This window comes from Wyeomyia smithii, chromosome 3 (genome assembly GCF_029784165.1).
Source record: "Wyeomyia smithii strain HCP4-BCI-WySm-NY-G18 chromosome 3, ASM2978416v1, whole genome shotgun sequence".
Taxonomy (NCBI): Eukaryota; Metazoa; Arthropoda; class Insecta; order Diptera; family Culicidae; genus Wyeomyia; species Wyeomyia smithii.
The window spans coordinates 66,510,975-66,583,063 of record NC_073696.1 but is presented as its reverse complement, the minus strand read 5'-3'; the positions used below and the strand labels follow the sequence as shown (position 1 = coordinate 66,583,063).

At 37.1% G+C, this 72,089-nt stretch overlaps 1 protein-coding gene and 2 long non-coding RNA genes across 3 annotated transcripts; 1 reads left to right on the top strand and 2 right to left on the bottom strand.

Moving 5' to 3' along the window:
• Positions 1-25,426: 25,426 nt before the first annotated feature.
• On the bottom strand, positions 25,427-27,321 carry LOC129731980 (fork head domain transcription factor slp2-like). Its single transcript, XM_055692415.1, has one exon. The coding sequence runs from the start codon at positions 27,056-27,058 to the stop codon at positions 25,922-25,924; it is 1,137 nt and encodes a 378-aa protein (XP_055548390.1). The 5' UTR covers positions 27,059-27,321; the 3' UTR covers positions 25,427-25,921.
• Positions 27,322-27,768: 447 nt separating this feature from the next.
• LOC129732492 (uncharacterized) lies at positions 27,769-67,507 on the top strand. The gene is made up of 3 exons (XR_008729275.1): positions 27,769-28,036; positions 67,116-67,265; positions 67,366-67,507. It is a non-coding gene; the product is annotated as an uncharacterized LOC129732492 (long non-coding RNA).
• Positions 50,657-51,779, bottom strand: LOC129732491 (uncharacterized). Its single transcript, XR_008729274.1, has 3 exons — positions 51,618-51,779; positions 51,387-51,505; positions 50,657-51,322 (listed from the first exon to the last, which is right to left on the bottom strand). It is a non-coding gene; the product is annotated as an uncharacterized LOC129732491 (long non-coding RNA).
• Positions 67,508-72,089: the final 4,582 nt, after the last annotated feature.

Here is a 72,089-nt window from a genome sequence, read left to right as displayed (position 1 = left end):
GTAGAGAACAAACTCAAATACCATCCCATATTGCGATGATTTCTAATGCCGGAAATCGACCCCAGAAGTCATTCTGAATTCCAAGATGGTCCAAGACTTCGAATGGTTTTTCTTTTGAAAGAGTAGCGATTATCAATTGGTTTGCTTTGAAGTGTTTTTTGCTCCAGATCAAATTATAAAATTTATCAATTTCAAAATTAATCGCTAACATTTTTTTTTCTAATTAAACAGCTGTCATATGATAATATTCAATCTCATAGCTTACATAACAGCATTCCTAGAGCAGAAATGATGAATTCCTCTCTACGGCTGTACAAGAAATCGAGATTATTGTTATAATTTGTTTTGTATGCAAACAAACATAAATAAAGGAGCTTATTATCCAATTTAGCGACCCGTCAGCACATCACCCGTACATATGGGGACGAGTCGCACATCTTCGGAATAGTGCGACAGCAGTTTAGCGACGTCGAAAAGATGCTGTGCTTGAGAGGAAGCTGCGCGCTCCGTGATATGTTTTATGGTTCTCGCGCGTACTTCAAGCGAACTGTTTTGATACATCTTTTGTTAGCTTCAATTTAGAGCTATTTCTGGTCTAATCTATTTTACAATTTTCTTATTTACGACAACGTAAACACACTGCGTAAGAGGGATGTGCGCGGAGCGAAATCGATGCTCTCTACTGAACTGACCTAAGTACCCTAGAAGATTGACTGCGGCCAGCAGAGTCGAGATCAGTCGAGCGCTATCAATCAACCTCAGAGTCCAACGGGTTTGACCCTGCGTTCTGCACAAGCACGAAGTTGACTCACTTTAACTTGACTCAAACAAACTTCCTTACCAAGAGCTACATAATCGAGTACGTCGCAAGCTTAATAAGGATGACGACGGTGAAGACGATTATTATGAAAGACGTTTCCCCTGTGTCGAAAGTAGGGCCATTGAACGACGCACTTGCCTCCAACTAAGCGAACATTAAGGTGGACTACGAGACCCCAGCCGGTGATGTGAGATAGCGTTGCAGCGAATGAATTAACTCCGATCAACGGCTACGACAAAACCGACGACGATGATGACGCTGATGCTGGGGCTGCCTGTGTTTGCACTAGGTTTTACTCGATTTTGCTGTTGTCTTTAGCGCAATTACTGCTACTGTCAGTGTAGCAGCTCCACTTCTGCGTGGGCGTGTTGAATTTGAACTGAATGTTTCTTCATGTACCGCGAGCACACAACGGACACACAACTCGAGTATTTTATTGCGTTTTCGCTCGCTCGAGATCGGCGGAATTATACTGTATAAATTCGCTTTAGCCAAGTGTAACGATGATAAACGTGGTTTTGCCGTGCTGCTGGTAATCGACTGTTCATTGCGGTAGAACAGTGTAGGTTGATGGCAGTAAGCACATAAATTTTGAGAAGGAATACTTTTTCTTAGATATAGGGTAAATGACCCAATAGTGGAGGAGCTAAGCACGAGTTATGCATGTTTAGCCATGTTTTGGCTAAGAAAAACGAATCTAGCTGGTCCGTTTCACTACTTTCTGTTGAAATGGGTTCTATTTGATAATTTTGCACCTTAAAATTGACTTTGAACCCGCTTTGAGGGTTTAAATTAACTAAAATAAGTTGCACGCTTTTGTTCCAATAGTTGCGGTAGAGTTCCTATAGTTGTGAATGGGTGTTCCTGTAGTTGCGGTATATAAAACATTCGTGTTTGCTTGGTTAAATGAAGGTATTTGCCTCGCTTGAAGTGGTTTTTGATTGTTTTACTATTTATCATATTGTTTTTAATAGGTTGACAAGTCGATTTGCAAGTAAATACAAAAATGCACGAAGTTAACTAAGAGACGGATTTTGCGCCAATTTGGTCAGATGTTGGCAAAATTCAGTGAGGGTATGTAGGTTTTATTAAAATAAAACAAATTGTGCATACTTTTTATAAAATGTCTCTAGACTAACATTTGAAAAGGGCTGAAATTGGCTGAAGAGAAAGACCAATGGCGCTCATTTTGAAATATTCAGAAGAATTTTTTTTTCGCAAATGGTGACTTCTCAACACTGGAAGTTAGATCCTATTACCACTGCTTCGTACCATGTTTGCGCTTACATTTTTGACGTTAGTGTTTACTAAAAGAGCGACTGAAGCTGTGAAAGGTTCGTTAAAAGAATTACAAGACCAAAAGCAGTGGGTAAGCATCGATTAAGAGGTCATAAATGCATAATACGGCATTTTAGGGGTGAGAGCGATAGCTTTTGTGGCCGATCATGTATGAAGTATCGGTAAATACACGGTGGCAGGGGAAGGTGGGGTTCAAAAATTGAATAGTAATATGATGTAACATTTAGGTATGTCCCCTAGTACCTGCTTGTCCCTAATATATACAAGTAGTCCCACATACATATGTTCTGATAAACGTAAATCAGAATTGCGAAACATACCGCAACTATAAGAGCATAGCCCAAGTAACAATATCAGTTTTACGATTCACTTGAAGAAGTTTTGATTGCTTGTCCTTTAAAACAGTGTATAAATCTTATCATTCTCACAAACTGCTACAAATCAGCCGTAAAATCCTCATAAGATCGAGTAGGCCCATACTAGAGAAGGTGCTCGAGAATAGTTCCTAAAGTTCGCTTTAAACTCTATATTTTTATCGATATGCACTCATAATAGCATTTAGGAGTTACTAACAGCCATGAAAAAACTAAAACAAATTTTGAGAGTTTTACAAATTAGGTTCGCGGTCCTTCTTTTTAGCTTATTTCGCTTGGAACAGAATTTATTTATTATTTACATAGAGCAATTTATGAAACACACCTCATCGATCTACTCCTTTTCCAAAATGAATGTCATCGCAATCGTTAAATAAAATAGTTAGGTAAATCTTCACGTACATTCAAGTTCCTATATGAGAATTTTTAATTGCCGAGTTCAGTTTATACGTGTTATGTTGCAAAAAAGTTAGTAATTTTCAACGCGCCATGATATTACTGCCAAATAAATAATTTATTTAGAAAAAAAGAAAAATATCTGAATTTTCGTTAAGTTCAGGTTTGCTGGACTATGGAAAATTTTACTAAACTTTATCTTCATCATGGTCAACATTCACTACTAAACTGCCAGAATTATTAGTAGCATTGGGAATGATGGTCTTTTATTACCGTTCAATTACAAATGGCTATTATTTTGACGGAGTCAATCACAGTCTGTTCGCCATATTTGTCGATGGTTTTATATTAATCCCTCATAAGACGGCTTCTAACTAAAACTTCTTGTGTAAGACTAATAATATTTTTTTAGTATCTCGATAAGCTGGCATTTACTTATTGCATTCTCGGAGAAGAATACTTGCGCTTGAATAAAACTTGTTTGAACTTTTCAAGACAAACAAATTTTATCTGGGATAGCTCCCTCTCCCGTTTGACAGCTGTTTGTTTACAGTCAAGCATCAAACTGATGATGAGCTCGAATGGATGGAGATATGGCCTGATACTGAAGTGAAAGACAATCCAGTGCCACCTCCAAAGAAGCGCATACTACAAAAGCTCACAAGCAATAATAATGTAATGAAGGATTTCAACTACGCTTACGAGCAAATGGTGGCGACACCGGAAGAAATACTCATAGGAATCAATGCTGCATCCAAGCCCATGGTTAATCGCTTAAACTTCTTGTTCCCTTTACATGTTTTTAATTTCTTAAATCGTTATAGGCTAGGGCTTTAGAACATGAATGAGCAAAATGAAAAAATGCAACATAATGCATGAAGCAGGGGCATGAATACCATTTTTGCTGCTTATTCACAAAAAAAGTATACACGCTTAATTGACTTAATTTAATTAGATGTAGGTTGACTTGACTTGAGGAGTTAGTTGCTTGAATGAGCTGAAAAATGTTTGTTTATTTTAGATTCTTTTCTTTCACGAATGTTTTCTCTTTCATGAGACAAAATGGATTTAAGAAAAAAATTTGGGTACATTTTCAAGAAAGATTCATCTTAAGGATAAGTACCATAAAACTATCGTAAAACTCTTATGAAGTTTTGTAGAAGTTTTTCATATGTATTTTGAAAGGGATGTTAAGTGGGTTTCAAAACCACTCCTCAGGGTAATTAGACTTATTGGCGAAAGAGTTTTATAGAGTACTCTTCAAGTGTTCTTGGAAACTGCTGATGTATAAAAACCAGAAGTTCTTAAAAACCTTGTCATAAAACTTGATATATTCAGTAATGTCTTGATAAAACTACCATAAAATTTAAATAAAACTAAATCGCATCAGGATTGTTACTTGGGAGTGTATCCTGTGATCCAATAGTGGAGGAAGTAATTTATAAATAATATGATCATCTATTAACGAACTTCATCTGTGCAACAGTTTCCAAAATAAACTGTCATCTGGGAAAATAATTATATGAGTAATAATCGTACTAAAACCACACACATATCTTTAAACAATCGAGGACAAAATAAGAAAATGGGTAGTGAGTGGTGCCTTCCGGGTAAGTTTCTGAAAAATACAGTATTTATCAGTAATTTGGATATTTTCAGTGTATTTTGTGGTAGTAACATATGTACTTATGTTTAATCTATTATTTCTTCAAAATGTAGCATAAGCAATTCGGTTCTAATTAGTTTAAACGATGAATTTAAAAGCGATGCCGCAACTATTGGTGCTACCACAACTATTGGGTCATCTACCCTAGTTATTATTTATTGTGGCCAAAATTAGTTTTAATGTTACTGGTTTTGTGGAGAAGAGCTATTTTTGGTTCTTTATTTTCCACATAATGAACATTTTAAGGAGGAATGAGAAACGCTTTTAACATAAGGTCTCTTATTTTTCTTTAACTATAAGAAAAATCGCTTCTCAAAATTATTCCAGCCAACACCGTAACCTACAATTAGGTTACCTGTGTAACTAATATCCTCCGTATAATTTTTTTTACCATCCGCTCTATCCCTACAGTACCCAGAATGCTCTCCATTGCGCTCACCAGCATCCTAGCACTAACGACAGGAAGTGATCCGAAGCAGACCTCTCGAAACAAAAGGTAAGTCATAACACTGTTAGTGGGAGGATGTAAATAAAGATTATTATTTTTGTTAGAAATGATTAATGAATGAAGATTGAATCATATCGGCCAAATATTACTGTTAATAGAGTGGTAAGATATTTTGGATTGAAGGTTTTAAAACACAATTATTCAGCCAAGCTTGTTCTCTCAAACCGGAAGAACCTTTTTCACCCAATTTTTTCATGCTGGTAAATATATTTTACTCAACTGTTTTTGAGCTGAAACTAAAATTGAGACATCGTAGGAATAACGAAATAATAATATAGCGCAAATAGTGCCATCTATTTAACAATTTTCTGCTGCTTTGCTCAAACAAATGTAAATCGTTTGTAAACTTCCCGTAACAATTGGTGGTAAATAATTACTTTCTACAAGCAAACCCTTTCCAAATTCAGTTTTTCGCCACTATTCACCACTACAAATAGATTTGAGCTTGAGCACTGTATGATCAATATTTTTTTTTTTTTTTATTAAGGGGGGATTTGTTAGTAGCTTAAGTATTTATGATAAATATTAGTAAATAATGAGTATGTGTGTCCAATCACAAATGGTGACTTCTCAACACTGTTAGAAATTTGTAATTTTAATTGTTAGGATTTGTTTGCTTTCGCAATTAGGACTTATCATTCGTAGGGATTTAAACCTACTTGTCAGAAAAGGGGAAGTAAACTTACAACTAACTTAATTGCTAACTTATAGGCTATAAAGAGAGCTTATCGTAGCAATTGAGGATTGCAACGATTTTTGTCGAAAATTGTTAATAATTTTATTTGACATAGCTTCTAATGGTTCAACACCAGTAAGTCTATGTAATTCGAGTGTACCAAACCAAGGAGGACGCTTCAAAATCATTTTCAGAATTTTATTCTGAATCCTTTGGAGCGTTTTCTTCCTTGTTGAACAGCAACTTGACCAGATCGGTACAGCATAAAGCATTGCTGGTCTAAAAATTTGTTTGTAAATCAAAAGTTTGTTCTTTAAACAAAGTTTAGAATTCCTGTTAATGAGAGGATATAAACATCTCGTATATTTGATGCACTTGGCTTGTATACTCTCAATGTGCTCTTTGAAAATAAGTTTTTTATCATAAATTAGTCCCAAGTACTTAACCTTGTCGGACCAACTTAAAATAACCCCATTCATCTTGACAACGTGATTATTGTTTGGCTTGAGGAAAGAAGCCCTAGGCTTATGCGGAAAAATTATCATTTGAGTTTTAGAAGCATTGGGAGAGATTTTCCACTTTTGCAAGTAGGAAGAAAAAATATCTAAACTTTTCTGCAATCGACTGCATATGACACGAAGACTTTTTCCTTTTACGGAAATGCTTGTGTCATCGCAGAACAATGACTTTGTGCATCCTGGAGGCAAATCAGGAAGATCTGAAGTGAATATGTTGTACAGGACTGGACCCAAGACTGAACCTTGAGGCACACCTGCTCTGACAGGAAATCTATCAGATTTTGAATTCTGATAGACAACCTGCAGAGTTCGATCAGTAAGATAATTTTTTAAAATTTTGATTAGGAAAATTGGAAAATTAAAAGTTTGCAATTTCGCAATCAAACCTTTATGCCAAACACTGTCGAATGCTTTTTCTATGTCTAAAAGAGCAGCTCCAGTGGAATAACCTTCAGATTTGTTAGCTCGTATCATATTAGTAACTCTGAGCAATTGATGAGTTGTGGAATGCCCATGGCGAAATCCAAACTGTTCATTTGCAAAAATTGAATTTTCGTTGATGTGTGACATCATTCTGTTAAGAATAACTCTCTCAAACAGTTTACTTATTGAAGAAAGCAAACTGATTGGTCGATAACTTGAAACTTCAGCTGGGTTCTTATCCGGTTTTAAAATGGGAGTAATTTTTGCATTTTTCCATAATTTGGGAAAATATGCAATTTTGAAGCAGCAATTGAAAATTTTCACTAAAAAATCCATTGTGCTCTCAGGGAGATGTTTGATTAGTATATTAAAGATTCCATCGTCACCAGGTGCTTTCATATTTTTGAAATTTTTAATAATTGATTTAATCTCATTCAAGTTAGTTTCAATTATTTCTGCAGGTAAAAAATTCTGGGAAGAAATTAAATCAAATTGACGTGTGACTTCATTTTCAATTGGACTCACAAAATTCAAATTTGAGTTATGAACACTCTCAAACTGCTGAGCAAGTCTTTGAGCCTTTTGTTCATTGGATACAAGAAAACGTTCACCATCTTTTAAAACTGGAATAGGCTTTGAAGGTTTCTTAAGAATCTTCGACAGCTTCCAAAATGGTTTTGAATATGGTTTCAATTTTTCAACTTAAGTCTCAAAATTTTGATTTCTCAGAAGAGTAAATCTATGTTTAATCTCTTTCTGTAAATCTTTATAAATAGTTTTAAAAACAGGGTCACGAGAACGTTGATATTGACGTCTGCGGACATTTTTCAAACGAATTAGAAGTTGAAGATTTTCGTCAATTATTGATGAATCAAATTTCACTTGAGCCTTTGGAACAGAACAATTCCTGGCATCAACAATTGCACATTTTAATGCTTCCAAAGCGGAATCAATATTCACTTCGTTTTGCAAATCAAGCTCATTATTGAAATTTCTATCAATATAATTTTTGTATCTTTCCCAATTAGCTTTGTTATAATTAAAAACAGAGCTCATAGGGTTTAAAACTGATTCATGTGATAAAGAAAAAGTTATTGGAAGATGGTCAGAATCAAAGTCAGCATGTGTGATCAAATCACTACATATATGACTTTGATCTGTCAGCACCAAATCAATTGTTGAAGGGTTTCTTACAGAAGAAAAGCATGTAGGACTATTCGGAGACAAAATAGAATAGTATCCTGAAGAACAATCATTGAATAAAATTTTGCCATTGGAATTACTTTGAGAATTATTCCATGAACGATGTTTAGCGTTAAAATCGCCGATTATGAAAAATTTCGAACGATTTCTGGTGAGTTTTTGTAAATCACCTTTAAAATAATTTTTGAGCTCGCGTGTGCATTGAAATGGTAAATATGCTGCGGCAATAAATAAAATCCCAAGTTCAGTTTGAACTTCAATTCCCAAAGTTTCAATAACTTTCGTCTCAAGATGGGGAAGAGCACGATGTTTGATTCGGCGATGAATAACAATTGCAACTCCACCGCCGGAACCCTGAATCCTATCATATCTATGAACCACGTAATTGGGATCATATTTTAATTTTATGTTAGGTTTCAAAAATGTTTCAGTAATAATTGCAATATGCACATTATTTACTGTTAAAAAATTAAAAAGCTCATTCTCATTGGCCTTCAATGAGCGAGCATTCCAATTTAATATTTTAATTGTTTTATTTAAAATCATTGCTAAATTTTAAATTAGAAACAATTTTAATAGTAAAATTTGTGCCTATTTGAATGGCTTCAAACATTGATTTTGCCTGCAACATGGCGTTCATAAGATCGAACATTGCCTGTTGCAAAAAAGAAAGTTTACCTGCCGTAATAGGCCCCAGGCAGTTGACATTAGAAAAAATATTTTCGGCAGCAATATTAGCTGGAGTAATAGGTGTACAATTATTTTCTAGCGTGTTTTGCTTACCCATATTAACGGTCATTTCCGAACTACCAACACTAGGCGGTATAATGTTCGAACTACCTGTAACCTGTGCATAAGTTAAACGGGTATGCAAAGGAGTAGGTAAACTATGCGTCACTGGTACGCTTGGAGAATTTTGTTTTGAAGTTGGTTTTAATTGAGAAATTGAATTTTGTTTACCTTGCCTTGCCTTAACAATTGCTAAACGGACTGGGCATTGATAAAAATTCGACATATGGTTGCCGTTACAATTCGCACAGCGAAAATTTTTACTCTCTTTCACAGGACATGTGTCCTTTGTGTGAGAAGAGTCTCCACAAATGAGGCATTTTTGGTCCATGTTACAGAACTTTGAACCATGGCCATAACGTTGGCAAATACGGCATTGGGTGATATGCTTTTCACCTCCGCCAAACTTTCGATATAATTCCCATTTTACACGCACGTTATATAAAGCATGTGCTTTTTCAAAAAATTTTAAGGTATTAACCTCACTGCGGTTAAAATGAATTAAATAATTTACAAGGGAAATTCCAGTTCGCTGACTGTTTTCGCCTCGTGATTTTTGTTTCATTAGAATTACTTGGGTAGGGGCTATGCCAAGTAATTCTGTTAAAGTAAGTTTGATCTCATCAACGGTTTGATCGTTGGTGAGACCTTTCAAGACAACCTTGAACGGCTTGGCGTTCTTGGTGTCATATGTAAAAAATTTGTACATCTTGTCGGTTAAATACTGAACAAGACGATCTCGACCCTTTACTGAGTCGGCTAATAAGCGGCATTCACCTCTACGGCCAATTTGATAGGTAACTTTAACGTCAGAAACAAACGTTGAAAGTTCCTTTTTGAATATATTAAATTCAGAAGAAATAGTTACCACAATAGGTGGAACTTTCTCCTTTTTTAAAGATTTTATATTTTGTATAGTTTCATTATTGGTAACTTCCATTTCACCAGCTTCTTGCTCAGGCAAAATATCAAAAGGATTGTCACTACAGACACTCGATGTGTCAGAAAGAGATGCCTCTCTTTTCCTCCCCGCAGCGATGCGAGGTTTCTTTTTCCGTCCAGCCATTTCAGGTGATACGAAAAAAGTTAAAACAAATGTTAAATTCAAAAGTAGGTAGTCTTGAGAAAGACTGATGGGAAATAACTTTCAGGTAGTCTTTAAAAGACACACTGACAAAACACAAACTTTGAAGCTATAGGCAGTCAAAGACCAGTCCACAAGCAACCGAAAAAACGTCTGATCTGTAGGACAGTTCAAGACGCACTGTATGATCAATATTATGCAATGCATCCTTTGACAACAAGACGATTGGACGAACGGTTTTTAAGAAAAGGGTTTAAATCGATGTGATACAGAGAAACTTCTGAAACCAGTTGATGAGTTTGTGTCTTATTTTTTGTGAAAAGTTGGAGAAATTGATAACCCACAATTATATAAAAATTCAACAGTCTTACATGGGACAATACTAAATTGAAGGATGGTTATCGTGGGTTATTTCTCCGAGAACAATTCATTTGTTATTCAAGATCTCGCTCAAATTAGTTATTGGAGTGATAGTCGAGTCACCATTCATCCTTTCGTTGTTTACTATTCAGAATCTGGAACACTAAAAAAAAAAAAAAAAATCAGCTTCATCGGAATGTCGGAAGTACTTCACCATGAACATAATATTACAAATGCGAAAGAATTGTATGATTGGGCTTAACGTAATGATATATTATCAAAAATGCCATTTTGTTGGGTATCATATAAAGAATATGGACAAGGAGTAACAAGGAGAAACTGTTTTTAGATGATGAGGTATCAATCACTCATAATGTATACAAAAAATAAAGTGAAGTTAGTTCTGTAAAGTATCCATACCATGAAACATGTGTTCTTAAGATGACAAAACCCGGAAATGAATATTTAATCAATATATGAATATATCATTTGAAAAATTTTAACCCTTTTCTTAAGAACCGTTTGCCCAATCGTCTTGTTGTCAAAGAATGAATTGTATAATACTGATCATACATTTCAATGAACTTATGGTTTTCACTAGAGAACCACGGACAAATTAAAAAAAGTGACATTGTAAGAACCATAAGTGCTTGTGTCCCGTTTATTATATATTCGTTAATTTTTACGTTGCACCAAAAATTAAAATTTAAAGTGTATTTTCCTATATATCAAAAAAATTTTGAACTTAAACTCAGTGTAACTCGAAAACCGATGCATTTAGGACCTTTTAAAATCATTAGAGTACAATCATTTTGAAAAATGATGAAACTAGAACTTGGTAAAATAATTAATCTTCCATAAAAAGTTGATTTCTATTCATTCATCCGTCCTGGACTTCTTATAAGGTTATGTAATATTTTTAAGTTTCTTTCTTTTTCAAATCGAAATTTATTGTTTATTTTAAACTTTTTTTAGTCAAACAAGTTTTTTCACCATGTGTATATTTATGAGGTATTTTTAATTTCATATAACTCATTTTCAGACAATTTTTTGTGAAACCAACGGTTTCTGAGGTACAAAGTTTAAAAAAAAACAAAAAAAAATATAAAAGAAAAGAGTAAAGCCAAAATTCATTCGCACTTTTAGAAAATAACTTAAAAAAATGTCTTCAGATTGTCTCAAAATGTGCGCAGTTATTTGTAGACCTTTACCAGAACAACATTATCCGCGACGAAGCGCTGCTTCAATTTAGATCGCCAAAGCTTTGAATTTTTCAATTTGTTCTATTCCTGCGATTTTTTTACAGTGATGCATTGCTCTAAAGAAAAAAAAAATACTACAATTTTGCGTTCGCCGAGCACAGTTTTGATAAATAGCAGCGTTACCTACTTAACTTTGTTATAGCGAATTTCTTTATTCCACTGTGTGCAGGCAAAACTGCCGAGGAATAATGAAATGCATCGCCATTTAAGACGCAAGTAAGAAAGAGATGCCAGATAATTGTTTACGAACTTAGCACGTGCGGTAGTGGGTTGAAGCTGACAAATTTTACAGTGCGCTTCGGGCAGCACGGCAGGTCAAAACTGGGTCAAAATCGAGCGAATAAAGAAGGGTTTTGACAGTAGTTAGTGCGCTCCCAGGTCAAAACGAGGTGAGCTCGTGGAATAAAGAAATTCGCTATTAGTCTCATTCAAGGATGCCAGATATGCAGATAAATCTGTATTTCATATACTTTAGACTATTACTACTATAGAACAGCTATATGTTTTGGCTACAAATTTTCTACAGATTATAAAAAAGGAATTTAGCGTTACAGAAATCACTGATATATGCAGAGCGTTTAAGAAGATACAAAACAAGGGTTGAATATTTATGTTTTTGACCAAATTTAAACAAATTCGCGAGATTTGCTTAAGCGGAACTGGTCATTTAATTAGTTTTATGTTTTATTTGTAGAAATATAAGTTTAATTCTTGTTTTGTTAATAATTGATAAATCATTAATAATGATTTAGAGTTTAGTTAAAATGGATTCGTATTTTTGTTTTGTTTTTTTTTTTTTTGTTTTTTTTTTTTGTACTACTTTATATTTTCTTGGAAATTCGTTGTTGATCCATCATTTTGGGACTGCTTTTCGCAGAGCGGCTCTGAACTGCTCACTCAACAATGTGAACGGACTCAATGGACAGCTCATGGCTCACAATGACTTCCTTGTGAAGTTGCCTGATCGGGATGATTTGGTTGCCATCAGTTTTGGTGCATTTGAAGCACCGGTGTTCGTTTACGGGATGATAAAAAACAGGATTCCGTATAATAATTTTTAAAACATCAAATTGAATTTAATGTTAACGTTTAATACAAGCAAGCTTGCAATTATATTATATTAAAATTATATTCCGTTGGTGGAATAGAGATGAAATAAAAAAGTCTTCCTACACGGTAAACGACGAATGACTTGCAAGTTAAATTAATATTCTTCGACGATTCAACCTTCACTAAAAGAAATCATATCAGTTTGTCGTTAATTGGAAATTTCAAGAGCATTGGAAAGTCTGCTTCGTGAACAATCTACACATTTTATGTGAAATGCCGCACTGGTACCCATTTGCTGTAGTTTACTCATACCAAATGTCAGTATAGACCGTTCCGATGATTATAAATACACTTACGATCAACCGTCATTTCAAATAACGTGCAGTATTCAACCAAACATTGGCTGCGTCCTGTTGTTTACATCCAAAAGAAACAGATGCTGTCATTTTTCTAACATTTAGTGCGAAATTTTGAAAATGCGTGGCCTTTCTCCCAAGCAAAGAAAGCGAACTGTGCACAAATGGGGCACCGTGAGTGGTCTTTCTATAAGAAAATTAGCCAGAGAAGAAGGTATAAGTGTCGGAGCAGTTCAAACCGCATTGCGGAAGCATTGTGAAGAGTGCACATTTACTGATGCCCCAAGACGTGGTAGAAAACCCGGGCCTGTTGATACCACAATGGACAAAAAGGTTAAGGAATACTACAAGCAGCATCCTTCAGTATCAGTACGAGATGTGGCGAGAAAGCTTGGAACCTCGGCGAGTAACGTCATGCGTGCCAAGGGAAGAATGGGTCTGCAGAACCGTCGGAAGCAAAAGCAGCCAAAACGAAATCCAAAACAAGCTGAATCTGTGAAACCGAGAGCTCAGAAGCTTTATGACACACTTCTGACCAAAAAAATGGGGTGTGTTATCATGGATGACGAAACCTACATAAAACTGGACTATAAGACTCTGCCAGGACCGCAATTTTATACATCACCGAAGGGAAAGGATGTCCGGGACCAGTGAAAGCCATTTACACCGAAAAATTCGGCAAGAAGGTCATGATTTGGCAGGCCATTTGTGTTTGCAGAAAAGGTTGTTACCCATGGTTAAGCAGCATAACAATCCTCCAATCTTTTGGCCCGATCTTGCTTCCTGCCATTACTCTAAGGATACACTAGGGTGGTATAAAACAAATAATGTCACATGTGTTCCAAAGGAGATGAATCCTCCAAACTGCCCTGAAATTCGCCCTTTTGAAACTTTTTGGGCTTTGACCGCGGACAATGTTGAAAAATTTAAAAAAGATTGGCTTAAAGGGGTAAAAATGGTCGGAGAACACACTGTAAAAGCTTATGAGTAGTGTTAAGAGAAAAGTTAGAGAACTCGCGTATCCTACGAAAAATAATCCCAACTTGAATTGAAACTGGAAAGAAAACACTTATTATCTATATTTCAGAATGAAATGACCTGAAAAATCCTGTATTTTTTGTTTTATTCAAGAAAGAAGATGTATTTATAATTTTCGGAACAGTCTATATGAACAAAGAAAAAATTCATGCAAATATTTGCTCAGTAGCCGATTTACTAGCAAAGAACGAAGCAAATATTTACTTAATACTAATTTCTTACTAATTTCCAGCAAATATTTGCGTCGTGTAATGCCCGCTTTATACTTATATTAACTTTTAAAAAGCGAGACACAGGTATGCAAAATAAAGTCCTGGCATTTCTGAATCCATTTGACAGACAGGTAAACATGTCGTACACGCTCATAAAAAAGATGTAGGAATGCATAGATTTTCAAATGCAAAACCACTTTAACTTATCATAGCTTCAATTATAAATTTTTAAATTCTAAAAAAATAATTAAATGGAAGTTACCCTAAGACCCAACACAACTCGAAAAAAAAACCGTAAACTCGTCTTTGGAAGTCGGGTTTTTGATTGAGTAGAATACACTAAAGTCGCTTTTCACGCGGGGGATACATGCCGCGTAAAAAAAACCGCACAAAAAAACCGCGTAAATTCCGGAATCCACGTAAAAAAAACCGCGTAAATTCCGGAATCCGCGTAAAAAAAACCGCGTAAGTTCCGGAATCCGCGTAAAAAAACCGCGTAATTTCCGGAATCCGCGTAAAAAAAACCATCGTTGATTTTGCATTCCGAGTGAAGGGGAACCGAAATCCGGGCAAAAAAAAATACCGCGTAAATTCCGGAATCCGCGTGAAAAAAAATCGCGTAAATTCCGGAATCCGCGTAAAAAAACCATCGTTGATTTTGCATTCCGAGTGAAGGGGAACCGAAATCCGGGCAAAAAAAAAAAAATACCGCGTAAATTCCGGAATCCGCGTAAAAAAAACCGCGTAAATTCCGGAATCCGCGTAAAAAAAAGCCGCGTAAAAAGCGACCTAGAATTTTGAAAAGTTTTTTTTTTTCAATCCGTACATACCTTATTATTTTCTAAGTTTATGCTTAGTGTTTATTCAAAGTTATTCAGTTTATAGGAACCTTTTTATCGAATGGAGTTTAGAAAATAGTCTAGAATAAACTAGTTGTTTCCTGCTTGTTTACTTAGTATTATACGCGCGTTTCTAATTAAGTTTGAAAATGTATCGAGTGGTGTATTTTTTTCATTCCATAGTTTTTCCCCTTCCTACCTTACTCGAAATTCAGACTCTCTGTATATACAGCACTAAGATAATTTATGAAACATAACTTGCGTATTGTTTTTATTCAAATGAGCAATAAAGATAAAAACAGAAGCAAATTTGAAAGATTTGTCGCATTTTTACTGGAAAAGAGATTTTGAACCGAAATTCTGAATTTTAAATTTTAATATTTCGACCACCTTGTCAGTCTTTGAATCCGGAATCGACCATAGGAAGCGCTGCGGTAAATAAAAACATAGGTTTCTCTAGCCACATGTCTGGTAATATAGTATAGAGCACGTTTCATATCCATGCTGATACATTATTGCTACATATTGCCACACATAAGCAGTAACGTATCTTTTAATGCATATTTCAAATGGAAACAAAACTAAACAAGAAAAAAAGAAAATCAGATACAGGAATATAAGTAGGTGCTTCTTATTTTTTCTCCATTCAAGAAAAGATATCATATACAAATATTTTGCATGGTTTAAAACAAGCAAGGGCGCTTATTTCAAAATTGTGTTACCTGATCAGAACAAATATTAAGCTAGCTGTCAACACTCTTGTGTTCCCCGGTTACAGTTTCGATTATTAAAAGTACCTTCATCGACGATAGATGGCAGTAAAAATATTACATAGGAAGGTTAAATTTTGACATTTTGTATTACATGTTGATTCGTTCATATATACTAGCGCCAAAAAACCTACGGCGGTGGTTTCAAATTAGTTCATTCAGATTCGTCTCGTTATTGCCAGATCAAAAGAATCGCGTGATCTTGCAGTGGAAAATAGTCAAAATGATTGCTTTGTAGCATATTTGATTTTCGCATTGTTGATTGCATGAATGTTAAATAAAATGTTTTTAGGGGATTGATGACAAATAATATCTAGGAATGATAACTTACAGTTTTGAAGCATTAGAGTAAATATAGTTTTGTCGGAAGCAAACATAGGTAACCATCAATTTGCCACGTTTCCATAGTCAGCTTCATGTATTGCCCGATGCGATTTTATCTGTCGAACACATTCGATTTGCAACGTTTTCTGTTTTCATTTTTCAGGTTGGTAGTTATTTAGTATTCAATATTAGTAACTTTAAGCGTTACCTAATGTGTTCTTTTCTTCTATAAATCGAAAATTTTTAGTAATTTTAGGTTTAGCTTGGATTATCAATGGTGGTTTGGGTATCGTATAAAACTTATTATATTAAAACTTTTTTTCTTGTTATTGTATTGCTGTAGCAGTTTATACGTTTATTGTTCTTATGTTCAATTAACCGAACTAAGTATGTTCCCTTTCCTTCTTTGATTGGTTTTTACTCGATTTTACTAACTTATCATACTACATCAAGTGTAGATACTGACAAAAACCAATATATAATAATATTGCCTGATTCAAAAAAGTTACAATTAGTCATTTAATAAAGGCTGGATACGATGATTGTTGGCTACACCCAACCCCGGCATGCATGCTAATACTAAGTATATGAAAAAAAAAAAACAAACCAGCGTGTGTTGTTGTTGTTTTACTAAGCAAAGCAAAAAACAAACCAGCTTTCACCACTAGTGTTGCCCGATGTTAGTTTTAACCACCGTTAATAACGCCTTCGGCAGGAGAAAGTCAAACCTCGTTATTGACAGATGAGAAGCAATGCAAAAAAATCAACAGTTACCTGAATTTTCCCTATCCAGTCTGGTGGAGTGTTGCCCGATGCGAGTTGCAGTTTGACATTCGAAGCCCGGGCTACCTGTTTTGTCTGGCACCGGTCTGCTGTGTTGCCCGATGCGAATTCATCAGTCAAAGGGATAACTGTCTTTGTAGTTTTTGCTGTCTATGATTTTCTCGCCGGTAACACCGAACTATAATAAATATGATAAAGAACAAATTATAAAAAATATGTTGAGATATTTCATTGGCGAAATAATAAACTTTATGTCTGTACTTTCAAGAAAATATAGGTTAACAAACGTTTCGGCTTGAAGCGTTACTAAGCGTTACTTGAAGCGAGCTCTCATTCATCTGAAATGATCAGCTAATAGATCAGTGCAAAGGTTTTTCGATGGAAGCAATATGATTATGATGATACATTGTGAAGTGATAATTATCATCATTGTAAGATATTTTTAGTTCTCGAGGCTAATGTCTTTGCTAGTAGTTGTTTGAGTTTGGTTTACGGAAAAGCATCTTCGCTTTAGCTGCTCACGAATCTAAAGAACGTTTGAGTTGCCTGTTTGGATGTCATCCGGCTATTGTTAATTTTAAAATTGTTGACTTAGGGTTGAACACACTAATTGTTTGCCACACCCACTCATGTCCCAGCTCCGATATACTATGCTCATTATTACTTAGTCTTCCATTCCACCAGAAGTTTAGTAAATGTGAAGCAAACTAGCAAATGTTTCTTACTGTTGTTTTACCTGAGCGAAAACTAAGCTATCGCTTTAGTGTTGCCCGATGCTAGTTTTGTTCCATTGGAAATCCCTCCATTGACGGCTGATGAAGGTCAAGATGTGAATTAATTTGTTGAGGATTTCTGCTTAGTATTTTAGAACTACGTCTTCAACGTTCTGTGGTGGTGTAACGGAAACACATCTGACCGGAGATTGGAAGTTGTGGGTTCGAGTCCCATCTGCTGAACTATATTTTTCGTAGTTTCTACAATCATATTTCCAGTTAATTTAATTTTCTATCTTTATTACTACATTTACTTCTTAAACAAAAATTAGAAAAAAACATGACTTTGCTTAGAGTCGTAAAAAGAGAAGTTTAAAATTGTCTTAGAGTATTTTCAGTGTTGCCCGATGCAAACTAGGCTGATCTAGGAATGTATGCGATATGATGAAGGTGATGGAAACAAGCGTGCGTTATCTTTTTCGTCTACTAGCAGTAGTCTTATGTGTTGCCCGATTCGAATTCATCTGTCAAAAAGAGAAAGGTTTACTGTCTTTGCTGTCTCCAGCATTCTAACTAATAACTTTGAAGTTTTGTTGCCTGATGTCAACAACGCCTTCTGTGATTGCAAGCAAAGTCAATCCTGCATATGCTTCGGTACATGATTCGTTTAGTGACAGCATGTGGTGTTGCCCGATGCGAAATTATTTGGTGAAGGAATTACATTTTACTTCCTCAGAATGCTTAAATTAAATGTTTTTCTAATGATAGTTTTGGTTGTTGATTTTTACAAATACGATAATGGATAAGATGTAGTATGGAGAGATACTAATCTGATTAGGTACTTAAACTGAGTGCGAGGGTTGCCCGATGAAAGCCGTAACGCACTTTCTCAGTTATAATGTATGTTGAATTGTAACTTACACAGTTTTAATTTTGAAATAACCGATTTCACTGGCTGTATAATCAGCGGCTTCAAAGCCACAAGATAATTTATTCAAAAAAATCTTTCTCGTTAGATTTTCTATCCAAAAATAAAATAAAATACAATATTGTATACAATGTAATACCTCTTTTACTGTGGCTGAAAAATGATTTCAACAGAAATACAGATTAGTGTTACCCGATCTTCGACTCACGTTAGCAGGCTATTGTAAAATGCAGAAATTAACCTTAAGGCCGAGCTCGCTGATTGTTAGACACACCTACGCAGATCCCAAATCCGGTGTACTAATACTGACTCTTTTCCTCTGCCTAAAACTAAGTACACCAGAGAAAGCAAGCGAAGACTAAGCGAGCAGTCAACTCTCTAGTGTTGCCCGATGCCAATTTACAGCAATAATAACGCCTCCATTTACGACCGAAGAAAGTCAACTCGGAGTCACTTTCGGTATTGCCAGATGAGATGTGATTTGTTTTTAAGATGTACAACTACCTGAACCGTCTCGGTTGGGTCTGAGCAAGTATTGTCCGATGTGAGTTTGTGGATAGAGATTTCTATTTGTAAGTCAAGTCAAGATTAATCATGCAAAGATAAGTTTTAGTTTGGTGTTACCCGATGCGACTACACTAGAAGTAGAATCTTATTTTAATCCCGCTGCCCGCCACTCTCATCTGGTAATACAAGTTGTCCGATGCGAGTTCACCGTAAGTTTACCGCCGCGTGCCGGACATTCATTCCCGGGTAGCGGCTCTAGCTCGGACCAGGTAAGATTTGCGGTAGTTAAACAAACCACCGAAATGCTACGATTTGCTTTGGTTGTAGATAGATGGAACTTGGAGAAACAAAAACCGGGGCGTGTCGTGTGTGTTGAATACATGGGGACGTAATAATAAGACGAATAGGAATACTCGTTAGCAGTTTTGTATTTGATTAGGATTCCGGGGAATCCCCAGAATGTTGGATTCAACGGAAATGTTTGAATTGATGGATATGCTGGGAAAATATATGGGAAATCCTAACGATGGTTTTTTTTTCAGCACAGAATGTGTAAAATTTATTGATGAATGCTAAAGTTTCCAAAACAATCTGATTTTGCAATGATTTATAACAATGTCTATATTTATGAAACTAGAAGCTTACTTACCCTTTTAAACTGTTTATTTTTTCAGCTTTATACTGTTCAAAATCAGAAGAACTATTGAATAATATCACATTTAAAATTGATTTATTTTTGTTTCACAGAATAAAGAAAATATTCGCTTTCGCTTCTAGGTAGAATATATTTTAGAAATAAAAAACAAAAGTGGAACCAAAATTTGAGGTGAATTATAGAAGAATAATTTACAATAACCAAAAATAACTGAAATAGAACAATTAATATGTTCAATGAATACAAGAGTACTATCATTTCTTGCAATTTAAAAAAAATATAAACATGCAAATTAAATAGCAGTGCTCTAAAATCCTGGAATATCAGTGAAGTATTCATAAATAAAATAAAAATAATTAGGAACCACACTTGATTTTCGGACTGAATACTGATAGTTTCATTATGCGTAGGTAAACTAATTATAAATACTGTCGCTTATGAGGTTTTATGACAGGAAACTCCCTTATCAAGATGAACATTATTGAATAATTTCGTTATATTCGATTAAATCAAAGCCGGATTTAGGTGGGTCATGGTTCCCTGGCCACCACACTTCGGGATCCCCCACAAAAGTTCACTTCAATACAAAACATTAAAAATCATAAACATTTACCGACACTTAAAATAACTGAAAATCAAATAAATTTTACTCAATCCTTCTTTAACCTTCCTTTAACTTATATTTTTGTTCGAAATTTTGACAACTGTCTCACAACGTACTAGGCCCCCGGGTCCCCACAATCATAAATCTGGCCCTGGATAGCTAAAAATTAAGTTGATTTCATATTAAAAGTTACGCCTTTCCAACGGTTTTTATCGGCTTTATTGCTTAACAAATCATAAAAATATATTATTCGTTACCTATGTTCATTATTTGTTATTTCAATGAGAATGTAATATCGTTATATTTTCAGTACATGTTACTGTTACTAAAGCGTATATCTTAGTTTATGAAATTGACTTCAACATTTCCTACCAGCTTAAAAAATTAAGGCGATTTAGAAAAAAACTTTCATCCTCAAAAATATATAACCAATTTTTCAAAAAGGCGACTTTTTTTATAAAATTTTTAAATTGTTGTACCTCTCGAAATGTTCTCTGCCTAATCAAATAAACATTTACATTCCATACAATCGCACGGCTGAGTTGATTTTCAGTTGCCTCATTCATTAATGAAACATCGAAAAGCCATTATCAAATCCACTTGAAACTAGAAAAAAGCAAAAACCGGAATTTTGCAAGGCGCTACAGTTTAGAGGCAAGTTTTAGCCCATCTCGGCCGATTTTTCGCGGAAATTAGTTACGATCGCGCTGTTTATTAGTGTAAAATTAAAAAGTATACTTAATTTGAGTGATTTCGCGACTCGTACGTGCCGATATTTGCGGAAAATGTTTTTGCGCTACAGGCGCGAAAATATAAACAACACCGAGAGAGCAAAAATAAGGATGTGAAAAATTATAAGAATGGAACGTTTCAAAGGTTCCACGGTCAAAACCAAATGCGCAAAAACTGATTAAATTAGGTGCTCTGATGCTGGTTTAGCAGTTTCACAATAAGTAATTGCAGGTTAGTTGAAAAATTAATGATATTTTATGCCGCATTCCCGAAATGCGGTAGTATACAAGAGGAAGCCATCGATCCTCCCTTGCTTGGATTCCGTCCCATGTCATGTGAAATTTCCTCATTGTTTTCCATAACGATTAAATAAACAGCATAATCTAGAAAATCTATAACGAGCGTCTTAGCAGAGTGATTGAGATTAATCAAAGAACAGCATAAACAATTTGAAAATTCGGCATGAAATCATTTGCTTAGCAACAGGAGCAGCAGCCAGATTTACTGAAGTAGTAATTAATTTTTTCTTTTCCGAAGCGATTAAGATTCTGGAACTGTAGACGAAAACATACATACAACACATACAACAACATCATAGGGACCGATTTGAATAACCGTTTATAATCAAAAATTTATTAATTTTACCGAGTAATCCGCATTATTTAACACCTCGAAACAAAGGAGCTCGTCGATTTTACTAATTATCACACATGTTACTAAAAATACCGCTGTTGAAAACCCAGAGGAAAGTTTTCTGTGCTCGGTAAAAAAAACCTAGCTTGTAAGCACTATTGATTTATTCTCCTTAAACGAAATTGACTCTTAAACGAATGACTCTCAGTTTTGTAGAAATTGTTCGGTAAACATTTCGCTTGCTTCGATACGTCAAAAAAAAGCGACAAAACGTTGATAAAACGAACAAACCCTACGACGAAAATCTTTCAAAAGCCGATTACAATAATGCTATTATTTTCTTACAAATCATGAAGCTGTAGAAGTCATCTTTTAGTTTAAGTTTTGCTCCTTTAACTGATTGATTTTGCTCAGCATTTTTCGTAAAATGCGTAAAAAAGTTAACAATCCGGACTAGTAACACACACTTAAAATTTTTTGTCGGTACTCGGTAACTTATTGCCGAGAACGGCACCACTGAGTGCTCGGTAAAAAATTTAATGACAGCTGTCACATTTTTTAGTAAATCTCGGTTCACCTAACTGAAATTTCGGCACTCTTATCTCGGTAGCAATATTTTGTGCTGAAATTTCAGTTAGGTTGAACCGAGATTTACGAAAAAATTTGACGACTGCCATAATTTTTTATTCGAGCACTCAGTGGTGCCGTTCTCGGCAATAAGTTACCGAACCCAGCAAAAAAATTGAAGTGTGCACAGTAATCTATGAATAATATACTGCAAAACCAGATACCATGCTAAAAATGCTTTAGAAAATAATATGATTTATTTATTTGCTTCTCGTTTTTATTTCAGTTGCTTTTCATTGCTCCGCAATATCAATTTCCAATTCAGTGTTTTAATCACTGCTTGTTGGTTTGTTGTTTTCTTGTACCTACGGGCTGGTGCGACTTACGTTGAAAACACACAAATAAAGCAAGCAAGCTCGGTACCTCTGAATGAAGCATTTAATTCGCATACTTCAAAATTCAGATTTCTAAAACTGTTCACAGTCAACGTCAATGTTTTGTTTGACAATCACCATTACCCTCATTGTTTCCGAAAAGTTCCGTCGCACCTTTTACTTTGTGCAAACGACGAATGCTGCTGTAACATTGCGCTCTCTTGCTTTTAACAACGGAACTGATTTCATCAAATGCATAGAAAACACGTTTCCGTGAGCTCCTCCGACAAAAACGGGACATATTGCGGATTTATCTGGAGACGGTGACGAAGCTGGTACAGAGCGTTAAAAAAAAAAAAACAAAATAAACGGGACTGTTCCAATTTTCGGCCTGTGCGTTTTGGGATTTCATCCAAAAGTTAAACTAAATGTATGTTTTGCTTCTAGTTGTATCTTTCAGTATTATAATACTTCGTTCAAATCACCGAAGTCGATAGTATTTCATTGAGTAAGTACATGATTTCTTTTTCAGTATTTCAACCCTAGAATGATAGTCTGTGTCAATTTTACTCCTCGCTTTACCCTCTTCTTTTTCAAATAGTGCGAATCTGTTTCCGTTTTTCTAAAATTGAATTCTGGTAAATACCAGAATATTGAATATTGAATATTGTGTATCAATGTGTTAACACCGTAATGATCACTCATTATTGAATTTTAAACAAAAACTTGCATTTTAAATAATCAAAATGCATGCATCAATTTAGGGCCAAAATAAGATTATATTTCCAGGTTTAATTTATTTTCCTGATCATTTCAGCGTTGTTGTTTTGACGATAAAAATAGTAAAAAAAAAGAAACATAAAATAGAATTTTCATAGGGAACGCAATAAGTATTTCCGAGTCCTGTGCTTTTGAAAATTCGAAGTGGTGACTCGAAGTCGGCCATTTTTCGGATTCAATGAGGTTTAACCTTAAATAAATTTTGTTTAAATTTTTTAATTAGAAGTTTAAATTTAGGAGGATTCGAATATTCAATGTTATAGTGCCGAAGAAAACGTGTGTGGAAGCTTAGAATTTCTGCAAGCATCGTTTTATATTTTTACTTTGCACTCGAGAATGGAAAATAGTTATACTGAATGCTAGCAAATTTCTGCGGAACCGTTAAAAAGTCTATCATCAAATTTATACTTCGGATTATTTACCTTTTCTCCTATAAAACATGATTCGATATACAACTTTAATTTATAATTATTGATGTATACAAAAACCCCAAGTTTTGCAGTATTTGAAAGAAAAAAATGCTTTACAAAGTGATTGTATTCCTGCACTTCAGATCTAGAAACTTGATTCAAATGGATTTGAAATTATCTAATAAACAATATCAAGTATCCTTACCAACTGATGTATTGAAGTCATAAAAGCTGCATTAATTCTTTTTATTTATGAAGTAACTTTCGAACATTGCAATCAAGCTAGTTATTTTCTAGTAAGGCCGTTACAAATTTTATTTTCATTTTATGTCACTCCCCCCTTCAAAAATCTTAATATTGGAAGGGGAAGAAAAAAAAGCTCAAACAGTTTTGTTCATTCCATTGGTTTTCCGACAGCATAAATGCTTAATTTGGCAACAAACAAGTCAGGTGACTGCGAGAGTGTCGTCGAAAGGCAAGCGAAATAAATAATAATAATAATAAAGTGTTATTTTTTAACATTTATTTGATTGCAAGTTACAAACGTCATAACTTGCACACAAACTTTGATCAAAGAGATTTCTTTGTTTTCGTCTTGGTGTTATTTATTTTTTGCTAACTTGATTACCTTGGACATAAAAAGAATTCGAAATTTGTATCAGCCAAAATCGAAAACTAAATCGAATAGTAGTTTCTTGTGGTTATTAAATGGATGTTCAGCAGAAGCTTCTGTTCCAGGTACAACTCACAGCAAAACACGTCAATAGCTTTCAAATGATATCTGACCAAATTAAAAACGGAAATTTGGTCAGTTAGTTTGTATGAAAAAGGTCTCTCTTCCAGTTTTTATTTCAGAGATATGCAAAGAGCAGGTGCAAAGTTACGTGACAAGTTTGTCCTGATGACTATTCTTTTCAAAAGAATTTCATTGAAAACATGGTAATAATCTAACTCTGACAAATGAAGAACTGACATGTTATGTATTGCTAAAAATGATCACTAATCCCCGGTGTACCCTAAAACTCCGTAAAAATTTCGCAATCATCGCGGCAACAAACAAAAACCCAAACAAAAAAATCCTACTCCGATTTCCATTTCCTTATCCAGTTCTCTGGGGGCTGCGCGAAGTGCACCGAGTATAATTAATGTGAGTGCTTGCTGTCAAAATAAAACGCGTCATTTTTCACCATCCGGTCCGTCACAAAAGCATCGTCGTCGTCGCTCTTCGCAGAATCCCCCGGTTCGCTTCCTACACGGCGGGATCCAACAATGCACTCGCGCAGCGAATCCTGGTCCTCTTTTCACCATCAGTCATCGTTCTACCGTTTTTATTCTACTACCGATTTTATTGTTTCATACTTTTGGCAAAACAAATAGCTCTTCCCATCCAGCAGCTTCTTGTTTACCGTTTAGGGCAGATTGCACCAGTGCCGATTATACCCTCGGACGAGGGGAGGCTTTTCCCACGATCCGACGGAGTTTTCCCCTGCTTGTATTTCGGGGTGCACGGGTTCCCCCTTCGTTTCGCTGTCGATGGCGTAATGATAATGAAGTCACTAAGCTCAATCGGTTGGAAAATATCCGTTGAATGTGGGGACACACCACCCCAAACCAGCAACCAGTTGCTCAACCGGCAAATCGCTTCCCAAAGCAAACAAGGCGGAAAATTCGGTACAGTCTAAAGTGGAATGAAATTGAGCTGTTTTTCCAGCGTAGAGTTTGCGCAGTGGATACATTTTCTTTTCTTTTCCCGTGATTCATAAAAAGTTGTCGTAATTTTTCAATAGTGTTTTTTATATTTCATACTTTGATTTGATTTTTTGTTCTTTTTTGGAAAAAAATATAATTTATATAGTTGATCAGCCTTACCTACTAAAAAATTGCTAATACTTTTGTAATCGAATGAATGTACAATTTTTTCTTACTACATATTTACAATGCTTTGAATTCTCGTTCTCGTTATACAATTGCAACAAATATCAGTTCATCAACAAACTACGGTAGAAGTCACAGTTACTCAACAATTGTTTTTCACGGAAAAAACATAATCTGTGAGACTAATTAAGTCACTATAATGGAGCACATTCCAAGCTTCCCTCAAACGCGGGTTCACAGGAAAGTTGAAAACAGCAATTCTAGATATCACTGGTGTGGCGTTTGCCATCTTGTTATTTTTTTTTCTGCAGCAGAACTCTCTAAGTAGACTTGATTTTAACTAATAAATAAATATTTGCACTAGAAGGTATCTTCGTCGACGGTTGGCGATTCTCAACTATGCCTCGGGATTGGCTTGAAGATGGTGGGCCCCGTCGGAGATCCTTGCGGTGGCTGAGATTGGTTGGACAGGGTCGGTGAATGCTGCTGGTGGTGGCTTTCGGTGGGACTCAGCTGCTGCATGTGCGCGGCCTGCGCTTGAGCCTGAGCCTGAGCTGCGTGATGCTGGAGGAGTTGCTGATAGTGCAGTCTTTGGTATAGTTCAGCTTGGGCTTGCTGATGAGGTGTAATTTGCTGGTGCTGTAGATGGGGTGGAACTCCGGCGGCAAGCAGCCGATCCATACCGAAACCTGGACCACCGACGGACAGTGGCAACGGAAGTGGCAGCGCTGGTTTCGGTGCTATACTTGGTGCGTACGGTGACATTCGCGAGTACATTTGTGCCAGCAGAGCCGTTTGAGCGTGGGCAGGTGACGGGTACATGAATTGGTTGAACTGCGGATAGCCAAGCGGGGCAAACATTGAACCGGGGAATGATCGTTTGTAGGCTGCCATTCGGCTCCGGGCGGCTGCAGTTGAGCGGCGTCGCAATTTTCCAGTGGTTCCTCCGATAAACACATCTTCCGCCGATGCATCCAACATCCAGTAGTTGCCTTTACCTGGATCATCATAATGGCGAGGCACTTTCACAAAGCACTTGTTCAGACTGAGATTGTGGCGAATCGAGTTTTGCCAACCCTGTTTGTTATCACGATAATATGGAAAATTACGCATGATGTACTCGTAGATTCCATTGAGCGTTAATCGTTTCTCAGCACTTTGGCGAATGGCCATCATGATCAGCGCATTGTAACTGTACGGAGGTTTTTCGTTGCCTTTCTTTTCGCCATCCTTGGGACTGGAAGCACCTTCCTCGGTATCGTCTGATTTTTCCTTAGTACTGCAATCCATTGGTGGTGGCGTTCCGGTGACATCCAGATCTGATTCTGTATCGGTGAAATCATGATCCTGTTCTTCTGATCCGATCGGCGAATGACACGAGTGAGGCGATGGCGACGGGGTTTGTGCCGGGGAAGTCTGCATGACAGTTTCCGGCAGGATCGAATTAATCGAAAAACTGGACTTCAACGGCGCTCTGGCCACACTAAACACTGTTTGTCCGTTCATGGTTACTGAATCAATTTTAACCATAGTTCACTCCACACTTGATACACTGTCGAAATCGTTCGTAGTCTTTGATGAATATTTCTCTCGGCAAAACACTTCTTCAGCTCACATTAACGGTGAATTGTTATTTCATAAAAACAGCTTGTTTAGTTTCGTAAACTCCACTATCCGGACTCTCGCTTCAATCGAATGTTTTAAAACAGGTTTTCACATTGAACCGAAAACGACTACCACGTTTGCTGTCTCGAATAGAAGTGAAACGATGTTTCTTGAATGGCTACAAGTTCGTGACTGATTATGCACTTCCCCTCCTGACGGCTTTTATACGGCTGCCGGTCCGAACGACAAAGTCAAAAGCAAACAACCGCAAAACCAATCAACGCACAATGCAGCCCCTGGTTGCAACCAATCACCGGTCTGCTTTTTCCAATCCCCTTTCTACACACTGCACTTTGCTCGGAGCAGCACGCACACACTCGCTTTGTCGCTCATGTGAGCGAGTTCTTTGCAGTGCCGGAGAGTGCCATTCATGAAAGCTCAGAGAGTTTACCTGTGGGTTGCTCTCTTGCGCAGTTTCCCACTTCGCCTATGCGATAGGATGGTGTTAGTGCTGGTCTCAGCGCTCACTATTGCATTTCTATAAACCACGCCCTCGAAACAAGCAATCCGGGCCGGTTTTACGCTGGCTGTTGGCCAAATAAGCGTCGTACAGTTTGTAAACGTCGGGGGTTAAGATGTACAATTTGTTTACACGTTTTGATTCAAACAAGAAATTTCAATATAAATAAATAAAGTTTTTTCCCTGTTCGGGTCGTCGTTGTGTTGGTGCGGTGCGAGTGGTGATGTGTGTGCCGCGCGGCCAGCCAGGAATGGCGAAACACGGATTTTCAGTAGGTGTTGGTGGTGCATCCAAGTGTTCTCGAGATAGTCGGTATCGTGTTCCACGTCCGGAGGCGACTTTTTGGTGCTGAATCGAAATGAAAGGGAGGAAATAAATATTTTGTAAATAAATTTTGATTGAATTACTGCTACGAGAACGCGCGATGCTGTGGCTGGAATTCTAGAAGCGGAGCGAGCGAGCGAGCGAGCGCGCGCCCCTGTTTAATCGCGGCCCGGTATAGCGTGATGTGTTATTTTCTGCTTTTTTTTTGGTTCTGACGGCTCCGTCGAGCCGAGAGTCTGCCGAGCTGGGAGAGTGATTTTACGAAACGTTTGTTTAACTTATCAAACGCCGTGCAGTTTTTGCACCCTGGTTGGGCTGCGGATATTTGATGGGCGACAGCTGCAATCCTCACCGGGAATTATGACTGCTGGGTGTCATTATATTTGGTGATTAATAGTGCTATAATAAATGGTTTTGAGGTTATGCTAAATTTTCTTTTGTAAGGAAAAAAAAACAGCCGGACCGTATGGAGAATACGTTCAAGGGTTTTATTGAAAGGCAAATTATGAATTTGTGATTTCTTGGAAACTCTGAGAGTTTTCGATGTTTGGTTTATTTTTTTCAACACAGTTAATTGTTTAGCAGATTTGGGAAATGTAAAAATTGGCTTACTCAACCAACTTCGCTGGACCAGATTAATTTACGAATAAACCAAAAAATATTGAACCGTGAAATTACTAAGAACGTTTATAGAACGATTCGAGCTTCCATTTGAAAAATAATTTTTATCAACTGTGCTTGAGAGTTAGTAGTTAAAATTTATATTTTAAAGCAATTTCAATTTAATATTTTTAATTATTAAATTTAATTGCTCTTTGTGAGAAATTTGACTCAAGCCATTCAGCACTTGAAACTAAATTGCCAATTTCAATTTCATTGATAAAATAACCTACGAACATTGCAATCGTTCGATAAAAATCGAAATTCAGAAGACTAATTTAAGCCAGAGTATAATCAGATTGTTGAAAAGAGCTGGCAGATTCAAAAGTTATTGCATAACTTAACTATTAATTGATCATTATACTAAGCAGAGAATGAGTGCTGATGTTGGTCAGGGGGTGTTTGTACTGATGTTGTTATACTTTTTTGTGTTGAAGACGTTACAATTACTTGTCGGATCTATGATATACACTAGCGCCAAGAGCACGCCGTGGTGGTTTCTATAATTCTTCATTTCTGTGCATGAAAACATCAAATCGAAGTTCGGTTTTCAGTTCAGTCATAAATTCACCGCAGGAGGCGCTGCAAAAATTAACTAATAGTTCAAATATAGGATTAACGAAAAATACGTTTTTTTTCATTTTTGTAATTTATTTTTAAACCTAAAAGCTCATGAAAGTTGAGTTTATTTACACTAAAACCTTAAAGTTGAGATAAAAGTGATCGTTTTTCGGTAACACATCGTATTTCTCACCTGCTCTCGCATTCATGGAATGTACTCTTTGAGCGAAAATAAAACCTTATAAAGTATAGGCAACCTATTACATTTATTGCAGCTGGATGGAAACTTGAATGAATAATTAAATAAAATAAAAAAATGGCAAATGAAAAGAGGTGTGAGGTGGGTATAGCTTCATTTTCGTTACACATCTGATAATTTCGACGAACTTTCAAGGTTTGTGCGTTCATCCATGTGAGGTGAAGGAGACAATATTTAGCTCAAAATAACACATATGAGCAAGAGACAACGAAAACATTGGGTGACTTATCACAGCAAAAACGTTTTACATATTTATTGTCGACTTTGTTGGATATTATCCACAAAATGATGTTTTCACCTGCTCAACCGTTTACAACTAATTGGGCATTGCTAATCGTGAATTGTTAGTTTCCATCGGTAAACAAGTGTATAATCTGCTTTGAAGTTTCAATTTTTAACGAGGTTTAAACTCAGCTTCGTACCATACGTCAAAAAACAACGGGATAAATCTTGTAATTGGCTTGGTAACGCCACTCTGAAGCAGCTGTTAAAACCTGAGTCTATCTGGCAACTCTGGTTTTGACAACTGCATTAAACTAGTGTTGCCATATATTTGGAACATACTTCTGACAAGTCAAGTTAAAAGTAATGAGGAATTTAGAATCTCAGATAGATTTATAGATATTATTTTTCACCAATTTATTACCTTCAAAGGTTATGAGCTGTTCCACAAAAAATGTCCCAGTTTTGATATTTTTTTTAATTGTCATTTTTGATTTGGTTAAACTTCGTATAAACGTTTCTATGGGCAAAAGATCCCATTTTGTGATATTGGTTTATTTTTTTGAAACACCACTCATTTTTGAGAAGCTATTTAGGGTAGGTATTGATGATTACAAATATTTTCAGAGCCAAAAGGGTTTGTTTGATCGGTGTGACGTCTCCGGCAAAGTTTGTAGATAATAATTTTGTCTTTCCAAAAAAATATACACTGTAATTTTTTTTAAAGAAAATAGAAAAATTAAAAATTAATTATCTATGCATTTAATTTTTTTTTTAAATCTAATTTTTTTTATAGAACCTACAAAGTATTACCTAAACAATGAAGACTGTTCGAGCATGGAGAAATCAAGAAAAAAATTGTTTCTCTTCTGAATTTTTTTTTATCCCCAGGTCTTTTTTTTCTGGAAAGACAAAATTATTATATAGAACTTTGCTGAAGACACTATGACAATCAAACAAACCGTTTTGACTGTAAAAATATTTTTGATTCCTCATAGTGCTCTATTAAAATTAAAAACATTTTTACAGCAAAAACGGTTTGAACGGTTTTACAGCATGGTGTCTTCGGCAAAGTTGTAGTTAGCAATTTTGTCCTTCCAAAAAAAAAAAAAAAAATAATGCTCATCGGAAAAAAACACTAAAATTTTCTTACCTTTTCAAAATATCATAACTTTTTTCCCTAATTTCTTCATTATCGGATAGTTCTCAATGTTCAGGTAATGTTATGTAGTTTTTGTGATTTATTTTTATATTGTGTATATTTTCTTTTAAAGACGAAATTATTGTCTACAACTTTGCCGAAGACATCACACCGATCAAACAAACCGTTTTGACTCTAAAAATATAAATTATCAATACCTTCCCAAGATAGCATTTCTAAACAGTTTTTCAAAAATGAATCGTGTTCCAAAAAGTTTAACCAATAGCACGAAATGCCCATGCCCCATAGAGACATCTATGCAAAGTTTCAGCCAAATCAAAAATGGTCGATTATGGTTGCCCGTTTTTTGTGGAATTGCTCTTATGATAAATATATTTTGTAAAATGTTTGCTGTTCTTTACAAATATATCATGAACAAATCAAAGGTTGCAAAATTTTGCTCAGAGAAACCTAACAGTCAAAAATGTCCGAAAATAATCGGAGGAATTATTGGTGGAATGCGAAGGCCTGTTTTGTGTACTTCCAATATGTATTATGTGCTTGAAATCGGAATAAAATATACTGATTTTTCGACAAGTAATTCATTACTCACTCGTATAACAAAAAACTTTAGGATTTACTGCGGTGTCAAACGTACATTTCACGGATTAGGACAAAAACCACACAAACTGTATCAACTAACTGGTGCACCACTAACTACCTGGACGTTGCAGGCCGCGAGCACGATTTTGCGATGGTTTGCCAATCATAATTACAACTGGGGGACGACCCTGTTCGGGTTGACTCTTTTAGAAACCGTTTATTGATGTTCATTTGCGCTCAATAAAAGCAGGTTATTAGATTTACGACCTTTGCATACGTCGAAGATAATAACCCTGCCACACACAAACTTGTGACCAGGTAATGCGTGTGGGCTGTACCTGGAGAATTTTTTACAGCGATGACCATATTCATATTGAGAAGGTTAACATGTTAAAACGAGTTAAAAGTGCTTGTAAGTATGTGAAACATTTTACAATGTAATAATCAATCTACAGTATATTCATAAAACTTTGAATTTCAATTTCTAATTGAAGATAAATCGTCAGTACTAGAAGAAACCCGTGTCCTATCAACCAGGTAAAACCAAAAAAAGTTAATATGGTGCAATAAAACTATACAATTCAACTAGCCAAGTCAGCAGCCTGTGCGGCTTGACATCGATAAGTCACCGCTAATTTACATCCATTGTTCCTCAATAGTTCTCTCCCCTCGCACAATCCCCGGGTTGCTGTTCGGAAACTTCTCCCGGCAAACCCGGTTCGACTGAAAGCAGCCGAAAACCCCAAGGCGGGCCCGCAACAGTGAGACCATAAAACCGCCCTACATTTCTTTCCTATCCCGTTTACCTTACTCGCACGTTTCCGAGAGGCGAAGAGAAAATCGTTTTTCGGTCATCTACTTTACTTGTATTGCAACAAAAACTGTCATCAGCTTTTTAGCTAATGATTTCTTATTGTCAAAGTCGAAAATTGTCAAGAAAGAAACACGCTCGTAGGGCCGCATCTTCGAGCCAATATCGGGCCACACCTTTTGGGGACGAAGAAGTCATCATGAAGCCGGGAAATATTGACGATTGTTTTCGACAAATGCAGCCAAATAGCGGGCAAATTGGGAAAAAGCAGCATTGATTTTTCCACACCGAACCAATTAGGACCTTCTTTGTGAGGGCTTTTGATTTATCTAACGACTTTAACGGATTACAGCCCCTTTTGTGCTTTGTTGTATCGTCTTAATATGGTAACTTGTTAGATCGTGACGTGTGATGAACGCACGATGTGTTGATTTGGGAGGATTTTATTTAGTCACTGCATATGGGTTTATAAACATATATGCTTTAGTTGCATTTGTGATCAAATGTTTCTATTTAGGATTGTAGAATGAAATTTCAATATAGACAGATTTCAGATATCTATTTATTATAAACGAATTTTATTATGAAATTATCTTTTGATTTATAGAATAATATAGAACTTCCACTAAAATTATACCAGAATGATATGATTGAAACTGAATCATAATTATTTCCAATTTTATACGAAAAATCGAAATAGTTTTCACAATTCAGTAAATTATGAAAAGATATTTGAGTCTTGAAGTACATATATTGTAAATACACGAACAAAACTTAACTATACGATTTTAAGTCAGGATAGCTTCAAATATACCACAACTGAATACATGCCTCTTTATTAAATCTTCTTTTTTCTTTTTCTACTATATAACAACGGAATTCCGTAACGCAGATCCTATGGATATAATTCCCCCCGTTTCTGAGGTGTACAGTAGACACTATCATCTTAAACGTTTTAAATCAAAAAAGTAAGCGATAACATGCAGGCTTTTTACATGGAAATGTTCGTTGATGTTCAGGAAAGACATTTAAGAAAAAGTGATAAGTATTTGTTCACTAAAAGTTGAGACGTTATTCACTAAACTTCGTAAAACATGCTGACTTTCTATACTCCATCTGTCTTTAAATCAAAATTCAAAGCGATGACATGTGATTTTTTTACATTGAAATGTTCGTTGATGTTCATGAAAGACCTTTTAGAAAAAAATTTAGGTATCTAATAACTCAAAATTCTGATATTGTTCACAATACTACGTTGAACATGCAAAATCATTGCATTTTTTTGCTTAATTTGCATGTGACTCAAAACTTCAAGCGATGGCATGGGAGTTTTTTACATTGAAATGTTCATAATGTTCAGGAGAGACATTTGAGAAGGAATAATAGGCATCTGACTTTTTTTAAAGTGGAGATATTATTTACAAAACAACGTCAAATATGCTAAATCGTTGCAGTGTAATAACAAAAAAAGACTTATTTTTAAAATTTTTGATCCCGAGCATCAAAAGATTTGTAAACGGTTGCATATACGAAGTAATTATTAAATAATTTCCAATTTGAATGTTGAGATTCATTCATACAAATATTTTGAGAAATATTGAGATATTAATTAAAACTTAAAAAACCTCAATTTCATGAATGATTTGGTTTACATTTCTCCATACTGGACTTCTTATCAGGAATTGCGTTATAACTTCAAGATTTTTATTAAAAAAATAAAGATAAATTAATCATACTTTTAATGGCAATTTGGTGTTTTCAATTTTTTTAGTCAGAAAATATTTCTTTCTGCACAGCATTTTTTACAAGGCATTATTAATTGATTACATCTTATTTCCAGATAGTTTTTCTATAGGTTTTTTTCTGAGCAACAATACTTTGAATGAAATCTATGCAAAAATGCACATGACCTTTTAGAAAATTACTCTCCGGTATAAAAAATTTCTGTATCGGTGAAAAATTCCTAGTTTGCTAAGTCAAACACGTGTGCAACATTCATTTAAAGAAAGGTGGTCGATATTCGGCCATAGGTCATTTGGCGTGGTTTTGCTCTTAATAAGATACTTACAACATAGGAGGCTAAACTTAAACATAGCCCTCTGAAAAATTTTCCATGACTTTTTCATTCTTCAGTATACAGAAAAGTAAATGAATATCAAAGCGCTGAAAATAAAAAAATTTTTCAAGTAACGTTAACAAAGGAAAAATTTTATATCATTTTATATCACCAGTGATCCAATAAATATATCAATACTACAGGAAAAAGTTTCAAGAAATGTTTATCATTACTCGAGCTAGAGTCTTTTTCGGGACACTTTTAATAATTGAATAAAATATTAACATAAAAATAAAAACAATACCTGAAACTGCTGCTCAGTACTTTGTTTTGACATAAAAGCACTCACAAAAAGGAATATTTGATACACGGATGACGGAAAACTTATAAATTAAAAAATTGTGTGACTGTTGGGGCACTGTTACTAAGTAAACATAAAGAATACTAGAAGTCGAAGAAGCAACTTCAAAAGAATTATGGAAACTTGAAAAAAATATTGAGGAAGGTGTTGACAGCCATGAAATAATAAAAATAGGGTAAACACATGTCACTAGGGCGTGATATACTGTTACATTACTAATATTCAAAAAAGTTTCAAACACATAAGAGTGCACAAAGCCACACTGATCGACAAAAGCGAAAGAAATATTGCTTTATTTTTCAAACTGGAAAAAAACGAAAGATTATAGGTTTTCAACCGTTACTGTGAATTTTGGTGCCCTTTTGATGCTCGGAAGTGCGTCGAAAGGCCACACAGGAATTATTCGTCGCTTCTACGTTTGTCTCCAAAAATACCTCATTTGAGTTTCTAAAGACTTTAGCGACATCCATAAACTACGTAACGCAAAAACCTACTTTTTGGACCCTTCCCCTCCACATATAATGTAACGTAACGCCAACACCAACCCTCTCAGAAAAACTACATAACGCAGTAGAAGAATTTGCTCAATAAAAATGCTCATTTTAGAAGAGTCTCTTCAGTGATTTTTTTGTCACGTAACGCTGATCTTGCCTATGTAACAAATCGTAACGCTCAAGGACACCTCTCCTCTCCCTTATAAGCGTTACGTAATTTATGGATACCGCCTTGGGTACCACATCGATATTCAGCCGCTCCATCTTTTACAACGATCGCTTCGAGTAGTGAGTCGACACCAGATCTGGCCAGAACACCGCTTCTTCGCTCTTATGGTATTTTATGATGAACGACGCAACTTCCGGCAGGCACTTCGTACTAATAATTTCGTCGTTCACGGCCAGTCCGGAGCGAAAAAGAGCAGCTTTGACATTCCCTTCTCTTTGATTGTCAGCCACAGCAGCTCCTTCTGGGGGAACTTGGTTTGTGAAAGAAACTTCACCTCGGTGCTCACTTCCTTCATGGGGGAAGCCAAACACGAAATAACCTGCCAGTCGTTGCCATCCAGTGTGCGATAGATTTCATTACCATCACCACTGCCACGTCGTGATTCGCCGGCAAAATCGATTTGAAAAAACAAAAAAAAGGTACCGATCTTCAAACGCGCACACTTCAGAACAGGGTAGTTTCACTGTTTTCGCCATCACGGTTAGAGTTCGACAGATAGAGTTGTCAATTTTTTTCTGCTCATGGGTCAATATGATTGATACCGCAAGCGTAGTTTCGTCAGTGCGTGTAAAGGTAAACCCATGAAAAATCGGCAATTTTCGTCCATTTTTTTAACGCATACGTTACTTGTTTACATTCAGACAATGATTGAGAAATTTAGTTGACATAGCTTAACTCTCTAGAGCCCAAATTAATTTTTAGACGGACTTCGAAAAAATCACTATGAAGCTTTATAAACATTTTTTAAGTTCTAATTGAAGCTTTTTAGAGGTTCAACTGAAGACCATCTAAAGGCGGCACTGAGCAGTAGAGGGTTAAATCGTTATGTAATCATCAAATCCGGAAGTGTTCGGCAGCTTACAACAGCTGTGTTATCAGAAAAATGCCTTAAATCCCCTCTATCGGGATAGCACTGTTCTCCAGATTTTAGAGAGTTGCTGAATATTGCCGGATATCGACATTACAGATGCACATCACCACAACATGCAAAACCATAAAAATAGCCTGCTAATTTTATGAACTTTTAACCAATTATTGTGGGATTCTGTTCAAATCATATGATTCCTTAATTTCGGAACACAGTCTGGAAAACCTGGATTCCCAAAAATGAGAAGAATCTTTCTGGGCACTGCTGACGTTTCTATTTAAGTGAATAAGTTGATGAATCTTTTGGTGTTTGAACCACAGAAATCGGATGAAAACTACAAAATTTATAGGAATTTCAGTTCATGAATAAATCGTTCAATCATCCGGCATGTAAGAATGTTTGTTTTCTCGAATGCATAATGGTTAATTTAATGTCTGACTGGTTTTTAGATTTTTCACGACATTTTTGCAGAGCGGTTAACTGCCCTTAGCGGTGGTTTGGTCAAACTATGGTGTCGAACTACGATCATTTGTAGAGTAAACCGGGATCAAAAAACCAATATAGTATTATAAAAATAAGTCACAATCAGATAGCTTTTTCTGGAATAAAAGTTTTGAGTACTGGTAAAATATACACACTCGAAACTGATTCTCGAGCTAGGTAATGCATATTACGGTTTAACCTTAATTCTTTTGAAATTCCTCAAAAAATAATGAAAACCATGATTCAGCAACACTAGCTAGATTCCAGGCTTTTTAATGCCAAAGTGTCAGTTAGATTGAAATGAGATTTACGAAACAATGTGACAGCTGTAATTTTCTTTAAACCGTACACTCAGTGAAATAAATTGTCGAGATTCGGCAATAAATTTTAGGTATGTAGATGAATTGATGTTTTGAAACTAAGTTAAAGGTTTACATCATGGGCTATAATACTGTAGAAATGTTTTAACAGATTCCTCGGTGAAGGCATTGGCAGCCGAATTAACATATCTTATCAGCTTAAACAGAGCTAGTTTTCATAAAAAATCAAGGGTGTTAGTTACTTTTAATTAAGTTAATAGATCGATAGAATAGATAAAAGTTAAGTAGATCGAAACCGGATTAGTTCTTGAGTAGTGCGAACTAAGATCAATCACCCTACTAGCCTTGACAAGTTTTTTCTTTGCAGCCTACATATTATACATTATCTTATTACTATTGTAGTAAGTCATTGATTTATATGGAAATTTATTTTCTAAAATTTTGCGGATTCTCTCGAAAGCTGTTGACTTTCACGGCACACAATAGAGGCTACCTAACTGTATCATGCAGTTCAAACTTGTCTGCCACCCACATTCCAAGTTGGTATGTCTCAATCTCTGTAATGAATTCGATTTTTGTCACTTATAACCATGACAAATTTTCCAATAGATATTCTCCTTCTCTATTTCATACCGAGCGTTTGGACTTCCAACCGCTGAAGGACCTCCGGGAGAGGTGCCAGAACCCATTTTGTTTTTTTCTCCGCTCACTCGGTAAACTCGGATCCTTTTTGCGTTAGTTCCAGTCTGCAGGATCACGTTTAGCTTGAAGCCCAGGCTGCTCAGCCTGGTGCGAGACAATAACGAACCAAACAAATCAATTAACTCCTCGGATCCGAACAGATCGAACAAATCCTCCCGGATAGATGCTGCCGTTGCCGGCCGGAGTCATACGGAACCGGTATCCTGTCTGCCCGGTAAACCCTCAATTCGATACAAATATTTAACATCAAAAGAGACGAACGTTTGCGGTGATTATGTTCCGACAAAGCGGCTTGCCCTGGGACGGGTCACAAAATGCCGCTCGAAAACAATTCAGCAAATGCAATGGTAGGAATTATGATCCTCTGGGTGATGGAGAAGAGCGAGAGAGGAAAACCGGGATCGTTTCGACATGCTGATTATTAGGGACGATTTTTTGACTTTATTTTATTAAAACATTTCAATTTTGGTGAAAATATGTTTTCCCCGTCGCTTCTTCGTTTGCGGCGTGCTGAAAGTTCGGTGAGTACGAAAAATTACACTGGATGACGCGATGTCCAAATCTGAGGAGTTAAGACAAAAAAAATGAGTTGTCTTTTTTTGAAGGATAAAGTTTTCAATTTCGCTTTCGCTGTTAATTGTCGTACAAAATAATCCTAGGAATCTGCGGTCTTTATGATTCTTGAAAAAAGTGAGAGTTAAAAGCTTTCCAAATAATCTAGAGTACAGACACCGTTCTTAGATCCTGCAGTACCAGTACAAGGATCAGAAATAGAGGAGAGGTAAAAAAGGACACCGTGTCTAATTAGGTTTTATGACAATATTATCACAGAATCGAACACAAAAGTACCAACGATGACGGTCCGAGCAGCGATGCGGGGAACGTCTTTGACAGTAGTTTTTTTTGTGAGTATTCTTTCGCTAGTTTCTTTAAACTGGATCTGGTCTGAAGTCAGATTTGAACAAATCAATTATATACCCACCGCTGGCTGCATTATTGTTCCCTGGGCGATCGGTGGAAAGCTGCTGGGAGGGTGAGGCGACTGTGATGCACTTCTGCTATGGTAGTAATCTGCGATAATGACAAAATTTGCTCCTTTTGTACTTGACAGCATGGAAAGTTGAAAGATGACATGTTGGTGGTGTAAATTTTATAGATTTTTTTTAAGTGTATGACTTTTAATGTTATCATATACATCAGGCTTTAATTTGTTTGGTTAAAAAAAAAAAATCTAGAAATGCTACAACAAAAAGCAGTCACTAAATAGAAAGGATGATGTTTGAATTCCAGGAGTCCACAATGCAGCTGCCCCTAGCTCTGAATACATTGATCACTATTTGTTTTTCTAAGCCTGCAGTTCTATCAATTAGTTTGTAAATATAGGTTCGGAGGTGACTCTTCCTTCTACTGTATTTGAGCGAAGGCTAAAAACACACCGCGGTTGGTTGCCGTTTGCATCTGAGTGTCGAAACATGCTTTTATCGATTTGATTAATTACTAAACGATGACTTTCTCTGCCGAGTAGCAGCGGCTGGAAAATCCGTAGAAAGGAAATGTACAAAACGCTGCTCTTGTAGTCCCAAGAAAGATAAACTAAAAAAGTGAACAATCTATCAACCCAGAGGAGGCAGTCGAATGAAACATAAATAATAACAATCTACAAATCATCGCCCACAACCAGACCAATGTGGTCCGAATCGTAGGCAGATGGCAGGTGATAATAATGGAGGAAAACACTGAGATGTCTCTATTATCCTTTTCTACTAGTTAAGGACTGCAGGGAGAAATACTGCGAATTCGTGATTTGATCATATACAACATACAAAAAAAACTAGAACTGAAAATACAGACTTAGCTTTAGTTACGATTTATTTGGCCAAATTATTCCGCATTATACATTAAGTTAAATTTTCTTCTTAGAAACTTAGATTTAATGAGCTCTGCAATGTACTAACTTTACTCTTTCAAGCAACTGTTGGTAGGTTTGCTTTGAAAAACTTGCATCATGAACATTTAGTTAATCTTTTACGACTTAAAATAGTAAACTGTTAGCATCTCCTGTTTTTTTTTAAATACTCTAAATTTCTAAATTTTAGTAGCAAAAAATCTTAAAAATACATGTAAGTTTTTTTACACAGTTTTTTTCGGTTCTTTTTTAGGCGAATGTTGTAATTTTCGTTTACACAAATTATACAAAAACACTGTCAACACGAGATTTTATTTTTGTGCAACAAGAGCCAATAAAAAATTTATCCTCTCTCTTATCTTATTTGGACATGTTCAATTTAATCAATCAATTTTGTATTTATTCTCAGCGTATATTTTTTTTGGATTGTGACTTTTCTTGTTTTGTATCAATTGTTTAATTATAATTTTATTATTTGCAGTGTGATTTTATTTCTCTTCAGTTTCTGACCGTAAACACTTTTTTGATTTGTAATTGCACTAATCATAATACTTTTTTTATCCCAGGTTATGTATCGTCTCATAGTATTTTTCCTGTGCTTTGAAGTTTTATTTCAATTTTTGGTGCCCAATAGAATTTTGAATGTATTCAATATTCTCAAATAATTTTAAAGTGTCATCAAATTTTTTAAAAATATACCTAATTTATGCAGTTTCATTGGTTCCTCTATACACAGTGTTTACATGTGACCTTTGAGCCGTCATTATTGATATTAAGTTGTTCTTTTAGATGCGTAAAACCCTCACCAGTGTGGTGTCCTTCATGGAACCATATCGAATGGCAAATATTGATGCTTGTTGAGCAATTTTCACCTCATTATTCGAACGCTGTGTGTGCCGATTTTGTGCGCACCACGAGTTCGACACTGCTTTTTCCGGAGACTGGTGCCACAAACCATTCCAGTCAAGGTTACAGTTTCACCATTTCTTGCTTCACTAGCAGCCATAAACTCATAACGACGACGTTTGACAGTTCCTGGATCGGCTAGCGCAGCATAGGAAAACAGAAAAGCCAAGGTCATTCCCCGGTGCAGCAGTCGTAAAGCAAGTGACTGCAAAGATTTGTAACCCCGGGTTCGTGGCCAAGAGTTCGAAAAGATCCATTGGTTTGGGTTTCTCGTTTGAAACGCAGAACGAAACTGGTCAACGTCACGTTGAGATTTGGAATTGCAACCACCGCAACATCTCTGTTCAAATTTTTCTTGGTTTCTGCAACCTTGACCGTGGGTTGGTTGCAAGCAGTAAATGAACTTGGGTTTGAGTAAATTAGATTACTTTCTGGTATTGTTTGAAGAGCACATCTACCTGGCGGTAACCCTATGAAATGATTAGCAATTGGCATGATTAAATTCTGACAGGCTTACAGTGTATCAAATAATTTTCAAAACCGTGACACATGTTCCATCCATTCTGCCCATAATTCAAAAATTGGCTAATATGCCATAGGCACCAAATCGAAATTTGAAAGTTTTTTGTCGGTACAACATAGTTTGACTGTTCATGACAACTTTTTTATTGAGCATATCACCTTTTATATATGCTGGAACCTTGCCGATGAGTTGAAACAGAGACATCTGTAGAAAAATTCCATCTGCCACGTATTTTTAACACAGTAGCCGTTTTTTCAATTATAAACGAAAGGTCAGTTGACAAAACGGTGCGCAATTTGGCTAATATCCATACGATGTGAATTATATCGTACTCGTTGGTGATGAAAATGGTTTTAAATTTAATAAAACAACACGGAAGCACAAGTGAGGATGAAAAGGACGACGATATTATTCATAGTAATCTCACAATCCACTTTCCTATTTTTTCTCATCAAATCCAAAGTAAAATGTGGATCTTTTTTTTTATTAATATTACTCCTAATCAAAGAGCTAAATATCATTTTTTAAATGTAAAGATCTATGACAGAAGGAAGCAGTCCACGTTTTGATCAATGGGTTCCGCAGTACAACAAATAAATTCTTGTAGCATCAAATATTCTTCGTGGAAAAGTCAAATTTGATGCAAGGGCCGTACGATCGCTCTTCTGTCACTAGTAACCACCAAGCTACAACACACTTTCGAAAGTTAGAAGAAACACAGTTCAGTAATAATACACTGGTTCGTGAACATGCCACAGGTTCATATTGGATATTGGATATTAGCCAAATTCTCAATTATTTTGGATATTAGCCAAAATTGTTTCACGTTTGCTGCCTTCCCAAATGCATTTTTTGACAATCGGCTTCCGTAGGGACCTTGTTTAGGGTGTGTACCATTACGAGAAACTGTTTTCTCGATTTTGGTAAAAATGGCATATCAGCCAATTTCTGAATTATGGGCAGCATTGGAGACTGTATTTCGTCAATTTTTCGACTCACTGTATGTGTGTGCAAATCATGTCGAACGAATGACCTACATACACTCGGGCGAGATGTAAGCCAATTGTTGCCGCTGTTCAGTCGATTCCGGAGTGCTTTCACAAATGGCAGGTAACGACTCTAATTGGCACAGAAAAGCACACCTTTCGGGTTAAGCTCCTTCGTCGGTTTGCTGCTGCTGCTGCTGCTGCTGCTGCTGCCGGGCCCTCAATGGCCTCTAATGAAATTAAATATTTATAAATATTAATCCGTGTGACCATTTACTGTCGCAGAGTACTGGGTTAGCATTGTTTTTGGCTTTGTGAACCTAAACCACATCAGAAAAGCCGTTTGCGCTCCGGTTTTGCCATTGCTTGGTCCTCGGAGCGCATTATCCGTGCTCTATGTCAAACGAATAATGCGCTTAGTTTGGAGATATTTGTTGTAGTAGCGGATTATGCATTTCAGACGAAAATTGAAACCTATAGCTCTGAAAGCGATAGGACGGAATCGGCAGGGATTGAAAGGCACAGCAGGTGAATGAAATGCTTTGGATCATTTGGTGAAACAGTTTTGCGAAAAATATTTGCTTTTAGCTAATTGGTTCATAGCGTGAACGACAGCAGAAGGAAATCGCTCAAGCTTGTACCTGCTAGACAATTTATGTACGTCTCATATTTTCAATTTTAACTCAAAATATTCCAATCAAAATTCTGTTGCAAAAAATTTCTTTACACCTTGCATAAACATCTTCCATGTATGTACGGTTCAAATAGTCATTAACTTTCTCGAGAATCATTCAAATTTCTAATTGTTATCCGCGAATTTTACGGCATCAGCGTACTAATTTACATCTTCTCTTTTAACATAGAATATTTTGAAGCTCAACATACAATGTTTTACTTGTTTTATTATCTTTATACTATAAGTGATATGAGACTTTGATAAAAAATACTACAATCTCCAGGTTATGATTTTTTCATTAAAGTTTTTAACATTTGTTACTGCCATAAAAATATGTTTTTTTTTCCTCTGTGCGACCAGAGACATTTTTGATCTACTGTGATAAATATGGGTTAAGGGAATATTGACGTATTTTTTGAACAGGCAAAGATCTCAAAACTATTAGTTTATAGTTTTAAAAACCTTGCCTGTTGAAAAAATTTGTAGGTTTAAAAAAGTTTACATGGCCAGTTTTATCGAACGACTTTGAATTTATGTTTTTCTGAGTTTCTCAATAAAATATCGTATAAATTTTACTGCGAATATTTTCCAATTCCCAGTAACTAAAATACAATAAGGTTGTTTTTTACGCGGGGGATGCGTTCAAAATTTGTATGGGCCCGCGTAAAAAACGACTTTTTTGAGTTGCAAATATAACAAAGAAAACCGTCCTAAAACATTAAAACATCGTTTTAATATGATTGTGGTCAATCTAGAGACCAAACTTCAATATTTTAAATTCTGAGTATTTACACCAAAAATCATGAATTTTTTTGAAAACTGATATATGATCCCTCGTGGCCTAAAACGGAAAACGAGATTGACATGAGGTCGATATCTTGTACCGGTTTTGAGTAATGGAGGAAAGCAACCCGCTTAAAAAAAACCGCGATAAAAACGACCTTACTGTGGATACCAGTTGAAAAAATATCCAGGATGACAGAATTTATTAAAAAATCAACTTTAATATTTTTGACGTAGAATTACGTCTCACGGCAAAATTATGGAAAAAGAATGCAAATCAAAGACACTTAAGGCATTGAAAGCATCAAATGCCTATAACAAATGCTTATAACTCAGTGCGTTTACAATTGATTTTCTTCATTCTCGTAGTAATCGATTGAAAAGTTAGTAAAACGTCCTTCATAATGCGAAAAATCGTGATTTTATGACGCTTACTAGCTGTCCCGGTAAATTTCGTTTCACCTTTTTTTTATTTATTTAGATGATATTTAACACTCTGAATTGATTTCAACATCCAATTCCGATTTGTTTAGTCAGAAAATGCATAAAACGGACATTGAATACGTTCAATCTTGAAAGAAAAATCGTTTGATATGATTGGTTTTATCGGAATGAGAACATCCTTGCCTTTCAGCTCTGTCTGTACATCACCTCGCTTCTTAAATACCCATATTGGATGACATTCGGTCATTTGCAGCTTATTTCCAGAAAAGGAAGTCGTCAACTTGGATTTCAAACTGGCGTGTGGAGTGAATTTTTGGCCTCTGACCATCAGTCTGATGCCGGAAATACCCATATCGGGTAGTATTCAGTCTTTTTTGGCTGTTTCCCAGAAACCGGAGGTCACCATTCGAGAATTCAAAATGGTATCTGAGGTGGATTTTTAGTATCTGTGCCTCATCATGATTACGGAAATACTATATATGGTCACTTTTGGCTGTTTTCATAGCCCCGCTCTCCTTCCAAAGTAATCACCCCCAAAAACCTTCACATGCTAAATTTGGTTCCATTTGCTCGATGAGTCCTCGAGCCTCATCGACTAAACAGCAATTTATATTGTTGCGGTATTTGTCCCAAGCTAATGGGCTTATGTTCTGTATTGGAGAGAAAAGTGAAGGCTTGAAACCTGCAAATAAATAACTACATTTAAAAAAACTAAGGATTGTAGCCAACGGTTACAAAGGCCTGTTGTGATCGATAATCTGACCACCGTTTTGACGTGTGCTGTCATCTAAAAAATTGAGTAGAGTTTTTCAAGCAAACTTAGGCGATGGAAATACTGGAAGGGACGAACGTTGCAATCAATTTTACAAAATGGTCATGAAAAAGATGCCAGTTTTTCTTATCATTGATCTAGAACTGTGCGAAAAGAGATAATTTTTTACAATTTTTACAATAACTCCTTGTGAGAACTACCTCTTTTGTGTCTTGTACGAAGTTGTGTGTTTGAATTATAACAATCATATGCTGAACATGGTTGTCCTCGAAATGCTACAGTTTTTGAGATATAAAAAAAATCAAGTTTATGGTAACGTCACAGACAAACAGACGTACCACGAAATTTATTTACGTGGATCAAAAAAACGGTCAATTCAAATGAGTTTTGGTGTTGTGGATTATTCCCGTCGCAGCGGTAGTGGCGCTGATGTGATATTTCTCTTTGAACCCAGTTGACAGTAGAGATCCTCAGAGAGAGAAAGCTATAAGAGTTAAAAAAACCGCCGATTTGGCAACTGTATTTCATATGTCAGAGGTGCCAGATTTCTTCTCAAACGCATTGTTGACTAACTATTTTTTAGACTCGTATTTTCGGTGGTGACGATGGAAGTCCTGGGGAATAATAAAGTGCACCAGAAAAACCGTGATTAATTTTTATGTTTATGTTTAATTTTATTTACCATAATTGATTATTATTTTGTGAACCACACACAAGGATTGTGAACCTTCGGTTAAAAATCACTGAGATAATGCAATTTTGAAGCATTCTCAATTAATTGTTTAGCAATAGAACAAATAAAACGTAAAAAATAAACAAATCCTTTATTGTACCCGATTTCAGTACCTCTCAATGTGTTTCTTTTCTTGTTCGTTTGGCTCGGATTCTGACATGTTCGTTTGGCTCACAACATTCTTTTCGCATATCTCTCCCTCTGAGTATTGCTAGTTGACAGTTGTCGCGCGTAGTCCTGCGCGCCGCCACGCCGCGCCGCCACCACCGACACTTTCACGCACGCCGCCGCCGCCGATGATTTGGACTCGGCGCGCCGCCGAGGAAATTTTTACCGCGCCGATAGTGATTGTGTATGCTGGATTTTTTCCTGATTATAGAAATACCGCAAATCACAGCCGATAAGGGAACACTCGTATATTAAGTAACCCGGAATTTGGCAATTCTTAATACCCTTTCACTCCGACGTAACGCAATTTTGCATGGTGGCCTCACGCAGTGTAACACTTCGCTAAGTACCTCCCCTGTATTTACGTATTTACGAAGGGTACGGGACACGAGACATATGGAGGCTAGGCATATGGATGTTAGGCATAGTATGCTAGGCATACAGACGCGAGGCTTAATGAATGTGATGCATAATGGATACGAGGCATACTGGCATATGGCATAACGGACGCGAGGCAGAATGGACGTGAGGCCGAATGAACGCGAGGCCGAATGGACGCAAGGTCGAATGGACGCAGACCGAATGGACGCGAGGCTGAATACGATATTGTATGATCGCATGAGATCCAATTATCATGACTATGTGTTCCGGATTTGCAACATACATTCCGCATCAGAGTCTATTGAAAAATATGTTGCACCCTTGATGATTGACAAAAAGCGTCATTCAATGAATTCTATATTTAACTCAGATATTTTTTTCTCTACGTATGTAGTTTAAGCGTAAATATATTCCTAAAGAGTTTAGGTTGGGCATGATATTTTTTCAAATCATGCGGCGCAGACGCATAACCGAGAGCAAGGAAACGTGGCGGCACTAAGCTGCCGAGGTTTCCACTGTCCGTGCCGGCCGCCGACCAGCCGTCGGAAGCGGCGGCCTCTTGCACACAAACGACTGGTCTACAGATTTGCTAGGTCTACTCAAACAGAGTTTCTTTCCCTTCGTTAAGTCCGAACGAGCGGTAGCGAGTAACGACATCATTCGCTCGAACAGCGAGTCAGCCGAAGGCCGCGAGTGTATTACTTTCTAAATGACATTCTGAAGCGAAATACATGTTATTTAAAGAGGGCTGTGATGATGACGATAATACCGTATTCCACCTCACTTCCCATCGGCCTTGCGTCCATTCGGCCTCGCGTCCCTTCGGCTTCGCGTCCATTCGGCCTCGCGTCCAATCGGCCTCGCGTCCATATGCCTCGTGCCCGTATGCCTGCCATCCATTATGACTAGCGTTCTATGCCTTGCGTCCGTATGCCTTCCGTCTGTATGCTTAACGGGTTGTTTCCTAAGTGTAATTTATTTTAATTTGTGGAAATTTGATACGATATTTGACATTAAATATTTAGATTTTAGTCTTTTTTATCGAAAGATATACAAAATTTCGAAGTCATTATCATAATTTGCACGGGGCCAGTTTGCTTAGAGAATATTGTTTCAGTTACTATAACATAAGTTTATATGTTTATTTTAATTTTTAATTTTTATGTAAACGTATGAGCAATCCGGGAATGTTAAAAAAATTAAGAAAAAATGATTAGTGGTTTTTCATCTATTGTTTGGTAAAGATTTTAGTTTTCTCTAGAATACTAAGTTTATTTTAGATCAATATGCGAGAATTCATTTGCTGAATTTTCCTTACTTTGTTGCTTGAACGTTAAGGCATCGAAAAAAACACATTCAGCTATTTTCCATTACGATGGTGATATTTGCGGATTTTTCGGTCAGAATGGATCGCTTTCGACCCATCATATTCAAGGGTGATTTTCATAGTAATGACATCACATAGTTCATGTGATTTTGTTGCTTTTTTCACGCTATTTCGAGCAAACAAAAATTTTCCAGATGGTGATGAAGAATCTGAGGAGTTCAACGAAGAACTCTATTTGAATGAAAAGAGTATCCCATTTTTTCAGTTTTTCCATAGGTAACCTAACAAAATATATGAAAGTTGAAAACGATCCTCTAACGTAAGATCTATCGAATTTTCCCAAAGTCGGTCTACGGTTAACCAAAATGAACTCATCGACAAACTATCTATCTTTTTTTTTTCAAAACTGAACGCACACATTATGCGCAATTATAAGTGGTAATTAGTGTCACGCCGATACACGCCGCCGCCGCCGCCGCCGCCGATATAAGCCAACGGCGTCACGCCGGCGCGCCGGTCGCCGCCGACGTAAAATGTTTTCTACGCCGCCGCCGCCGATTATATGGTCGGCGCACAGGTCTAGTCGCGCGCCGTGTTACCAAAACAGCAGAAAGGTAAAAAATTTATCTTCTGCGGAATGTGTCCAGTAGGTGTCGCACAAGTTAGTACGAACCAAATTTTTTTTAAAACTGGTGCGACTGTTTGTCTGTGGTAACATTATTCACAACTTTGCTGAAGACGTAATTTCTAAAGTGTAAAGCTGAAAGGCTTGATTTTGCCGCGCCAGTAGCGTCGGAGTTCCGAACTAAGACTTGTTGTCATTTTTTGAGGCTTTTTATATAATGTCAAACAGATGATAACCGCAGGAAAATATGAAACTTCGTCAGATATCACAACAAATCACGGTCTTTGGAAAATCTATATTAGGTGTGCAACTAAGTTATCGCTATTTGTCAATAGATGGCGTCAACAGCAAGTGCTGCTCTATTTCAACATACACAAAAATCGTTTCTTACGCGTGGAATACATGCCGCGTAATAAAACCGCGTGAATTCCGGAATCCGCGTAAAAAAAACCGCGTAAATCCCGGAATCCGCGTAAAAAAAACTGCGTTATTTTTTGCGATCCGAGTGAAGAGAAACCGAAATCCGCGTAAATTCCGGAATCCGCGTAAAAAAACCGCGTAAATTCCGGAATCCGCGTAAAAAACCGCGTAAATTCCGGAATTCTCTTAAAAAAACGCGTAAATTGCGGAATCCGCGTAAAAAGCCGCGTAAAAAAACCCGCGTAAAAGCGACCTTAGTGTATCTAAAACGTAGAGAATCAAACTGAGACAAATGGTAAACAACATATGGTTGTTTTTGTTATGTGCACTTAGATAACTAGGTTGGAAATCATTTTCTCTCCCTTGTTATGAATCGCGTTGCATGCTTATTAATATAGAAACGCTTGAAAAAAGAAAAAAAAATGCTTCGGTAACTCTTATTAACGATTTAGTCTCACAACACATACGTTCGGAAAATTTGCAGGAAAAACTCAACTTCTATGCTCCTTCACGCTCATTAAAAACGCGAAAAAATTTAGTATCAAAATCTTATAGAACAGAATGTGCCATGGCCGGGCCAGTTAATAGTATGACGAGTCTTTTTAATAAATATTGTGAAGTTATTGATTTAACGATGTCACGAAATGCTCTTTGAAAAAAATGAACACAAGAATTACATAACTAGCAATCGTTTTTCAAGTTGTAGTCTACATCAGTCTACATCAAGATGTAGTCTACATCAGTGATTTTATTATGGTATCATATACGTTTAGTTATGTGAAAATGCATGATTTAATGCAAAATAAGGGTCGTTTGTAGGAAGTGTTACTTTTCTCATTTAATTCAAAGAAACCGGCGACTGAAGCGCATCGAGAGTTAGAAAAACTTAATCAAAATACTGCTTTAAGTGAAATAACGTACTGTGATTGGTTACATTGTTCAAAGACGGTAATTTCGACATTGACTTATTGAGGTGTGAAAGCAAAAATAATGTTTCTTGTTTGGCCGGATCACTCAAAACTAAAGAGTTTTACTGCATTTGCTCAGTGATTATTATATCAATACCTATGTCTTTCCAGCGCTGGATGATACATAGAAAAATCGATTTATTTTAAGACCAATTCCTAAAGCACCTTCAAACAAAACTTTCGTCGCACTCACGCCTTCCAAAACCAATTTACCATTTCAACCCATTTACATCATTATCAATGCATTCGTGGGAACCGTGAGGCCAAACCTACAATTAATAATATAACTTCGATCCGTTGCGTCCTGCAGAGCTGCACACCGCCACCCCCGTGACCGTCAACGCGAGCGACGCTATCGAATGGCTCTGTTGACGGAGATTTTCGTGAAGCGTGTTGAGTCGTCGGTCAGTCAGCCGAGTCCCTGCGGGGATCATCACCCGGATGTCGGGGCGTGTAAGCGCAGACAAAACATTGTGTTTACAATTAAACAACACAAATAACACTATGCTATGTTTTTCCCTCCAGCAAAGTGGCCAAGGGCGGCGACACTGACAATTGATTACGCCGCTGTCGATACGATTTGAATAATTGGGGTTCGTTCTTGTAGCTTCGATTGAACGGCGGCGGTGGCTTTTGGATCGCTCAGCATGAATCCTGTTTTTCTTAGAAGATTCAAATTAGTCACAAAGTTAGTCATTTTCTTCCACCTATCAGAATTGTGATAGTCTTGTGTTGTGTTCATACATTTCTACGAGAATTTTGTGTTGTGAAATGTCGAAATAATTGATTGGATTGAGAATTTTTATTTTTCCAAAACCAATTTATTGTTGCACTCATGCGTTCCCGTTTCAACCATGTTCTCCGGTGCCGGAAAACAAACAAAAATATTATCCCTGTGTATTCGCTGGAAACCAGCAGCGAAGCGGCAAAGTTGAGAGCATGTTTTCGCCGAATTTTAACCTCACACTTGCTCCGGTCAATTGAAGATCGAACGACGCACTGGCTGTGCCGTCGTGTGACCTTTGTCGGCATCGGCTCTGTCAGGGAATGCCAGGAATCAAATCCGGGAAAAATATAACTTTCCGCCAACGACGACGGTCTGTTGTTGTTTTTCTATTATCGCAGCCCTAATAGAGCCATCGTCACATTGCACACACAATAAAAATAAATAAATACCCGAACTACCAGGATACACACGGACAATGGACACCGGCAACAGGCAAAGGAACCGAAAGATGCCGCCAAAACCCGATATCCTTCGGAGGATCGTCGAAGCACATACTGCTGAGGGGAGAAGAAGGACGCAAAAACATCATTACGAAGCTGTCATCGTCGATATACATTTATCTTGTTGCGATTTTTGTTCTTTTGGCTAAAAACCGTAAAGAGAGCAAACGGAAGGCGTGGTTCGGTACGTTTGATCCAATTGTCCTGCGGATTTTTTTGTCCCCCGATCCTTTAGTGCGTGTCACTTGCTTTGCCAGTCTGCCGGCCGTAAGGACACGCACGCATACAGAGGCTCTTGGTAATGTTATTTTATTGTTTTCTGCGCGATGTCGGCATTTTCTTACAAAGTGGAACCCAAGAATGGATGAAAACAAATCACTGAAATTCTTTAGATTAATATGTCAAAATACACCCCGGAGAGTTGCGTTTTGCGACCCCAGCGCTCGGACTGCACTGGAGTAGATGGTCACTTGAGCACGCAGTGAAGCGTTCCAAAGTTAAGTGTTTTCGGGGTCTCGTTCGCTCGATAGACATGTCGGTTGTGTTGGTGAGTCCGCTGGGAATGGCGACTGGCGTGGAGTAGAGAAAGTCGCCAGAGAGCATTTCATCCTGAGGGAGATCGAAGTTCCTAGTAGGTGGTAATCGGTGGAGTGTTATTTATTAGTCTTTTTGTTCGTTTTTGTTCACCAATTGTTTTGGAAGCGTATTACGGAAGCTGACTCATTTCCACCTGGAATACGATTAGCAGAAGGATGAGAGTTTTGTACCTATATTAGTATATTCATTTCTCTTACTCAATTGAACCTCAATCCCCCAACGCTTCTAATCTGCTGCTTTGATTCATTACCCGTGAAAATTAACACCATTTTCAATTCACCTCCAGAGCAGCTGTTGAACGCATTTCTCCACCACCCTGGGAAAAACAGCACACAAATCACAACAATGTTGACGTTTATGGTCACTTTAAAATGTATTCTCCATGTTTCCACACACGCGAACAGAAAATATATCCACACCGTTATTACCTGAGAACCCTAGGTCACATCTTCAACAGAAACCGCTGACCGAATGCGAAAGGCTGCTCATTATATTGCAGTCTCAGACCCGACGATCCAGAAGAACATCTCAATCAGAGCTCATAAATTGCTGTATTATGTTCCGACCCACGGATGTGCATCATCCTTAAAGGAGCTACGCTCGATTTATCTTCATTTTACCCTGTCTGGTGTTGCTTTTTGTTTTCGCTCAGTACAGCAAACCACCGTGTATCCGCTGCTGGTCCTGCGCGTTGCTCTACCTGTCCGTCCTTGATTCCGTTTTCTGAGGAAACTTTTCTCAAGCACCGCAGACGAGATTGGTACCTACTCGACGACAAGCCAAGTGCGGCAAACCTTCAAAAGGACTTTGTTCTCATCGATTGCCAATAAAAAGATGGATTATTGATTTCTGATAGCGTTCTCGGTGAGATACTTTTTCACCAGAGAAAAGGGCAAGCAACCCCGAAAGGCGAGGGCTGCAGTTCTCAAGAGAAGGTTTGAAGTTTGCAGCTGAATGGGCAGCGAAAAAGAAAAAGCATTAATGTCACTTAAACCGAGGGAATCTTACATTAATTACTGTTGTAAATCGACTTGTATGAAAGTTTGACTATCCATCTATTTTTACCAACATTATGGTTAATCATAAAAATAAGGGAATATATTAATTAAATATCGAATTTAATGAACAGAAATAAACTTTTGTTTAGAACGGCAGAGTAATTGCTCGCCGGGTTCGTCGCTTCTACGTTGGCTAATGGGAAAACTCATTTAAGTCTCTGAAAAAGTTACCTTCACTAGGGCCACCAAAATTGACAGGAAAGGTTAAAAAACTATAAAGGCGAGACTGTTAGTGCCAGGAAGAATGTCGAACATATATGAAAAAAAGTTCAACAATGTTAAAAATTTAAGAAAAAATGTCAAAATGGTCAAAAATGACAATTCTGTCTATAAAACAATCGACTAGAACTGTAGATATCTTTTGAAAGTTTTTCATATCAGAAATAAGAGGCAATTTTGTATAAATTGACCTCAAATCTAAAACAGTGTGATTCTGTTTTTAAACGGAGCAATCGCGTACCATATTCACAAGCTTACAGTTCACCGTTATGTTTTCACTTTCATTAGGGGTAGTTTTGGGCGCTTTCCAAGTTGAAACCTAACAGTATTTTTCAATGTTTCGCAACTAGCGTAAATATTTCCAAAACATGCAATACAAGTGAACGGTCTTTTTTTCTTCCAAAACTGTTTTTGGAGACACAACTTAATTGCTCTTACGGTTCTTGAATCTTTTTCCTTTGAGCCTAACGGATATTGATGTTGTTCCCAGAAGCACACTCTAGAAAACTGTTCAAACCTAACAAAATGGTTCAATTTATTAACACGGCTGACTGCGAAGGATAACCAGGTACAATTCACTGAACAGCTTTTTCCAACTCGTTCGGTCAAAAACAGACCAATAAGCTGCAATAAAAGCAAACTTGTAGCCTAACCAGAATCCTGATGAGCCGATCATGCTTGTTTTCGCTCGTAATTGAAGCCATCATAAAAGTATTAAACGAAAGAGTTAAGGCTCACTTTTAACCCTTTCATATAGGCAAAATCCAGCCGGGAGGTTCTATTTTTTTTGTTGCTCTCTAGCGTGGGATGCCTAAGACAGACCCAATCCATCAATTACTTGCTATTTGCAGCGGAGTCGAGCGTCTCGAATGGATTTGCCCGCCCTGATCCTTGCGGTAAAGCTAACGTCACCGGGAGAGAGCCTTTGCAAGGCGATAAGACCCAATAAAAATCAAATATTTTCGTTCATCCATCGGACCCCACTCGCTTACCTTGAACAACAGTTCGAAGAAATTGCTTTATTGGTGTAAAGAATCCGGCCGGAGTAAACCGAAAGGGTTAAGTTCTTCTCTCCAATCGAAACCAAAGTAAATTGCTAATTTATTATTCAAATTCTGTAGGGTTTTATTAGGCCCACGAGGACCTTTAGTAGTAATTTTTACAAAGCTGAGCTTCATTTCGGGGTTGGTTTTCTGCTTATAGCTGTGGTTGTTCTCCTTTTTCTTCAGTTTGGTGGGAGGTGAAAAAAGGATTAAAAATATTGAAAACAAATTTTTACGAACCTTTTCGAACTTCCAACGTTCCATCGGTCGGTCGAAATGCCCGGCTAGTCTTGGTTTTGCCACCACTTCGTCTCACGAGCGGGCAAATAAACATGTCCAATCACAAATAAGGGGGAGGTATTTCCATAAATATTTTCAGTATTTAACGCTAAATTATCTGCATTATTGCCAATTCTGCTACCGAACAATGTATTGCGGGGGAGGCCAGCAATCATTTGCATATTGTTCTTCGACTGCTACTACTGTTGCCGCCATTGCCCGGGGTTAGAGATGATTTGGCGAAGCAGTGGCAGACTCTAAGCTCGATTTATTACCCTTAGAGATCCGCAAAACAGCATTTACAACCGAAAACTCAGCGCTCGAAATTTGTTTGCGGTTTCAAACGATGATACGGTCGAACAATTTATAGCTTGTTTGATTTATGGTACATAAATGGTTGCGAGTTTGCTATATTGCTGTCAAATTATTGAAACCTGTCTTTCAACAGCTTTCAGATGGCTTGAAATCTGTTTTCCTTTACAACCTAATTGAAATGTTCGTTAGATCATTTTAACAGGCCACCTCCATGAACGGCTTGGTAGAGCAAAAACATTGTCTTAAGAAAGTTTGTACCAGAGTCTGCTGGCTCTCTCTTTCTGTCTCCCGGATACTCATTATTTTATTCTAATCACAAAACAAAGCGGTGAAGGTAGTACAACATCATCATTATTATACGTTTTACAAGCATCACCGAAAACCGGAATTGAAATGATGTTCAAGCTAACTCAGCATAATATAGAGTGGTGACTTGATACCGGTAATATGTACAGAATAAACATACAGTTAAAGTTGAGCAAAATTTAAATAGAACTGAAATTTCTAAAAAAGCTTCGGTTGCAGAAGCTAACACAATATAAAAAAATTATTGATATAATTGATATAATATTCTCAAATTTTTTACATGTCCGACATTTTTGGCATTCTTGACGTTTTTAGACAAATTTGGTATTTAATTCTTGGCATGCATAGTCATTTATGATATTCGAGTTTTTTTTTGATCTTTTTGACATTTTTGGCATCACGCTGTATGGGGAAGCACAACAAAAGAGGTTGGTGCCACTTAGAATATATACTAACTTACTACATTGATATAAATAACCGAGGTTATAAGCCTACTTTTATAAACGCGATACGACAAGAAGTCCTCGACTTAACCCTGTCGAGCCAAAAACTTCAAATAAAATGTTTAATTGGCATGTCTCTGAAGAAATATCCTTATCAGATCACATGAATATACTTTTGAACTATGTGGTTGGCGAAACCTAACCGGAAACCTACAGGGGCGCCAGGAAAACCGACTGGAACTTGTTTTATAGCAAGCTAGCAACAGAAGGATCTTTAAAAACAGTTCTCATCTGAACTGATAAGAAATCCCTGACAGAATGCAATAAGAAAATCAGAAAATCAAGAAGAAACAGTTGGAGGCACATGTGTGAACGAATCGAAAACACTGCGACTGCCTTTCAGGAGACATCCACTATCAACACTGACGAGGTGCAGAATCTAATTGAAATACCGCTAGGATAAAAGTTCAGGAATAAGCCTGCACCATATTCAGTGAATCGAAGAACGAATGGGTAATTGATTAATTCCAGGCTTTTAAATCTCCGGAGCTGGATGGAATATTGCCAATAATGTTCCGAAGGGGTAAACCGCTAATTATTCCTCTCATTACCGAGATTTGTCACGCAAGTTTAACATTAAATTAGGGACCATACTTAAATTACGTAGCAATCATGTGGGAGGGGGGACCCAAGCAACAATTGAAACATGATTAAACAATAAATTGTAATCATTTGTTGCACTAATGAAGTTTTGAGGTTTCAAGGAACATTATTTGTTACTACGATGAAATTGTAAAGATACAAGCAACAACTAAAGTTGCATCGCTGCTTCAAAAATCTTTACACCAACAACGTAATTCGCGATGTTGGATTTGTTGTTGAAACGTGGAAACGGCATTTGAAAACCTAACCTTCACTGGATAGACCTAGTGGGCGGAGCATATAAGTTGCCAACGTGATGCTTGCGAGATACACAAAACAAACACACAACAATACTCCTAAAAGATGCTGTCACGTTCTCAAGTCATGTAACAGCACTTTTTGGTCGATCGTTCGCCTTATATTTGTTTCTGAGATGAGATTATGTACTGCGTTGTAACTTTTTGCTGAGGTTTATACTGATGTCAATGTCTTCAAGGCAAGGCGAGCATTTCACATACGGGAATGTTGCTGTTTATCATCACACCCAGGTTCTTTACAGCGCTTCTTACAAATATTATCATCTTCACAACACACGAGAGGGAAATATTACACCTTTATAACGTTTAAAATGTTAAATAAAGTAATAACATTGCTCAGGTGACTAACCAATGACCTTTTATTTTATCGCGCCTCTGATACTTGGACTAGAAGTCATCCAAAAACCATTTTTACAATTCGGCTGAAGTGCTGATGAATTAAAGAAGCAAAATTAAAAACTGAGAATGAGCATGAGCATAATTAGAGAAGCAAAATAAAGACTGAGCCATAAACTTGCAAGAGTTTCTACAGCAAACGACGTTAGAAGAAACGTGAAAATTGAATAGAAATTGATAACTGGAGTTGAATCCTTATTCGCTATACAGAAAATCTTTTATTTACCACAACGCCATGTAATTGCTATTCCCCTCAAGTTGCTGCTACGATACATCCTTGTTGCTAAAATTTGACTGTGCAGCAGTTACCATGTTGTTATCAAATTCCACGCATAAGTTCATACACATTACTGTTTCATTCTTGTAACTTGTGTTGAAACAACGAAAATGTTGCAGTTGGCTCCGCCTCCTGCGCTTTTTTTTTGTCATTGTATAAGAAACTGAAATGTAGCTGCAACTTAGTTTCGCATAAGAATTTGTTGCTGTGATGCACAAAATTCATAATCGAAACAAATGTTGCTGCTTGGGGATATCATCGTTTTGTGACAAACTGTTATAAGGGGGAGGGGTTAGATTAAAATCGACGAAGCATTTATTTTAAAAGACCGTTTTTTTACAGGAAAAATGTATACTAAAATTACACTGGAACATTGCGCAAAGTTTTGCAGCTTTTTATCTCTGGCATTCTGAAATCTTCTGAAAGCTCTGCCACACAACCATCGCTTGGATTTTTAAATTTACGTAAAAACGTGTTTTTTTACATTTTTCATAGAACCGGTGGAGAGGGAGGGGGGGTAATCGAGTGCTACGTTTTCTCCAGGGAGGTTTAAGTTTTGTGACCAAATGCTACGAGGGAGGAGGAGGGTTTGAAAATCATGAAAAAATGCTACGTCATTTAAGTATGTTCTCTTATATAACTACAAGTTGGAAGCAAACTAAAGTTATATTTATACCAAAGATTGGAAAGCGAGATAAAACGTTTCCGAAATCAGTCCACCAATCAGTTTAACATCCACACTGTCAAAAAATATGGAAAAACTGACTGATCATCAAAAATCATTTTACTCATCAAAGCAACAAATCCACTATAGATGCGTTGCATAAGCGTTGGTTGGCGAAATCGAAAAGACTATTGAAGGAAAAGACATTGCATCGGTCACATTTGTCGACATCGGAAGAGCATTTGATAATGTCTCTCATCATTCAATGTGGAAAACTATGAGTAAGCACGGCATTGATGATTGATATCATGCTTTGCTTAAAAATCGGAAAATCACAGCCCAAATAGGTGGCACATACCAGAAGAGATAGCAACCAAAGGATGCCCCCAAGGGGAGGATTCACTCATGAATGCTTTGGTCATTAGTTGTTGATGTTCTTGATCTTCTTAAAAGCCTGACAGAAAGGGGTTTTGAAGTAATCGTCTTTTCACATCCACCGAAGCTAAGTTTCTAGGTTCTGGTGTTCAAAAACAAGCAGAACGGCCGCTCGAACGAAGTTAAGCAAACTACAAAGGCTAGCTAGTGTATAAATATGCGTTGCTATGAGAAGTACTCGGACTAAAGCTTTGGAAACAATTTTTCATTTCTCTCCTCTTAATCACACGGTGCAGCTGGAGCCGGTAAAGTGCGCCCTAAGGCTGACCAGTCAAAAAAACATCCCAAAGTAGAATCTAAGAGGACATATTAAAATACTGAAAGACTTTTGAATAAACGAACTCATAATGAAAAATTAAGACTGGCTAGAAAATAAGCCAAACTTCGACATATCTTATCAAATCATTGAGACATAACGGGAAACTAGGAAAAATGGAGGAGTAGTTCGATAAGGCTCAATAATTTTCTACACCGACGATTCTAAAATGAAGCTATAGGGGCTGGTATCACCGGGCCAGGAATAAATGAGTATTTTTAATGGGACCCTGGCCAACAGTTTTCCAAGCTGAAATATATGCAATTATTGAATGTGCATACGTCTGTCTAAAGAGGAATTACCGGCATGCAAATATCTGTATTCTCTCAGGCAGTCGGGCAGCACTCAAAGCGCTTGAAGCACTTGTCTGCAAGTCTAAACTAGTCTGGAAATGCATTCTTTCGTTACGGTAGCTGGCACAAAGAAACCATGTTCTTTTATGCTGGATACCCGGACACTGCGAAGTTGAAGGCAATAAAAAAGCTAATTTACTAGCAAGACTAGCCTTTTCTGAAAATTTGATAGATCCAGGACCTTTTTGTGGCATCCAGGGATTTAAGAACAGAACTTGATGAGTTGGAGAGGATGGCCATTAGATAAAATTGGGATGCTGTAACTGGCTTACGACAATCAAAAAAAAAAAATAAACCCAAAATGTGAGAAAACCGTCGAGTTACTCAAGCTGAACAAAAAAGACCCAAGAACGATAACTGGATTGTAGCTGGTCACTGACCGGGCAAGTATCACCTCAAGACGATAGGCAAACTCGATGATGACAGGTGCCGTTTCTGCATACTTAGGAACGAAACTTCGGAACATCTACTCTGCGAATGCCGAGTATTAATATAACGCAGACTGCGTATCCTCGGGAAAGGATTCCTAAGCCCTCCCTAGCAAGTTTTAAGCCCCCCTAGAACTACCCAGAGAATAATTGTAGTCAATATAAATACATTCCATTCTTCTTATCATTGCATCAAAATCAACACAAATTGAGATGTCATCATTCATTGGCTGAGAACTAGTACAGTGCCCAGGATCGATTCTCAAACCTAGCTCTCTTACTTACCTTACCAGTAAGACGAGAGCCGTGGTGGCTCGTGCTGTATCGAGGAGTTGTTGCCATGCTGCTCGGGTTTGGGCTGTGTTTCGCCAGTTCCCCAGACGTCTCATCACCCGCAAGTCTCTTTCGATCTGGTCGAGCCATCGTGCACGCTGCGCCCCCTAGTCCTGAACGGGGTTGCTGAAGAGAAGTGATTTCACAGGATCATCGTTCGGCATCCTTACGACGCGACCGACCCACCGCAACCTATTGACTTTCACCAGGTGTGCAATAGAGTGGCCTTTTTTGTAACATCATGCGTTTTCGATGAGCGCCCGGCGGAAAAAGTTTCCTTTTTAATCCAAAAATAAGCCATGAAAATTTGAAGTTGATCCGAGTTCATTTAATGGACCCACAAAACGCTTTCATTAAAAAAAATAGATTCTCATAAGAATTGCTGTTTTTTGCCTTAGTTTCTTAAAGTAGTTGTACATTTTGCGTCGAAATACTCTTTAATCATAAAACCATATCTTTAGGGACATTCACATGTTACGTAACGCCCAATTTTAGCAATTTTGAATACCTTTCAACCCTGAATAACACGATTTTGCCACAATTTTTTTGGGGGCCTCGCACAATGGAACTCTTCATTGAATATTCCCTTCTTCTGAGTACGTTACGTAATAAATGAATGACCTCTTGTATTCGTTAGAGGATTTGAAGCTGCCATTGAGTGATTATATCCCTAGCGAACCGTCACAACCGGATTGGTGAAGCAAAATTAATAAAGTTATTAAGAGCTTTTTGTATGGATTTAATGTTAGTTTTAGTATTATTATTATTATTTTTTCCTATGAAACAGTTTAGGTCTCGTTATCTTAATCCACTAGGACGGTGATTTTTTTTTTCAAATAAAGTCGGTAGATCTCATGTTGATCGAATTGCAATTCTTATGAGTTACGATGGAACAGCTGAGTTCTTAGGCGCGCTTAAAATCGATTCAAGCTCTGGCAAAAATATTGCCCAAGAAGTTCATAATACGCCAGTGGATTGGAATATTTCGGAAAAGTTTCGAAAACTAACCAATATTACTCGTCCTCTTCATATATATGAACTTTTATGCAAAATATATTACATGGCAAAAGCATCGGACCTTAAACACCTTTCTTCAACCATTTCACAAGAGCATCAAACGAAATCATTCACAGCTTCAATGATCCAAAAGATCGCTCGAAATGGTTCGATGATGATTGCAATCGAATCAAGAAATTTTATACAATCAATTCGCGGCGATTATGAAGTGCTCTTGAAGCTATCATTTACATTTCTTGGTTGTAAAGCGACCCTTGTTCACTTATTACACACAAGATTCATGGTATAAAAAAAATATATTGCCTGTGAAAAAAATTGCTCTGATCATTAACCATAAATTGCATCCGAGACATGTCCCTTTTTATCGTCAAACTTTACATTCAGGTGTTTTTCGCTATCCATTGTATGATTCAAGTAATGAATTTTCTACGTGATTCTTTCGCATATATCGAAATTGATAGTCGTTTTAGACGCTGTAACTGAAAAAATGGAGAATCTTGTGGTATTTAAGCGCAGAATAAGTTGGATTGGCTTGATATCTTGCTTGAAATTAAACGAAAAATGATCAGGCGATTGAAAGCGAATGGTCATTAAGGTGAAACGATGTTGAAGCCAAAAACAGCCAATTTCGAGCCACCACTTCGAATTTTCAGAAGCAAATCCTGAACAGTTACTAGTATGTAATCCATCCCATCTCGTTTTTTACAAAACCCATGCTTTATCTCGAGTTTTGAACTAAATATTGATTTTTTCTACCGTGACCCAGCCGATTAGAAAAATAATGAGGAAAGCAAACTTTTGTCAAAAAATATTCGCTATAAACGACGCCACAGAAAATGGTGTTAAATTCATAAAAAATTCTCACAGTGTTTCAACACATAATGAAAACAAACTATAGTTTACATTGCATGTTTTTGATTCATACCGTAAAAATACCCACTTCATTCAAAATCCGAACTTTCTTACAAACACCAAAAGTTTCAGATTATTTTAAACTTAAATTAGGATGATAATATAACGATTTTATAGAAATACAAGTGTATTTGAATACGTTTATCGAGAGATACAAGTTAAAAAAAGAAAAAACTCCGTACAATTTTCATGTAAATCGATTTCTAAAATATAAGCGTTTTGTGGGTCCATTAAACAAACTCCGATCAACTTCAAATTTTCGTGGCTTATTGTACAGGTCAAAAGAAAACTTTTTCAGCCCGGCGCTCATTAAGATCGATAGTTTCAAAAACGGCCATATAAAATATGAGCGCGTGCAGCTCATGGTTCATGCACTGTCGCCATTATCCGTCGTCCGTCTGTACTCCACAATAGATAGTCCGCAGCACCTTCTGTTCGAAAACTCCAAGAGCGTTGAAGCCAGAAGCGTTGATGTATCGATTCCGTAGAGAACTACCGGTCGTATCAGGTACATCGTCAACTTTTTACTTCGTCGCACTAGACTCGATCGAAGTGGTCATGCCAATACCCCCACCACAATTGGTGCGTACGTTTGTATGTCAGAGAAAAAAGAGCCGTCGATGAGAACATGGTCAATTTGGTTTGTTGTACGTTGGCCAGGTGATCTCCAGGTGGTTTAATGGATGTCTTCTTGGGGAAAGCAGGTTCTTCGGACTGCCAGTCTGCGGGAAGCTGCGAAGTTGACGCATCCCTGGCTGTTGTCGTTCGTCACGGTTTGCAGGCTGTGCAGGCTAATCACTTATATATGTCTTCCCTACCGACCTGAGCGTTCATGTCCCCAATGACGATCTTGATGTCTCTACGCGAGCAGCTGTCGTAGAGTTTCTCCAGCTGTGCGTAGAACATTTCTTTCTCTATAACGGGACGTCCTTCGTGAGGGCAGTAGGCATGGAGGATGGTGTAGTTGTTGAACGACACTATTTTATGCGTTTTTAAATAGACGCTGCTCTGTTTTCTATTTTTTCAAATGAAATGTATGAAAAATAGCCCCCCCCCAGAAATTTTCCCTAGTTGCGCCCATGGGAATTGTTAAGGCTCACAAAACACACATTTTTGCCAAAGACCGTATATATCCAGAACTTTTCCTTACAAAGTTATATAATATTTTTGCTTATTTTTTCGATAACTTCAAGAACGTATTGGTTAAAAAGGGGTATGTGGAATCACGATGTCAAGACCTTTCCTTGTAGCTAAGCTGAAGTACTATAAACTCTATTAGGTTCCATTTGTCCCAATTCACCCATACTACAGTAGGGCGAGCATATGTTACAGTAGGTTTTCATATGTAAAAAATTCTAACTTTTTTGTGTTAAGGGATAGAGGAATTGTTTATGCGGCAAAGTTTTATAACGTGCAAAAATATGAAACTTTGCTGTACAAACAAAAGTCTTATCTCCTGTGGGTACAGAGTTACAGAGTATTTTCTATCAATGTTACTTAGAAGTTAGTTTTTGCACTTAACTTTTGTAAGTTACATTTCACAAGAAACCGTTGTTCTAAAGAAGCATTTGGGCATGCAAAAGACACGTTTTTGTTGAAAGCCACACATCTCCAGAACTTTTCCTTACAAAGTTATAGCATATTCTTGCTTATTTTTTCGATAACTTTAAGGACGTATGAAGTAAAAAGGGGCGAGTAGAATCATGGTGTCAATACTTTTTCTCTAAGTTTAGCTCAAGTGCTCAAAACTGCTATAAGTTCCATCCGTCCCAATCCACCTAATCTTTATTCTATTCTTCGTTGTAAAATTTAACTAACAAAAGTTAAGTGCAAAAAACTAACTTCTAATAACTTTGATAGAGAATACTCTGTAACTTTGTACCCAATGAAGATAGGAATTTTGTTTGTTCAGCAACACAAAAAAGTTATAATTTTTCATATATGAAAACCTACTGTAACATATGCTCGCTGTACTCTGATATGGGTGAGTTGGGACAAATGGAACCTAATAGAGTTTATAGCACTTCAGCTTAACTTCAAGGAAAGGTATTGACATCAAGATTTCACCTGCCCCTTTTTCTTGAGGTTATCGAAAAAATAAGCTAAAATATGATATAACTTCGCAAGAAAAAGTCCTGGAGATATACAGTCTTTGGCGAAAATATGTGTTTTGTGTGCCCTAACAATTCCTCTGAACAACACTTTCGTGTAAAATGCAACTAGCAAAAGTTAAGTACAAAAAACTAACTTTTAAGTAAGTTCCATGTAATATACTTTATAACTTTGTACCGAAAGGAGATAGGATTTTCATTTGTTCAACAAAGTTTCATATTTTTTAATCTTCTACAACTTTGCTGAATACACTATGTTTATATCTCTTAACACAAAAAAGTTAATTTTTTATTTTTAGTATAGTAAACTTTTCAATTTGCGATTATGCGGATCATTTATACAAACAATTGTTCCGAAGACACTATTAAGCTAGGATGAAGGTGAAAGGCGCTATGGAATTAAGTTCCACTTTTTGCCTTATTGGACCACTGTGCGATGGTCGCAGTGGTTCAGTCTCTTACAGGAAAAAAGGCGTTTCTACTTCTTGCTTTCAATGATTTATTGAACTGCTTTGATTTTTATGGCTTTATTGTCTTTTTTCCACTGTTTTTAACTTCTTTGTCATCCGTTTTAAAGTTTCACCAATATACATCACAAGGTCATTTGCCATGTGAAGTAGTAAAAGTATGCAACTTTTAAAATATATCACGATTTAAACTTACATAAGCTTGCGAATTCTTTTCTGTTTATATTATGCGCAGCTGCTTCATCTGACATAAATGCTTTTTTTTTGCAGAAATAGCAAATTGTTTCATAAAATCCATTAATTTTGAAATGAACAATTGAACAGTGTGTCCATGTTTAAAAGTTTGCATCGGTTCTAGTGTTCAGAGAGAACTGGAGGATTTCGCTAAGGAAGGTGACGCAGGGCCAGCCGGATAAATCATCGCTGACAGCCTTCAACCCTATCGATCCATCACGTATCGATAGGGTTTCAGAAAATACAAGTGGTCTCAAAAATTGGTCTCACTAACGCACAATACAAAATTTCAAGCAGCGTGGATCAGATCAGCCTTTGGAAACTCTAGTGAGAAACCAAGTTGTCGAATGCCCTTGGCAATTATCGAGATGTAGTGGTTGTTGGATGATAGTATTGGATCCTGTACGACTCCCTAATCATTCATTTTGTAACGATTAATTTGTTGCGAGAGCACCAATCCATAAACAGATTGAGCTGGTTTTGCAAATAGCAAAAAAAAATCAAATCAGTGGCATAAACGAGTTTGCAATCCAAACACAACTTCGAAGCAATGTCGTTTAAAAATAGTGTGAACAACAGCGGGCCTAAGTTACTGCCTTGGGGCGCTCCGGTTTAATTGCAGCAGCTCGAAGATAGACAGGAGTTAAATTGAACACGGAGTTAGCGGTCAGTCAGGTAAGTCCTTATCTACGATAACAGCCACGAAGAGATCCAAGATGAGTCAGTTTCGCCAACAGTATATTGTGATCGATTTTGTCGACAACCGCCTCCAAATCTGTGTAGATGACATTGAATTTTGTTCTCCATTGCAGTAATGCATATGCTGGTACGCCCAGGCCCACAAATTCGTGGTATCGGATCTGCCAGGCACGAAGCCCTTCTGATCATTAGAGATGTAGCTCTTTGACTGACTACAAATTTAAACATATAACAATGCAGCTCTGTCTGACTGTCTGTCTGATCCATATAGACTTGGAAACTACTGAACCGATTGGTGTAAAATTTTGTATGTAGGGGTTTTAGGGCCGGAAAAGGTTACTAAGTTAGTTCGAGAACCTTCCCTATTCTAGAGGGGCTCCGTACAAATGAAACACAAAATACTGTACATCTCGAGAACTAATCAAGTTAATGGAACCAAATTAAGCACGTAAAAGTTTTTAAGGGCAAAACATATTTCAATGGTGGTCCGAAAAAGGAGGGGTTTTTCTGTAAGGGAGGGGTATCATACAAATCAAATCATCATACAAATTTTTACACAACTTGAGAATTGATCAAGCATATACAGCCAAGTTTGGCATGAGAATGTTTCTAAAGGTAACAAATATGTCCATGGTAGCTCGACACCCCTCCCTCTTCCGTGTAAAAGTTTCTAAAGCCAAAAAATATTTGCATGGTGGTTCGACACCCTCCCTCTACTGGAAGGTAGGCTTCTATGCACATGAAAATAAAATCTTGAAGAACTCGAGAACCAGTCAAGCAAAAAACAACCAAATTTGGCATGTTAAGTTTTTTGGGAACAAGAAAAATTTTCATGGTGACTCGGCACCCTCCTCCTTCTAAAAGAGAGGGCTTCCATATAAATGAAACACATTTTTCATTACAATTCTAGAACTAATCAAGTAAATGGAACAAAATTGGGCACGTGGAGGTTTTTTGGAGCAAAAAATATTTCCGTGGTGGTTCGACACCCTTCTCTTTTCTGAAAGAGATGGTTCTAACACAAATCAAACACAAATTGCTATGGTTATTTGACACTTCTCCGTACTCTGAAAGTGGGGGGGAGGTCTCCCAAACATTTCAAACAAATAATTCAACCAGTTTTTTTGAAAAATTTCCTAAAACGGGATGATGCACAGGAGCCAAGATCCCCAGACGCCATTTTTAATTTTAAGATGGCGACTTCCGGTGTTTCGGAAAACAACCGAAAATGACCAAACACCATCCAATATCAATATTTTCGGAACCATAATGACTAGATGACGACTCCCGGTTTCTGGAAAACAGTTTAAAGTAACCAAGTACCACCCAACATGGAAATTTCCGTAATCGTGATGATGCACAGAAGCCCATAATCGACTCCAGGTATCATTTTGAATTCTTAGAAAGCGACTTCCGGTTTTTGGGAAACAACCGAAAGTGACCGAATACTATTCAATGTGGACATTTCCAGAATCGAGGTGATGTACAGAAGCCAAAAACGAGGATGTTTTCATTCCGATAAAACCAATAATTTCAAACGATTTGTCTTTTGACTTTGGTCGTATCCAATATAAATAGGAATTAATGAATTTGGAATGTTCAAAATTATTAAAATAAAAAAAAAAATTGGCGGGATGAAGTTTTCCGGGTCAGCTAGTTTCGAATAGATTTGACGCTGCAGATAAGACGAGTTGGCATGAAATTAACCATTTAATTAAAATTGTATTGCCTTTCGTTTGGTGCTATTTCAAAAAAACTACGTGAAGTTAAAATAATTTGACTCAAAAGTTGAAGTGTTAATCACCCACAACCGAACTAATCATTGCAGGCAGAGAATCGTAGCACTTTGAATCATTTTGTTGTTGTTGTTCATTCATGACACTCTGCTCTAGCACTGTCTGTTCGTTATCGAAGCGAATGTGAAACCACGTCAGCTGGTTCTTAACAAACGACATCCGCTCAGATGCCATTCGTAGTTCTTCGAAATGGCGCGAGCGAGCTCTGGCGAGCTCCGTAAGAAAATCATCTAATCAATTTGTGCCGACCTATGAGTGTAAAGAGTCACAATATTTAACCTTAAATATTGTAGACCACTTAATTGGACGTAATTGAAATAATGGAATAAATTTGATTGCTCACACCATTAACGGTGACTGTTTGCTTGCTTCATCGCTTCAAGTGCTGTTCGATGTTTACTTCAGTTCGTAGTCTTATTGCGTCTTGGAATGCAATTGCGATTTCTTTTAGCAACGTTGACTCGACCACTTAGCTATTAATTGAGACTCGTTGACAGTTAGTGAAAAGGGTAAGGTCGCACATAAGCAGCGGAAGGAAACCATTTGATCTCTGCTGGTTGGGTGCATCCGTTCTTGGTAAATCTTTTGTACTCGAAATCGCATCCCATCGTCACTCGTTGATCAATTTTCGCACAATAGAGAACGTCACTTCCTAATCAAACGTGATTATTTTAATGATTCGAAAAGCAACACAACACACCCTTCTTCGGGTAGTTCGCAGCAGGAGTCCATCCAGACACACAGCTGATGATCCCTTCGGATTTACGGCCACAGCATCCAAGCGTTCGGTCCGCCGTTGTCATCCACAACGCCACAACGACGTATTCTGATACGTTCTGTTTTGTTACTTTTAATGATGTCGAAAGTACGCTATCACATGCGTCCGTTAGAGAGTAAAGTGAGGCAAACGAGCAACCTAGACCAGTTCACATGGACGGGCTGGATCAAACCACCAAGTTTCTCCCCCTATCAAACTCTGTCAACGTGAACGAGTTCCACCCCCTCATGGCCCAGCGGTAAGCATCCTTTATCGTCACCGTCACCACGCCGGCACTAATAACGCATAACGCATCATTATTTTTGTTTCTGTTACGAATTTACCAACAATCGAACTAGGCGGCCAACAGAGCACCGAACGGCCGTGAGCAAAAGAAAGGGGTTCTCCTCCTGGTTAACCAGTTTAGGCAGTTTAGCGAACCCCTTTTCCACCCGGAGAGCAGACGCAACGGCAAATCTGCGCTATCGCGCACGTTTCACACCGATCGGCCGAACGGCACGTGTCCCATTTGTATTCATAACTTGTTTTCGGTGCAATAAACGATCATTGAATGCCTATCTAGCTCTATTTATGTATATGCTTTGAAGCACAGTGTTTTAACGAGTGGCGAGAATGACTTAATCAATGATTTTCCGCAAACGTTTTGGGTAATACGTATACTTCCTCTCGCGGCGGTAGGGTGCTTCCAATCGGTTTTTGTTCTTCACTGATTTTCAAATGCTTTTAACTGATAATGAACCTTTGACTGTTTAATAAAAATTTCTCATTAGTTGAATTCTCTATTAATAATTAGATGAGCAACAATTTTGTGTTTTTACATAATTGATCGCAAAAATTTTGACATAATGTTTAACATGTGTATTCCAATCAATCGTGATGTTTCGGTAAACGTCTGTTCCTGTGCTCTAGAAGCCATAGTTCATATTCGTGAGCTGTTTTATATGAACGACTCGTAGACAATAACACCGTCTGCAACCGAAATAGCCATTAGTTATTGTTGCAACATATTTTATTGACACTGATGCAAGTAACGTGAAATTGCAGACAGAGAAAACCAACGGTAAACTATTTGTTTTAAAGAGTGTTACTTGTTGTGCAAATAGATACAAAAAACAGTCACCCTAATCCGGTTCAAAAAAATGTTGACAGTGCGGTTGTTGTCGGATACCTCCCAATAGACAGAAAAAAACAACGTCCATCCGCACGCTTCAGCTCAGCACGAGAGCAATATTTTGCTACTCGAAGCCGTTTTTTCCCTTCGGCACAAACAATCCGAAATCCTCACCAGAATCCGCTATAGTTTTATGCAAACTTGGCCGTTGTTTCTCCCCGGATGATAACAACTGCCAAGTACGCGCACGTGCTTATCGCCATGTTTGACAACAAGGCCGAAGCGGGAGAGCGAAGCAGCGAACCTGGCGCGGCACGTTATGCCATAAAACGGATGCTAACGCGTGTGAGATGCAGGAAGAAGATTGATCATGATCTCGGCGCGGCTCGTGGCTCACTTCCGCAGGACGATGAAATTGCTACAAATAAGAATACACGACATGCGATAATGGCCTGAGCGATAGATTGGCATCACAACTATACTATTGAAACCGCCAAGGACACACGCATGTTAGTTAGTCCACAAAGGATGGTTTATAATCGTATGAGAGTGTCAATCATGAACGTTTATTCTAATGTGACAGTAACCCCTCAAACCGTAAAAAGGGCGTCTAAATGTTCAATTAAACTGTTAAGTTGAGGGTGCAGTGTTGCAAGATCTGGGTGCCTGATGAATCTTTTTAAGATTTATTTTTGAACATTCTTAACAGGCTGAACCTACTGTTCTATTCAGTAGGTACAGCAAATCCACTCGCAGATCGTATTTCAGAGAGAAAGTAACCTGCACGTCGTCAGAGCTAGCAGAAATCCTTTCGTCGCTTTAGCGTGTCCTTTGAAATTCGACTATAGGAGGCGAAGCATGTTTACTTTACCCGAAATTCAATTTTAATGTGCAATCTGAAACGTGCCTATGTGGTGATGCAATAATTTCGGTGGTTCTCGCTGCAATAAAAAGAAATGAATTTGAGACCGTGTTCCAAAAGGATTTTTTCTAAATTGACATAAAACACATTGGGAATATTTATTTTAACTATTTGAACATACAGTGCAGTGCCGTAGTGAAACCAGTTTTTTGCATTTGCCAGCTTATTATGAAGTTCTTCAAATTTATTTGGATTTACACGTTCACGTTTCCCCTAAAATTTTAAATACGGCTACGATGCTACCTATTTCTTTTGCTTCCAAATATTGAATACTCAGAAAAAAGCAATTTGCGAATCTTTTCCCACCTCCTTCAAATTATATCAAGAAAAAACCAACAGCACCAGGTGAATAGAATGACGTACGAAATATATGAATAGAATTATACTCAGTGCAACACCTGCGAACGGTATCAAAACAACGTTCGACCGTGTGCTGATTATTGATATTTTGATTCAATTTCATAAAATAAATACCCCATATGTACAAAGTAAGCAAACGCAGTCACTATGCTCTGCTAAAGATTTTCCATGTTTCGGCATTATATTTGCAACAACAAAGCCGTGCCAACAGCATTAGCATGTTTTTATTCATTTCGTTTGCATTGTGAAACTTTTCTCAGGTCAGGTCGGTTGGCACCGGTACTCTTCCGGTCTGAATGAATTGGCCAGGAACCGAAAATCAATTTCGAAAACAAACAACCAACACTGTGAATCGGATCAACAGCTCTAATCCAGGAGCTGCTCATTTGCAGGTGACACACTACCGGACCTTAAATCAAAAAAAATTCTATGTTTGGGTCGCAATTCGGTTCCCACAGCCATCGTCTGGTCAAATCCACCACCTTCAGGGAAAAAGTGAATCGATTTTCGTTCTCATCACTTTATGAATGAAATCGCTTTCTTCTGCTTTAGTGCCACGAAACAACAGATGCACTACTGACCAGTGGACTGTTAATTAATCCGTTCCGGTTCAATTAAATTACATCACATGCACTTTACGAGCCAACATGACAGAGACATGAGGTCCATTCAAAATGTAGCAGGAGAGAACGTCTTATGCTTTACGGGCAGCATAATTGTGTTTAATTGAAATAAATAATAAAGAGATTATTCACAAGATGCACGCACAAACTGTACATCGTCGCTTGCAGTACGATGGCAACATTTTCGCTTGTACACTTCGTACTGGTTTGTGGCGCATGAAGTTATGATTTGCGTAACAAATATCTTTTGATGTTAGTTCAATTGAAAGATGCATTAACTTAGTTGACTTCTGAACTTACAATTAAACTTGTCCCGGACGGAGGGTGCGAAGGCAATGTGAAGTATGTGTGCATATTCGCCGTTGTGCATTTTAGTGAATGTAAGTTTCATTCATGATTCAGAAGATGGGTAGACTTGCTGTAAAACTGAATACAACAGTGTTGTAAAATTTGCTTTTTTTGTCACCTAGATTTTGGTTTTCATGAATGGTTAACTTGTTCCAGATTGCGAAGTGACTCTGTTACTATGTCATAGGTAAACAGTTGCCGTGTATTCTTGCAAGAGATTCAACCGATTTGGATGATTTTAGTGGCGACAGTAATTTTTTTTGTCTTGACCAATTTAAGGGTGGATTTTGGTTCTTTTCATATTACCGAATAAGAAAGGTTCCATTCATATTACCGAATAAGAAAGGTTCCATTCATATTACCGAAAGACGTTTTTTTTTTGATTTTCAAGAATTCGACTTATTTCATTTAGATTTTTATTTTAGAATAAACATTTTGTTACAAAACTCGAAAATTTTCTTTACTGTGATACCACTGCGAAATCCGAGCACATCTGTTTAGTTTTCCTGAAAACCAAAATAGTATCATCAATCGACTTTAGAGACTCTTTTCAAAAAAAGTTTTAAGGTAACAGTGCCATTCCACAGAAAAACAGCCAACCAATATAATCAACCATTTTTGATTTGGCTAAAAACTTTACATAGATGTTTTTATGGGTAAAGGATGTCATTTTGTGCTATTGGTTTAAATGTTTGGAACACGACTCATTCTTGAGAAGCTATTTAAAAACGCTATTTTGGGAAGGTATTGATGATTACAAATATATTTTAAAGTCAAAACGGTGACATCTTCAGTAAAGTTGTACACAATAATTTTGTCTTTCCGAAAAACTTGAAATACGCTGTTTTCTGTTTAGTTTCGCAACTCGTTCCAAACATTAAAATATTTTGATGTTCAGTAGGTATCTCAAACTTGATTTTCATTAGGGTGGTTCATTTACTTTCTACTAGGGTGGTTCCAAAAACAATTGAGATGAATTTTATTGTTATTGAATAATATACTTTTTTTTTATTTTTTTATTTTTTTTTGGGCACGGTGATCAAGTTAGATGTTTGGGAATATACAAATAACGAATTTGCCTACTTGCCACACTAATGAAATAAATGAAATTCAAAGTCGTTAATTTTTTTTTTCAATTTGTATGCCTAAAGGTTGTCTTTTATTGCGGGCCCCGATTGCTGTGAACAGGTTATGGATTGCTCGTACTCATTGATGGAATAAAACTGTTTTGTTGTAAACCTGTACCCCAATTAGGTACAACAAAGTTGATGAAACTTTATTTAGAGCTCCATACTTTGAGTCAAAAGGTAACTTCCTATAAAGTTGTACCTAGAGGAAGCAAAAGCTCCGCAAGAGCAAAGCAACTGCTCCAAACTCTCTGGTTTAGATTTGCAGAATCGGCAGGTCTCGTTCAACACTACATCGATTTTCTTCAAATGATAATAAGCGGGACAGTGTCCGGTAAGAAGTCCCGTGATTATCCGTAGTTCACTTCGATTTAGACTAAGTAACTTTCTGGTGGTTCCAGGGTTCGGATAGATAAACTGTTTAGCTTGTCAACAACCCTGTACCTGTTGCCATTGGGATGCTATTTCTAGCCTTTCCCAAGTTAGTAGTTCGCTTTTGATAGCGGAATTGGACTCTCCAGAAACGGCTCGGGGCCAATAAACCGCTGAGCTAATCCCTGTCTTGCTAGGT

What these genes read in the sequence shown, in the direction of transcription:
- LOC129731980 (XM_055692415.1), bottom strand. Translation starts at nt 27,058, where the DNA reads ATGGTTAAAATTGATTCAGTAACCATGAACGGACAAACAGTGTTTAGT.